Raw genomic sequence first — 60,948 nt, 5'->3', positions numbered from 1 at the left:
GCAATGCTGTAGGTTCTCCATCCTGCAAGAACCACTTTGTCCCTCTCCCACTGCCCAGCCAACTCTGGGGAAGGAAGGAAGTGCTCCCAGCCCCCACTCCCAGCTGAAATCCTCCTTTCCTGGCAGACCTCACGGACTCAGCTCTCACCCCCTACCACTCCCCTAGGAGAGCTGGGGGCCACTGTTTCCTGGATTATCCTAAAAGCTTCCGAGGCCGTGAGGACTTGGCAGCATCCCTGCTCCCTCCTTCACCTCCCCCTTTGGCACTGCCTGTCGCCTCCTTTATAAAGCCTGTCTCTTTTATCACCGCCACTTGGCCCTCACTGCCACCGCCAGCTCTGGGCTCCATGGACTGGTAAGAGAGGCTGTTTCCTGTCCAGTACAGGGGAACTCCACAAAAAGGATCAGGTCTCCACTCTAAAGTGGGGATCATAGAGAAGGGTCTGGTTCTCTCTGAATTGGAGACGGGGAGATAAGAGAGAGATCTTGGTAGGGTTTGCATGGAGAACCAAAGGGATCCCTTGGAGGTCTTTTGACTGGGCTGGGGTAGTCAGCCCAGTGAAGCGGGATAGGGATTCATAGCTGGGAACTTTATTCTGAGAGAAGGGAAAGGCAAATAAATGTTAATAGAAATGCAGAGCACACACACCCACTACCTGGAAGATCCCAAATGACAGAACTCCTGCAAGGGTAGTGAGGGAGAAACCACTATCCACATCCTGTGGGGAACTCCCTTTATGATGGAGGACAGAAGACAGACACCCTACACTCAAGCCCACAGGTACACAAGGCATGATATGTACATACATTTGTAGATATACACATATTAACGTACAGATGAACTATCCTCAGCTGGGTTCATCTTCTAGACTGAAAAGGGATGGTGGTAGCTAGTGATACTGGAATTTATGAGAAAATCAGTGTCCAGCATTGTGCTTGGCCTTAAGTAGACCCTCAGTAAGGGTTTGTTGAACAAATTTAGGATAAAGGATAAATAAATAAAGGTTTGTTGAATGAATAAAGGATGAATAAAAGAAAACTATTTGACCCCAGCTCTAGGATCTACCTGGTTTTCTAGGAATCAGGAGAGTATGATGGGGAGAGGAGGGGAAAGAAGGAATAAGTTGACATCCAGGGTCATCAGCTTGCAGGCTTGGAAGTGCAGCCTGGAGGTGGGAGTGGGAAATAGAGAAGAGTAAGAAGAGGAAAACAGGAATTAGGAGACTCTGGTCTGGTCCCAGCTCTGCTTCTAACTTGCTACTAATCTCCCTGTTTTGGGGTACAGTTTCCCTACCAGTAAAACAAGGGCTTGGACTAGACAATTTGGGGCTAGACCAGCTTTGATATTCTCATAGCACAATCTCTACAGGACAGTTGGGGTTTGGAAGGGATCACAAGTGTAGAGTCTGACTTGTCTCAGCAATTCAAGATGGGATCAGTTTGTCCATTAGACTCAAGATAGGAGATGGCTTTGATCTAGGGATTCGTTTAAGAATGCTGTCTCCTTCTGCCTTCGGGCTCTAGGGGAGCCAGACTTCCAGGGTCATCAATTCTGCCATATTGAGGCCAGATGGACTAGTAGGCAGAATACAGGCTTTGGAGCCTGAGAAATCTGAATTGAGTTTCTTCTTCTGTCTTTTTTTTTTTTTTTTTAATAGAGATGGGGTTTCACCATCATGGCCAGGCTGGTCTTGAACTCCTGACCTCAGGTGATCCACCCACCTTGGCCTCCCAAAGTGCTAGGATTACAGGCGTGAGCCACCGTGCCTGGCCTGTTCTTCTGTCTTTTAACAACTGTAATCTTGGACAGATCATTTAACTTCTTTGATCTTTGGCTTCCTCATATGTACAATGGGAATAATAATAATTACTTTGCTGCATACCCACGAGAATTAGAGATATTTGTATAAAGCACCTGGAACATAGTAGGTGCTCAGCAAATAAATGCTGGTTGTGATAAACATGCAGACTAATGAGATTTCTCCAGGTACAAGTGGATCACTGACTATAGATGAAGCTTGAGAAGAAAAGGGGTGGCGGGAATTGGGGGTGGACATGTGTGGGGGAAAGCTGACTATTTATTTGAGGGAATGAGGAAGAGCAGCAGAAATGGCCCAAGTCCAAGACAGATCTCAGTTTATACGGGAGATGTGATGAGCTGCATTGTTCAGTTTTGAGTAGCAATAAGTATATGGGCAGTGGGCTGTTGTGACCTTGCCTGTCATGTCAGTGTCAGACCATGGGCTGTCGTTCGGTGGGAAAACATCTAGCAAGCAGGAAATGGAAAGGGCTGGAAGCAGAGGACTGCAAGGAGAGAGGGATCTGGAAGAAAGATAGTGCCAGTACCCTGAGTGAGCGGTAAAAACCTAGGCAGAGCAGGAAATCAGAATGGCTGGGAGTTTCCAGAGACAACTACATTGTTGTTGAATTTTCTGCTGATGGGCTGCAGGCAGATGAAGGGTCTTTGCTCGTGGGACTCCAGATGGCTGCAGGTCTGGTTGGATCGGGGTAGGGTTAAAGGGGGCCTAGAGTGAAAACGGCAGAGAGTGTTTACCATCCTTGGGCTGAATCCCTGTTGCTTTCCAGGGAAAGACAGAAGGGGGCAGGAAGAGAAAGCGATCTGGTGCCTATAAATGGGAGGGAGAACTTGGCCCCCCAGACCCAGAGTCAGACCCCTGCACTGGCTTTAGCACTTCAGGAACAGTAGATGCAGCACCAGCAGGTGGCTTGGAGGAGGAGGCAGGAATGCCCAGAGGTCAAATCAGGAACCAGAGTTCCCCACTGGGGGCTCTGTTTTGGACCTTCTGATGAGCTTCTACTTTACTCCAGAGGTGGCTGTGAACTAGGATACAAACTCAACTGACTAGGATTTGCAGGCTGAATGGATGGAGAGAAAGCCGCATTTATGAAGAGGATTGTCAATTTAGCCGTGGGCACAAAGATCCAGAGCAGTTCCTGTGAATCCACATCGAGGGTGCCAAGCACCAAGAAGGCAAAAAGGAAACCCAGACTTATCAGAAATCTCAATCCCCCGATGTCAGGCAGCGCCTCCGGCTTCCAATGCTTCCCCTAGCATGGTGGCTGCTCTTACAGCATTTCACCAAGGAGGAAACTGAGGCTTAGAGTCACCTGACCTGCCAGTTTAGCAAGTGCAGGGCTGTGACTGGAATTTAAATCGATCAACTTCTAGTCCACAGGTCTTTGTGCACATACCTTAATCCAAACAATATTTACTGGGAACTGACTTATTGAATAATTATAACAAGGATATCTTCCATTTACCCAGTGCTTACCAGGGACCCCGTGGGCTAAGCATTTTTAGGCACATCAATTCCTTTAAGCCCCCAGGAGACTCTACCAGTGTGTACCCAGGTTGTCCAGATGAGGGGACTGAGCCTTAGAAAAGGGGGAGATGCACAGATGAATCCGACATCGATTCTGGATAAGATGTCTGGCGGGGATAGCACACACATAAGCGTACACACGTGGACTGATTTTCACCTGGCTTGTGGACTCGGTTTAACTATTTTTAAGTTACAGTTTGAGTGTGTCCCAAGCGGGGATGCAGGGCAGGTAAACCAATGGGGATGGAATAGGCGAGATTAAATCAGCCTGAATTCAAGAACGAAATCGACTGTAAAGAGGAAAACGAATTTTTAAAAAGCCGATAGCAAAGCGCACAAGGGAGACCAACCCGCAAAACGAAATAAATAGGGAAATCCATCGGCATTCGCCTGCAAAAAAGGCGTCACACGGAGAGGTGAACACTACGGCATGGGAGGTGTCAATCCGGAAAGAAGCATGGGGCCACCTGGGCGCCCAGGCAGAAGGATGGGTGGGTGGGTGGGGGTGGAACTTCCCTACCCTCCGGTGCTTGGCGGGTCTCGGAAATGTCGACCCATCCAGATCTTGAGAGGTTTTTGTGAGCTCCGCGAGCCTCCTGAAATTTTACCAGAATATTGCTCTGGGCTTGTGCATTCTCCTCAAAGGAATCCAAGACCCTCTCCCCAAATTAAGAGCCTTGGGTTTAGATATTCCGGTGAGAATTAGGAAGGAGTGATGGCAAGGGATAGATCAATTCCTTCCAGAAGTGTCCCTTCCCAGGGTCGTTCAGGCGCCTGCCCATTCTTCGGAACCGGGTGCGCGGGGTCGAGGGTGTGCGTAGGCTGAGCACTTTCCCAAGGATAGGAGGGCGAGGAGAGGCGGATTTGAGGGGTGGATTTCGGAGGCACTGGGGTTGCTGCCTACGGTGAGGAGCAGAGTGAGAGCTGCCGGAGCCTGGGACGGGAGTGGGGGCAGCAGAGACCGGTGCAGTGGGTGGGTGGGGAGTTTGGGAGGAAGGAGGAGAGGAGGTGGTCACCCAGAAAGGTCAGAAAGGAAGACCCTGAAAGCGAGAGGGAAAAAAGGACGCGGAAGGGTGGTGGTGGAGAGAAACTGCGCGGAGGGGCGGTGAGGCAGGGCAGGGGACCTAGGGTCCGAGGTGGGGGAATGGTGAAAGAGGGCAGCCAAGAGAAATTTCTCACGGCCTAGGCCTGGAGGCGAACTGGACACATACTTGGCGCTCAATCTTGTTTCCTTCTTTCCTCCCAGTTTCGGGGCAGCGCTGCCAGTCCAGAGAGGGTGAGTCAAGAGCCATCGAGGCAACCTAAGGGTTGCCTCCTAAGGGCTCCGTATCGCCCCCAGGACCTGCCCCCTTATCCAGTCCCCCCAGGTCTTAGTCCTGCGTCCCTGCTAGACTGAGCCACTTCGAGGGCAGTTTTCCATCCGGTGGGGCGGGTCTCAGAACCTGGGAATCACCCCTCGCCCAGGGAGTGGAGGGGACCAGGGAGGAGCTAGGGAGCGGGCGGCGCACGGCCTAGTTAGCTTTCCTCCCCCACTCCTGCCCGCCCCCTCCTCGCGGGCCGGGTTGGGCCTCCAGTCCAAGCCCGCAAGGGTTAAAGGCGGCCGCAGGTGAGGTGGGCGGGGCCGCGAGTACGAGGGGAAAAAGCAGCGCTGGGGAGAGGATGAAGGCAGAGTTCGCGGGTGAGTCACGGGCGGAGCTGGCCTCGCTCGCTCGCTCGCTCGCTCGCTGGCTCCTGCCCGCCCTCGGTCCCCCGCCCTCTCGCCGACGCTCACCTCCTCCACTGCCCGCCGCCCGCCACCAGCCGCCTGCTGCCCGCTGCCAGGTCTGGCTCGCCCTCGGCTCTTGCCCCTAGCCCCTGGAGAGCTCGCCGGGGCCCAGAGCCCATGAGCGCCTGTCTGTAGCGCACCAGCCAGCTGTGCCCGGAGCCCGCGCGCAGCCTCGAGGTAGGAGCCCGGGTCGGGGTGGCCAGGGGTGCGCGCTACGGAGATCCTCTCGAAACAACGCGCTCCGAACGCTCCCCAGCCACCTATGGCCCTGAAAGCAGGGTGGTCCTAAAGGATCTGAGGGGTTATAACCCGACGGAGGGAAAACCGGGCAGACGGGAGAGACTGGAGGACCGAGGAGGCTGGAAACCGGGGCAACTGGAGGGACTGGGACAACCAGAGGACTGGGACATTGAGAACTGGGAGTACTAGCCGGTGATCCAAAGAGGCAGAGCGGAATGGGGCATAATGGTGCCCCGACTCGCCTTCCCACTTCGGGAAATCTTTCTGGGCCTGGAGGTGAACAGAACACATTAGCACTCAGTCCTGTTCCCTTCTTTCCTCTCGGTTCCGGGGCAGGGCAGCGCTGCCCGTCTGGTGCGGGTGGGTCAAAGGCCATAGAGGCAACTTAAGGGTTGCCACCTAAGGGTGGCTCCCTATCACCCTCAGGTCTTGCTTCCTCCTCCACTCTCCCAGAGCCTTAATCTTGCGTCTTCTGCTAGACTGAGCCAGCTCGAGGGCAGTTTTCTACCCAGTGGGGTGGGTGTTAGAACCTGAGAATCACCCTTCTTTGAGTTTCCTAAATCTTGGTAGCAGGCCGTTGCATCCCAGGCCTGGGCTCTCCAGTTGTCTGTCTGGAGAAGCCACTCTGAAACCCAGATCATCCTAGGCTTCCCACTCTGCAGCCCCTGGGGCAGTTCCCAGGCACTGAAAGCTGTTAGGGTCCCCGGCCTCACGGCTCCCGCCCAGCCCCTTCTGTGCTGCCCCGCCCCGGCCTGGGGCTGCCCTCCTGCAGCTTCACCCTGTTCCTTTCTTGTGGTGAAGCTGCCAGAGCCTGAGTAGGCCCCCCTATTCTCCTCTCCCTCCCTCTCCCAGGCTATCGGTGCCACCTCCCTGGTCCCAGAGGCAGAAGGTGGTAGAGTCAGCTAAACCCTGCTGTGGGAAGGAAACAACCCTGCCCTAAATCACTGGCCTCCTCTCCAACCAGTAGAGAAGACCCATGCACACAAACCTGCCCAGCTGAGGCACCAGGACTTCCAGGCCTTAGGGAGAGGTGGTGAGAAGAGGGTGACCTTCAAGCCACAGACATGTGGTTGAGAAAGTGTTGGGGGTCTTTAGGGTTCTAATGGTTTACAGAAAGACTAGTTTACAGAGAGTAACAGACTGGAAGTCCAGGAGTTAGTAGACCTGGTTGATTGAAAGAATAAATGAACATCCTTGTTTCCAAGTCACTGTGCCAAGTCATTAGGCCTGTTTCCTCCTCTTTAAAATAAGATTGGCCTGAAGCAGTGGTTCTCAACAATTGGCTCCATATAAGAATCATCTGGGGGGCTTCTAAAAAATGATTCATGCCTGGGATGCACTCACTTATATCACCTTTTCAGGCAATTGTTGCTCTTAAGTTCTGTGATTATGGCTTCTCTTGTTGACTTTCTCTTCCTGTTCTCTGACCCTGTATCACTTAAAGGGGTACGATAGTACCTTCCAGAGCTTGCTGTCAAGCTCTTCTCTGGGGAAGCCATTCCCTCCCAACTTCATATCTAGGCCTCCCCTAGCATGGAGAAGAGCATGGGTGGCAGCCAGAGTTGCCTGGCACTGGTATGGGTCAGGAGAGGGATGGGAATTTAGCTTTTTTTGGTGGGGGGTATCTCTTAGATTCCAGGGGGTATCTGGTGGCTGGAGAATTGCTCCCCAGGGAGGTGAAGTCCCTGCTTGAGGGAAGGGGGCAGGGGCATGGAAGTCGGTGTAGTGGGACCGATTGGACCAGGCCAGGTTCGGGCCAGTGTAGGGGGTGAAATGCTTTTCATTACTGAACATGCTTTGGGAATGGCATGAGAACTCTTTCTCTAAAGACTCAGGACCCCTTTGGGGCTTTCTGAGGGGCAAGTCACCTGAAGCTTTGGGTTTCAGAAACACACCATCCCCTCTCCCCATCTGTATCCTGAGTTAAACTGGAGAAGCTCAGATGGACCTAGATCCTCCATTTGGGCTGACAACAGGTCTGCAGGGAGAAATGCCACTGCCCCTTGCGCTGGCCTGGACAGCTAGGGAAGGGATGGTTCTAGCACTGTGCTGTAGGTGTATCTGACCTACCAGCCTGGGAGTGGCCCAACTCAAGGGATGAGCTGGGTTCTATGGCAGGGATCACTTAGAGGAAGGTAGACCTCCATCATCCTCTATCTTTGGATGAGAACCTCACATGTTGGACCCTTCCTCTCACTCCCAATTCTCTGAACTGATCTCTAGTCCCGGTCCAGAGGTGCATCTTTCTTTTTTACACCTGGAGCCAGAGAGGAGAACTTTGCAAGGCTGGCACCTGGGTTAGGAGGGAAAGTGAGCTGGTTATTTCCCTTACTTCTCCGCTTCTTTGCCTCCTTTAGGTCCTGTCTGAGGTGCCCCTGACCGTCCCTGCCTTCACCCCACCCCGGATCCCGGCAATGCTAACCGCTGTCTGCGGCTCTCTGGGCAGCCAGCACACGGAAGCGCCGCACGCCTCCCCGCCGCGCCTCGACCTGCAGCCTCTCCAAACTTACCAGGGCCACACAAGCCCTGAGGCCGGGGACTACCCCTCCCCGCTGCAGCCTGGAGAGCTGCAGAGCCTCCCGCTGGGCCCGGAGGTGGACTTCTCCCAGGGCTATGAGCTGCCAGGGGCCTCCTCGCGGGTAACCTGCGAGGACCTGGAAAGCGACAGTCCCTTGGCCCCGGGCCCCTTTTCCAAGCTCCTGCAGCCGGACATGTCACACCATTATGAATCGTGGTTCAGGCCGACTCACCCAGGCGCGGAGGACGGCTCGTGGTGGGACCTTCATCCGGGCACCAGTTGGATGGACCTCCCCCACACTCAGGGAGCGCTGACCTCACCTGGCCACCCCGGGGCGCTTCAGGCGGGCTTGGGGGGCTACGTCGGAGACCACCAGCTTTGTGCTCCGACACCCCACCCGCATTCGCACCACCTCCTTCCAGCTGCCGGAGGGCAGCATCTCCTGGGGCCGCCCGATGGGGCTAAGGCCTTGGAAGCAGCAGCCCCGGAGTCCCAAGGGCTGGATTCCAGCCTAGACGGGGCGGCACGCCCCAAAGGCTCCCGGCGGTCGGTGCCCCGCAGCTCAGGCCAGACCGTCTGTCGCTGCCCCAACTGTCTGGAGGCGGAGCGACTGGGGGCTCCATGTGGGCCTGATGGGGGCAAGAAGAAGCATTTGCACAACTGCCACATCCCGGGCTGCGGGAAAGCCTACGCCAAGACGTCGCACCTGAAGGCGCACCTGCGCTGGCACAGCGGCGACCGTCCCTTCGTGTGCAACTGGCTTTTCTGCGGCAAACGTTTCACGCGCTCGGACGAGCTGCAGCGCCACCTCCAGACCCACACCGGCACCAAGAAGTTCCCCTGTGCAGTCTGCAGCCGCGTCTTCATGCGCAGCGACCACTTGGCCAAGCACATGAAAACCCACGAGGGCGCCAAGGAGGAGGCTGCCGGGGCGGCCCCGGGAGAGGGCAAAGCCGGCGGCGCAGTGGAGCCCCCCGGGGGCAAAGGCAAACGCGAGGCCGAGGGCAGCGCCGCACCCTCCAACTGAGCTCCTCGGTGCCGCCTCCCTGCGGGTCTCCCGGGGGGGCGCTGGATGCGAGCCGCCAGGTCTGACGTCCTTGGGGGTGCCTTGAGGAAGAGGGGAAGGTGCATATTTATTCAGGGGGGAGGAAAAGTGGTGCAGGGACAGGGAGATGGGGCGCTAGGGGTTTTTAGTCTCTGGGGCTACTAGGCAGGATGCATTTGACTGGGCCGGTAGGAGCTGTGCATGCCGCTCAGGTCTCCCCTGCCTCACGGTTTCCCTCGCCCCTGGGTTGGGGGTTTGGGGTGGGACACCCGTACCGCGGCTGGCAGGGACAGGCTAGAGGAGACAGCAAGTCCCAGTTCCCGCCCGGAGCGTAGAGAAGTGGAGCCAGCCCGGGGGGCTGGGGGTGGCTGTCTGGACACGTCCTTAGTGCCTGGGAACCGGGACATAAAAGCGCCTCCGGAGCCGCCCTGCGGCGAGGTCCCTTTCATCCCACTTACAAGTGCTTCTGCCCCTAGGGTTTCCGGAGGGAGAGCCGAGACGGAATGGGGGAGCCTGGGGGTCCCCGTTGGCAGGGGTGTCTCTCTCTGATTTGGAAGGTTGTTGCTGTAAAAATAACTCCTTGATGAGCTTCCTTATTAACCCTTCCAGACCTAGTCTGATGGAGCCACGAAGGAAGAGGGGAAGAGGGCTGGCATTCCTGACAGTTTCCCGGTGGGGGCTGTGCGATAAAGGACAGAGTTAGATGTGGGGGGCGAGTAGGGAAGTCCCCTTCTAAAATAAGAGATACGGATTTGGTGGGGGATGGAAGGAACTAACCCCTTCCCTCTCCAACTCTAATTCAGCCCTTAATTCTTGGTCTTTATGAGAAATAAAGTTGAGCAGTCATGTTCCCCATCTTTTACCCTAGGTGTGTTTTCAAGGCAGCCAGCCATAGAATCCATGTAGTTCCTTACCCTAGGTTCCCACCAGTTGCCTTCTTCTCTAGGATGGAAGGAAGAGGGTTTCTTGAGCTGGTTGGGGGCAGATTGGGGATGTCTCAGCAGAGGGACCTCCACTGGTTCTCACTTAGAGTGGAGGCCTGTGGCCTGCCTGACCATCTCTTTGGCATCACTAAGAAACTAAGCCCCACTGTCTCTCTAGCTTGGCCCCTGGCTTTCCCTTGCCCCTGCCCTAGCATGTTCATTAGGGGATTCCTTCCTCCCCCTCATCTCACAGGGGCTGGGAGAAGAAAGAGTTGTTCTCCCACTGGAAGGGGTTCTGCCTTCTGAGGTGACATCCAGGAAGCTGTCCCCATTTCCTTCTCCTTTAGATGCTAGAAATACATTTTGATTCTGATCATGGGAATGGGGAGAAAGGAAGGAAGGGAGGGAGAGAGGGGAGAAGTTCAGCAGAGGTTGAGCCAAGCAGAAGAGAAAGAAGCTGATATGAGGAAGGGTCTGGCAGGCCACAGGTCCCTGCAGCCAGAGAGCTTTCCCAGGTTGGAGAGGGGCCTTAGAGTCCCTCTGACACCCCTCTCCCTTCCCCTTGCTCCCTTTCTTCACCCGGAGGCCTCTGCAGAGATTAGCTGTGTATTGATTTTTAAGTTATAAGCAAAGGGTATTTTATTTAATATTAGGTTATGTGTGTTCATGTTGTGTGTACCTGTGTGCATGTGTGTGTTTCTCTACTGAGCCTGGGGTCTCCAGTCAGGGAGACCCCATCTTATTCAGCCCATCCAAGATCCTGGGATCTGGACCCAGCATCTCCTTCCTCCCTTGTAGATGCTGGAGCCCAGTCCAAGGTCTGGGAGCTATATGGGAAGTGGGGGCTGGGATCTGGGTGGGAATATGTGTTTGTATACAAAGGGGTCCTCCTTAAAAGGGACAGGGTGACCTTCCTGAGGGACTCATTGGCCTGGGGTAGTTTAAGAAGTAATGTTCTTTCTTTTTCCTCTTTTCCCTACCTCCTGCTAACCCAACCACAGATCCCCTTCCTTACTGGGAGGGTTGGGGGCAGGAAGAGAGTTGGCACTGCCTGCAAGTTGCCTGGCCAGGTGGAGAGGGGGAGAGACGAAGGGCACTGTGGGTGTGGGATGCCTTTCTCCTCCACCCATCGAAACCAGCCACCCCCTCCCTGTGCCACTGAGACAGCCTTTTCCAGTGGCCATCCTAAGGGGAACTCCCAAATGGGTGTTGGTGGTGGTAGGGGACACAGATGCTCCCCTCAATGGAAGCCCCGGGCTCTGAGGTATGGGGGTGGAGGCTTTGGATAGGTTTTCTTCTGCTCCCCTCTTTTATAGATCTAGGCTGCTTGGCTGCCTGTCTTTCTAGGCAGCCCCCCTAGAGGAAAAATGTAGGAATTTATTTTTTCTTTAACTGCTGTGAACTCACTTTGACGGGGTAGGAGGAGGGAGAAACAGCCTGTGTTTTTTATGCAATAAAGTCATCAACTACATCATGCTTCCTTTGTGTTCCAGCTCTGTTTCCTTTTTGACTCAGTGTCCCTCAGCAGTGAGAACCAGGTCTGGGCCACAGAGTGGGGTGGATGATTCCCAGTGATCCTGCAGCCCCTTGGGAAGCCTCACGTCTATTGAGTTGGGTTGGAGCTGGTGTCTGATCCTGCCCCAGAGGTGGCTGGTACAGAAGGAGGGAGGTGCTCCCTCTGCGTTGATCCCCGGGCTGTCCCTCCCTGGTCTCATACCTGTGGTTGTTCAAAGTTTCTAGATATCACTTTCCTCCTCCACATACAAGACCCTTCTTTCCCTTCCCCTGCTAAGAACACTGGTTCCCGCCTTTCCCAGACACTGGCTCCCTCACTGCATCCCCATGGAGGGTGCATGTCAGTCCATCCCCTGGCTGTGATTGAGCTGGGGGTGACTGGCAGTGATTTCTTCACCCAGAATGATCCTTATCAGGGACAAGGCGATGAAAGGCAGCCGAGCTATCTGATGGGCTCCCGCCCAGCTGGAAAGTATGAGGGAAAGGCTCCTACTGCAACTCACAGCTAGAGACCTGCCATGGTTACACAACCATGGGGCACACAAACATATCCGCACTGGACCTGCGTGCGCCCGCCCCCGGAGATATGCAGAAATATCCCCTGTATACATCTTCCCAGGCATCCCAGTGCTTGATAAAAAGTTGGTGCCTAATTCACATCAAATGGTTAAAAAAAACCTCATGATTCCAGAGCCCCAAGGCTAAGAAGGTTGACAGAAGATAGGTTTTAGGCTCCAGGGGGCAGGGTGGGTTACTGTTCTTTCACCATGTCATTCTACTTTTTGCCAAAATTATTGTTTTCCCCAGTGGGATTTCTAGATCCACCACTCTAACCCTAACCCAATTTTTCGAACCCAAATCTGGTACTCAGGCTGGCCCATCCCATAACTTAATTTGGGAGATTCTGGATCACATGTTTATGGCCACCTTATGGGAGCATCAGAATGAATGATTTAGGGGTCATAGAGGAAATCAGACTGGTTTGGGGGCCAGTTGTTTGTTTCCATCTGCTGCTGGATTTAGAAGCCTGGGAGAAGGGACGGGTATGTTTTCCTGAGACCTCATGCCAGCCCCACTCCTCCGGGTGCCTCTTTTGTCTTCCTGGTTCCAGGGGAGTTAGACCCCAGGAACTTGGTGAGTCCCATCCTCCTTTACCCCCTTCGCTGCCCCCAGGGACAGGAGGGCAGCTGTGGGGCCGGCTGGGCTTGTCTGGGCAGGGCTGGGGCCGCCCCTCCTCCCCATGCAGCTCCTCCCGCTGACCTGCATTCTTAGCAGGGGCCTTTGGTGGGGCTCTGACACTTGCTTGCTTGCTGGAAATGCTGCCTGGCTAGCTTGCCCTCCTCCTCCCCCCAGAGCCCAAGGCCACCTCTGACCCCCCCCTCAGTTGGGGTGCCTGCAGGAGGATTGAGGAGGGCCCAGGAAGGAGTTAGGGAAATCAGAACATCTGGGCTGGCTCTCTCGGTTCCTCTCCTGGGAAGTGGAAGTAGAATCTACTCCCATCCTCTAGGGTGGATGAATTAAATAAGAAATGAGAAAGTGACAGAGAAGACAGCCTGGGAACTGCCACCTGGGTGTGCGCTGTGGCCTCTCCCTGCCTCTCTTCCTGCCTCTTTCCACCCCACAGTGGGCAGCCCCGGAACTGCAGGAAGTGAGCCTGCTTTCCTCCAAGCTGCTTCGGGTGCCCAGGTTTGTCAGCACAGAGCCTTGATGTTTGCTTCTGGAATGACGTTAAATGGCAACCTCACAACCCCTCCTGGACATTGTATCAGACAGCCTTCACCATCCCACTAATCCTAGTGTGCCTGACTGCCAGCACCCTAGCAGAGTAGGCTTGAAAGAAAACCAAACTCCACTAAAACACTGTTAGAATTGATAAGCAAATACAGTAAAGTCACGGGATACAAGGTCAATGAACAAAAGTCGGTAGTGTTCCTATACACTAACAACGAACTGTACAAAAAGAAATCAACAGTCCCACTTACAATAGCCTTCAAAATAATAAAATATTCAGGAATAAATTTAACCAAGGTGAAAGATCTGTACTCTGAAAATGATAAGACATTGAAGAAGGAAACTGAAGAAGACACAAAGACATGGAAAGATATTTCGTGCTGAAGGATTGGAAGAATTAATATTGCTAAAATGTGCATACTACTCAAAGCCATCTGGATTCAGTGCAACTCCTGGAAGTAGATAACCTTGCAGCATCTCCCCTCCCTCCATTCCTGGAGGGCTCCACAGAGCAAAAGGGTGTAAGATGCATTTGCCTTAATGACAGTTATGGAGAGATGGTTTGCAGAGAAAAATGAAATGAAAATCAAAACATTTGGGATCAGAGTATAACTCCACATGACCGTGTGTCACCTTTGGCCAAGACTTCTTTGAGGTTTCAGTTTCACTACAGGTAAAGGCACCAAAGCTTTGAACCAGAAAGTTTTAAATTTCCTTTCAAAGCTATTTTTTCCATGGGTTTGAGCACCCTGGCCAGATAGATGGGTTTTGTGCACATATTCCCTTATTTATTTATTTTAAGAGACAGGGTCTTGCTCTGTCACCGAGGCTGGAAGGCAGTGGCGTGATCTCAGGTCACTGCAGCCTCGACCTCTCTGGCTCAAGCAATCCTTCAACTCAGGCTCCTGAATAGCTGGGACTACAGGAACCCACTATCATGCCCAGCTTATTTATTTACTTATTTATTTGTTTTGAGACGGAGTCTCGCTTTTTAGCCCAGGCTGGAATGCAGTTGGCACCATCTCCGCTCGCTATAACCTCTGCCTTACGGTTTCAAGTGATTCTCCTGCCTCAGCCTCCTGAGTAGCTGGGATTACAGGTGCCTGCCACCACACCCGGCTAATTTTTGTATTTTTAGTAGAGACGGGATTTCACCATGTTGGCCAGGCTAGTCTCGAACTCCTGACCTCGTGATCCGCCCGCCTTGGCCTCCCAAAGTGTTGGGATTGCAGGTGCGAACAACCGCGCCCAGCCCACGCCCAGCTAATTTTAAAATATTTTCTCTAGAGGCGAGGTCTCGATATGTTACCCAGGCTGGTCTTGAACACCTGGGTACCAGCGATCCACCCACCATGGCCTCCCAGAGTGCTGGGGTTACAGGGGCGAGCCACCGCACCCAGCCTCCACCACTCTTGCATTCTGTGTCTTACTCCCTTCTGTGCCTCCAGCCTGGGATTGCGCCTCTGAGATTCAAACCAGTACTCAAGCATCTGAGGTTCTTCCTTAATCTCCAGATGCCTCAAAAGTCCCCTCTCTCTGACAAAGTCTCCCTTTTCACGCAGGCTCCTTTTCACTCCCAGCTCCAGCTGCCCGCAGAGACTCTGTGGGGTGAGCAGCCTTTATCAGGCCTGAAATGGGCGCCCAGGTATGGCAGGGAGCCCGGTGGCCGCTCCGCTCCGGGAAGTGGTGCAGGCGCGCACCCTGGTGGAAAACGGCGGAGCTGCAGGCTTGGTTCTGGCTCCGACCCCGAGGCCGAAGGCCTTCCAGGTCACCTGGGAGACTCCGCCCAATGGGACGGCCCTGGCCGGAAGAGGATGAGGTGCGCCCGGGACCAAGCTGGGGTCTTGGAGGGAAAGAGGGTGAGGGCAATACAGTATTGGGAGTGAGAAAAGTGTTGGACGGAAGAGGGTCGGGTGTCTGGACATGCGCAGGGCCGCGGGACTCTCGGTGGGGTAGCGAGGGAGACGGTCCTACCACTGCTCCGAAGGGCCGGGACTCCCAGTGGGGGCGGGCCCTTTGGAGCGCCCGCCTGCTGACTCCCAAGCCTGGAGCCCGGGGAGAGCGGTCACCTCCGTTCCTGCACACCCGTGCTTGGTGTGTGCGCCGAGCGTCCGGGAGCCACGGCGGTGTCTTCCCTGCGCGTCGTTTGCACGTGTAGCGGGAGGAGGCTCCCCCGGGCTGAGCCGTGGCCAGGGTTATGAAGAGGCCCGCACTCAGCCTCACCTCTCCCCAGATGGCATCGTCGAGCCCTGACGCCCCATGTTCCTGCGACTGCTTTGTCTCGGTGCCCCCGGCCTCAGCCATCCCGGCTGTAATCTTTGCCAAGAACTCGGACCGACCCAGGGACGAGGTGCAGGAGGTGGTGTTTGTCCCCGCAGGCACTCACACTCCTGGGAGCCGGCTCCAGGTGGGTTAGGCCTTATGGGGTGCTGGAAGGTGTGGCAGATCTCGGCATTCTTCTAAGACCTTCTTCCCTGATCCCCACGCCTGGGAGGCTGCCAGAAGTAGTGGGAAGAGCATGAGCTTCAGGTCTGCTAACCTGGACCTGAGCCCATGATGTAGCCTCAGTCTACCTCAGTTTCCTCTTCTATAAAATGGGAATAAGACCTTCCCTGAAGGAATGTATAAGGTGATTGGCAGAGTGCCAGCACGCTTCAGGTGCCGCCCATCTCTGAGTGGACGCTTCCTTTTTCCTCTCTCACCTCCAGTGTACCTACATTGAGGTGGAACAGGTGTCGAAGACGCACGCTGTGATTCTGAGCCGCCCTTCTTGGCTGTGGGGGGCTGAGATGGGCGCCAACGAGCATGGTGTCTGCATTGGCAACGAGGCCGTGTGGACGAAGGAGCCACTTAGGGAGGGGGAAGCCCTGCTGGGCATGGACCTCCTCAGGTGCAGACCCTGCCCTTCCTCATCTCCCTGACACACCAGAAATCTGGGGGCTGAGTTTTGACCTGGGCCCATCCTCCCCTCCCCCCAGCCTGGTTCACAGGGGCCTTCTCCTCTCTGCAGACTTTGCCCTGGTGCCCTCGTGAGGGAAGCTGCAGCAGCAGCCATCTTTGGGCATCTCCTGGCCCAGAAATAGAGCAGTGGTTTATTTATTTGTTTTCAGTTGAAATCTCATGTACAGTCCCAATTTATAAAACCAGTAATAGTGGAGCAGCTCTGGGTGGAGAGAGGTCGGGGGTTCAGCACAGTTCTCTCTCTCAAACTGTGTTTCAGGCCTTTTCATGTAACCCTCAGAGCATAGCACATGGAACCACAGAGTATTGAAAGCCACTGGCATAATTGTGTTTGATACGATCAGTGCCAGCAGATTTGCTGTGTGACTTGACCCTACCACCAAACCTCTCTGTGCCTCTTCTGTCCCCTGGAGCTTCTGCCACCAGCCATTGATCCCTCTGTCACCCTTCTGTCCCTTGGCCCTCTCTCTTGCCAGGCTGGCTTTGGAACGGAGCACCTCTGCCCAGGAGGCCTTGCATGTGATCACAGGCTTACTGGAGCGCTATGGGCAGGGCGGCAGCTGTCTGGAGGACCCTGCACCGTTCTGCTACCATAACACCTTCCTGCTGGCTGACCGCACTGAGGCGTGGGTGCTGGAGACAGCTGGGAGGCTCTGGGCTGCACAGAGGATCCAGGGTGAGACGTTCCCTTTCTGCCAGCCTTGGGAAGCGGGAGAGATGGTAGCAGCAGGGAGGGGCTTGATCCAGTTATAAGCCTGTCGGGACATCCAGGGAGATGGGAGATGAGCCCACCTGGGAACTCTGCTCCCCTTCACTTGGAAGTCTTTCTCGTGCTGCAGCCTGCTGCTTCCTCCGGGAAGCCTTCCTGCACTTCCTGGATGGTCAGGTTTCCTGCTTATACGCAAGCAGTTACTTCTGCCTCGCATTCAACACAGTCGCCAGCTTATGTTTCTCTCTGATTGTTTTGTTTGCCTCCCCCACCACACTGTAGGCTCCACGAGGGTAGGTCGTTCTCTTCTCCACCATGTTCTCAGCACCTCACCCAGTGCCTGGCTTAGAATAGATGCTCAGTGGTAAATGAACTGCTCTGCTATCTCCTCCACAGAGGGGGCTCGAAACATCTCCAACCAGCTAAGCATTGGCACAGATATCTCGGCCCAACACCCGGAGCTTCACACCCATGCCCAGGCCCAGGGCTGGTGGGATGGGCAGGGTACCTTTGACTTTGCTCAGGTCTTCTCCCTGACCCAGCAGCCTGTGCGCATGGAGGCTGCCAAGGCCCGCTTCCTGGCAGGGCGGGAGCTGCTGCGGCAACAGCAAGGTCAGTGAGTGGTAGAGGGGCTGAGAGCTAGGAGGGCCACAGCAGTGCCAGCCACTCTCGCCTCCCATAGCTTCCCCCTCTACTCCTTGGCAGGGGGCATCACGGCAGAGGTGATGATGGGCATCCTCAGGGACAAGGAGAGTGGCATCTGTATGGACTCGGGTGGCTTTCGCACCACCGCCAGCATGGTGTCCGTCCTGCCCCAGGATCCCACGCAGCCCTGTGTGCACTTTCTCACGGCCACGCCAGACCCATCCAGGTGGGAAGAATGAGAGTGGGGAAGGTCAATAAGAAAAGAGGATCTGATATATCTCCGTCCTTTCACCTCCGTGCCCCTCTAGGTCCGTGTTCAAACCTTTTATCTTCGGGGTGGGGGTGGCCCAGGCCCCCCAGGTGCTGTCCCCCACTTTTGGAGCACAAGACCCTGTTCGGACCCTGCCCCGATTCCAGACTCAGGTAGATCGCCGGCACACCCTCTACCGCGGACACCAGGCAGCCCTGGGGCTGATGGAGAGTGATCAGGTATCCCCCAGGGAATGGGGCTACCCTGAGGGGATGATAGACTCTGGAAAAATGAGGGAACCTGGGCGTGGAGGAGATTCCAGAGCTGGGGAGAGGAGCTCCTCCCTTCAAAGCCGGCAGCTACCCAGGGGAATGTTAGGGAGGTCTCTCCTTTCTCCTGCCTGTGTGAGGTGGTACTCTGTCCCCCCTTTACCTGGCGGGAAGCCTGTCCTGGACAGACTCATCTCAACTTTCCCTTGGGGCAGGATCGGGGGCAGCAGCTCCGGCAGAAACAGCAGGATCTGGAGCAGGAAGGCCTCAAGGCCATACGGGAGCTGCTGGCCAGCGAGTGGGCCCCACCCTTCCAGGAACTGGGCAGCCTCTTCCAGGCCTTCGTGAAGAGAGAGAGCCAGGCTTACGTGTAAGCTTCATAGCTTCTGCTGGCCTGGGGTGGGCCTGGACCCCTGCAGCCAACTGCCCTGAGCTGGCGGTGCTGGAGTTGGAGCAATCCCTTCACACCCCTTGGCCATGTTCTGAGCAGCCAACTTGGCCTTTGCCTTAATAAATGTGCTTTATTTTCTCTTCAGTGAACTTTATCCCAGGTCCAGTGGGGGTGGGAGAGCCAGCTGAGGCCCAAAGGCAGCCCTGGGCAGGCTGCTGGGCCTGTGGTTGTGTCCTCATTCTTATGAATGGTTGAGTGATGGGGACTAGGCAGGAGGACAGGGAGGGGACAGGAGCTGGCTGCTGCTGGGAGGATTAGCACCACAGCTCCTTGGTCCTGGGCTCGGACCGGGGAAGGGCCCCCCCTAGGGGTGGCAGTGAGGCAGCATCCTCCATGAGGCGGTACCCACTTCTTGCCCATGCAGGAGCCAGGAAGCCATGGGGGGCCTGAGTCATGCCTGCCCTGTGGGTAGCTCCCATAAGATTCCAGACTCGCTTTTTAGAAGCAGGTGGCTCACTGGGCTCTGTGTTTTGTTTCCTGGTGCTTTCACTGGTTGCTTCCCCCGAGATACCCCCAAGCGACACGAAAAGCATATTCAGGGCCTAGAGACACTTTACTGGGAATGGGCTCCTGTCACAGGTGAGGGGTCTGAGAAGGGAGGCAGGCCCCACTCCACTCGTAGAGAAAGGTTGACAGAGTATCATTTCTTGCTTCTCTTGGGCGTAGTTTTGGTTGTGCTGGGGGCCCCAGCCACAGAGGCCTTGGGGGCTATGGCTGCTCGTGCCCCCTTCCTTCCCCAGAGAGAGTTTTGCTGGCCCCTGGGAACCATAGTGCATGGTTTCTTGGTGGAAGAGGAGGCCTGGGGTGAGGAGACGGCCTCAGGGAGTGTCTCCTTCCCTTCCCCAGGAGTGACAGAAGGGCTGCTGTCCGCAGCCATGGGCACCCCAGGCAGCAGGGGCAGGTCAGTGAGGGCGGGCTGCATCTCCATCCTCAGCAGGTGCTCCGTCAGGGCTGCCTGCTGCCGGCACTCCCTGTGCCTGCTCAGCTCCTGCTCCAGCTCCTTAAGGAAGCCTGTGCAGGGCCGGGAGATGGCGGGTGCAAGGTGGGTGGAGCCCTGGGCTCAGCAGGAGGGTCCCTGGGCTCAGGGAGGTCTCTGGCTGGCTCCCTGCCATCCCTTGTGGGAAGGAGCCTGAGCCTGGGACCCATGACTGACACCTGGCTCTGGCCCAGATGTTGCTCTGAACTTGGGGCTCCCCTCCCCAGACATCACTGCCCTTAGCTTCCCTCATGTCCCACAGGGCAGAGGTGGGCTCTGGGGAGGCTAAAAGCCTTGGGAAGCAGGGTTACCTTGCTCTGAGCAGAATGGGCCACTCAGCTCTGGGAACTCATCATCGTTTGAGGCTTCATCCTCCTCATCTGAGATCCAGCGCTCCAACACAGGCTGTCCGTCCAGGTCCAGGAGAAGTGGCAGGGCTTCTGTCACCAGCTCACTGCAGAGCAGACAGAGCAGACAGAGCAGAGGTTACCCAGGAGGGCACTCTGGCGTGGAAGATGCAAAGACACACACCGTAGCACCCACACTTGGAGGGGTAGTGGCTCATGAGCTAGGTAGGAGGTGGGGGAGAAGGTGCCACAGACAGTGACCCCAGGTTCGCAGGCTGTGAGGGGCCTGGGTTGTTAGCAGGTGGAGCTCAGCCATGACCTTTCTTCCCACCCTCCACTCCTCACCGGTAGCCATCCTGGTTGGTGCAGCTGTTTCCGGACAGGTTGAGGATAAGAAGGCTCTGGGGGAACTCATCTGTACACAGCAAAGAGAGAGGGAATGGGGTTCTCACTTGATCTTAGCCAAAAGCCCAAGAAGCGATGGGAATGGGCTTCTCATACCCACTTTCTATTCCAAAGCCACTACCTCCCTACGCTGCCCCCTGAGCCCCCCAAGGATGAAGTATGGACCTGCAGGGCTGTGGCTAATACAAGCACAGGGAAATGGGCACAGAGGGGAGGGCAGGCCCCACATGGGATGTGTTTGGTGAGCCAGGGCAAGTGGGTTCCTACCCATCTTCAATGTTTCTATCAGGTTCTCAGAAAGGTCCAGGAACTGGAGGCATGGGAGGTCGAGGAGGTTTTCCACCTTCCTGATTTGGTTTCCTGCCAGAGACAGGAAGCTGTAGGGGAAGGAAGGGGTAGAGAGGCAGAGCTGAATCATGGAACAGCTGGAGGAGAAGAGAAGGGCACCTCACACTGGGGCCCCCAGGCTAGGCAGCTGATGACCAGTGGGGACACATGGCCTTCTAGGGTGAGGGAGTACAGCTAGGCTTGCTGGCCCTTGGCTGACAAGGACCCAGGCTTGGAGAAATCTGAACCAGTTCTTTGGGGTGTGGCTGGGCTCCCCCGATCCCTCTTCCCCTGCCTGAACCCTGGCATCACATACCGCAAGGAGGGGACGCAAGCCACGTTCTCAATTTGCTGGATCTTATTCTGCAAGAAGAAACCGAGGTGGGGAAACCAAGCTGAGATCAGATGAGTGGGGGGCCCTTTACAGGGACAAAGCCCTAAGACCACGTCTACTGCAGCTGGAGATCTAGCACTTTGGGAATGCTCATCCCACTCCTTGAACAGGTTGCCACTACCTTAAGAAAGATGATTTTCTTTCTCCAGGTGGATGGTTAAAGGGGTAAACCTGGGGTATCTTTTTTTTTTTTTTTGAGAGATGGGGTTTCACCATGTTGGCCAGCCTGAACTCAGGTGTGGTCCACCCAACTCAGCCTCCCAAAATGCTGGGATTATAGGCGTGAGCCACCACACCCAGCCTAAACCTGGGGTTTCTAAGCCTGATTAAGTATACTCTTCTGATTCCACAACCAAAGAGTGACCTGGGAATCAGAAAAGGAAACCAAGAAGCCACCAGGGAAATGATAAGGGCCTTGGTGGTGGCTTTGAGAACAATGAGCGTACCTATGTTAACTTGATGGGTAAAATTCCTATGGGGAAAGTTGAAGGGAGCTGGGAATATTCAACCAGGGGAAGGCTGAAGATCAGCCAACCAACAGCAACACCAAACAGCCTTCAAGTAGGATCTGAAGGATGTAGAGGAATCTTCATAGTTTCCTCTTCCTTTTCTCAAAGCAGGAAATGGGCTGGAGCTATTTAACATGAAAGATTTAAAGTAGATGCCAAGAAGAACTTCTAGACCAAGAGAAGTGTCTAAAGAACAGTGATTCAAGAGCATGTTCAGGATCTATTTTGGGGGAATTAGTCTTTCAATTCAGGAGAATTCTTCATTCACCTGGGAATGGTTTAAATGAAGGTCTGCCTTCCTGAACACCAGGGAATGGGCAAGATGACCTGATTGGCTCCTTTCAGATGAGACAGATTAGGCCCACAGGGGTCAAGGGGAGGGGAAGGGTGGGGATTGGATGGGGGGGGGAAGAAGTTACCCCTTGCAGATAGAGGCTGTGAAGATTCTGGAGGCCCTCTAAGTTCCTGATAGTAGTAATCCCCTCCCGGTCCAGGCGGACAGTCTGCAGTTCAGCAAGAGTGTGAAACCTGGGAGAAGAGTCAGTAAGGGTGGTGTTACAGTGCCACTCATGTGGTCTCTTAGCAGGGAGAATGGTAGAGAGGGAGGAGGGAAGGGGTTTCAAGGAGGGGTAGTTGGCGGAGTGATTCTGATCAGATGTGAGATACATCTTCCTGACATCTTGAGGTGGTGTCTAGATCATGAAACTGGCTTGACTTTTTTTTTTTTTCAAAGAAGTTGGATGTGAAGCATTTGCATTTAGCTGGTGTAAACAATAGTAATTTCTAATTGGAAATCAAAGTGTACATATGGAGGACCCAGAAAGTGAATACTGAATTGAAAGATAAGTGGAATGAAGCAAATCGCATGTAGGAGTGAAATATACAAAAGCAATTTATATCAGAATATTGCCCTTCACCCTTGTTATTTTTTTTTTTTTGGAAGAGAGAAAGAAAGAAAGAAAAAGAATGAAGGAGAGGAAGAAAAAGGAAGAGAAAGAGGGAGAGAGAACGGCAGTATTGCTTTATTGCCCAGGCTAGAATGCAGTTTAGAAATGGGTATTGAAAACCTCTTTTATGCCAATAATTGTGCTTAACAATGGAAACAGGAAGGAATAAGGGAAGAAAATAACAAACAAGCAGCCAACCAATATTTCACTTAAACCTATGAAATGCTATGCAATTACTGAGGAGTGATTTACTTCCAATTATGTAGTCACTTTTGGAATAGGTGTGATGTGGTACAGATAAGAATGTATGTTTTGTGTATTTGATCTATAAATGTTTATTAAGTTTACTTGTTCCGGGTCTGAGTTCAAGTCCTGGATATCCTTGTTAATTTTCTGTCTCGTTGATCTGTCTAATATTGACGATGTGATGTTACAGTCTCCCACTATTATTGTGTGGGAGGCTAAGTCTCTTTATAAGTCATTAAGAACTTGTCTTATGTATCTGGGTGCTCCTGTATTGGGACTTGCAGACCTGGATCTCTATCGTTAGCACTGGGGAGGGTGTGAGAGAAGACTAAAGGCCCACTGGGAAGTTGAGGATGGCAGCTTATAGTTCCTGGAGAGATTTGGAGGCAAGAGAAGCCTTCCTCTGGCCAGCTTGGATGGTGGAGGCAGGGTTGGGACAGAGATGAGACACTCTGTAGAAAGATCCTTCCTCACCTTCATTTTCAGTGGTTCATGGAGGAAAAAGCACTTGTTCCATCCACCCGTTCATTCATTCCACAACCTTTGCTGAGTGCCTACTAGAGACAAATGACACAGTCCCTGCCTACCACTGTTAGAGAAGCAGGAAAGGCTGGCTATGGTGGCTCACCCTGTAATCCCAGCACTTTGGGAGACCAAGGCAAGAGGATCACTTGAGCCCAGGAGGTTGAGGCTGCAGTATGCCGTGATTGTGCCACTGCACTTCAGCCTGGGTGACAGAGCAAGACCCTATGTCATTAAAAAAAAAAAAAAATGCTGGGCGTGGTGGCTCACGCCTGTAATCCCAGCACTTTGGGAGGCCAAGGCAGGCAGATTGCCTGAGGTCAGGAGTTTGAGACCAGCCTGGCTAACATGGTGAAACCCATCTCTACTAAAAATACAAAAAAAATTAGCCTGGCATGGTGGCACACACCTGTAGTCCCAGCTACATGGGAGGCTGAGGCAGGAGAATCACTTCAACCTGGGAGGCAGATGTTGCAGTGAGCCGAGATCCCGCCACTGCACTCCAGCCTGCGTGACAGGGTGAGACTCCATCTCAAAAAAAAAAAAGAAAGAAGAAGAAGCAGGCCAAACGTATATGACAAGTGGATAACAGAGGCAAGTACAGGGGACAAAGGGAGTACACAGCCTGTGCACTAAGTTCAGAGTAGAAGGAATCAGGGAATACTTCCTAGAGGAGGTGACAGATGAGTAAGCATTAGCCATGAACATAGGGGGATATGGGGAGAAGGCATTTCAAGTGGAACTCTAATATGCCCATGCAGATTCTAATTCAGTAGATCGGGGGAGGGGCTGAGATTCTCCACTTCTAACAAGCCCCACGGTGATGCCAGTGTTGCTGCCCTACCCCTGCACCCCCTCCACACATACTCTGAGTAGTAAGGTACTAAGGTGTGATAACACAGTGTGGGAAATTATACACTTGTGGAGAGTGGCCAGAAATAAGGCTGAAAAGCTAGCAGAAGTCAACTCATGCTTAGGCATTGGGATTTTATTTAGGAGGTTTCTATCAGTGAGTGCCTGATTAGATTTGTTATTTAAAAGGATCACTGGCTACCCAGAAGGCTGAAGTAGGAGGATTGTTTGAGGAGTCAAGACTGGTCTGGCAAACAGAGCAAGACCCTGTCTCTAAAAAAGTAATTAAAAATTCTTTATTTTTTGTTTGTTTGTTTTAGAAATAGGGTCTCACCCTGTTGCCCAGGCTGGCATGCAATGGCATGATCATAGCTTACTGCAGCCACAGATACCTGGGCTCAAGTGATCCTCCTGCCTCAGCCTCCCAAGTAGCTAGGACTACAGGTGTGCACCACCATGCTCAGCTAATTTACTTTTATTTTTAGAGATAGAATTCTCACTTTATTGTCCAGGCTGGTCTCAAACTCCTGGGCTCAAGCGATCCTCCTGCCTCAGTCTCCCAAAGTGCTGGGATTATGGGAGAGAGGTGAACACGACCTTATCTAAGGCAGTTAAGTGAGGATAGTGAAAAGAAAAATGGATTTTTTTTTTTTTTGAGACAAGGTCTCACTCTTTTGCTCAGGCTGGAGTGCAGTGGCGCAATTTCGGCTCACTGCAACCTCCGCCTCCCAGGTTCAGGCGATTCTCGTGCCTCAGCCTCCCAAATAGGTGAGATTACAGGCGCCCAACACCACGCCCAGCTAATTTTTGTATTTTTAGTAGAGATGAGGTTTTGTCATGTTGGCCAGGCTGGTCTCAAACTCCTGACCTCAAGTGATCCCCCACCTCGGCCTCCCAAAGTGCTGGGATTACAGGCGTGAGCCACCATGCCCGGACAGAAATGTAATTATTTTTAAGGAGGGAAAATCAACTGGACATTACCACTGATTGAATGTGTGGAGTAAGTAAGAAGAGAGACAAAGATCAGTTGACAAATAAGTACAACTCAGGGACCTGGTCATCCTGAGTGTTTCAGCCTTCTAGCACCCCTTTCCTCCCCCATGCACTCACATCTTCTCTGACAGTTCCTCATCCTCAGGGAAAGTCAAGTTCCGCTTAGTGATAAGGGCTTCAGTGATGCAGACGCCCCCTTCCTCTGGACCCTGGGCAGACTTAGCTGTGAAAAGATGAGTCCAACAGTCACATTTCCTCATTCTTGGAGGCCTTACCCCACTGTTTTCCAACTGCTCTACCCACTGTCTCACCTCCCTACTCACCCCCAGCCATGATCTAAAATAAAAGGCTGCTGGTCTGAGGCGGGAGAAGAACGAAAAGGAGCCTAGCAGCCTGGGCAGTCCCTAAGGATGGCCGAACCCAGGATGGCAGAAGGAGAGAGAAACCTTTCAAGAGACTTGGGAGACGAGGAAAAGGGGTCGATTCAGAGAAAAGTCCTGAGGTGAAGTCGAAAAGAACAGTAAATTGATGTGAAGGGTCTGGAGTTTGAGGGGTGTGGAGGGGCTTTGCTGGCAGCAAGTTGGGGTGTTGTGGGCAGGAATGGTTGAGAAAGGAGCAGTTTCCAGGAAGCCGGAGTCGTTGCTAGGAGACTGGACGCCGAGTGGGGCGGTAAACGCATGCTCAGTTGGCCGGGCTCAGCGCATGCGTGCTACAAACGTAGCCGGCGAGTAAGCCCACTGCTTCCGGCCCCAGGGTTCGCTACCCCACAATCCTTAGCTCTTTCCGTCTCCGCTCGGCTTCCGTCCATTCTTCCGGTGGATATGGCTGCGGCCGTGGCTGGGATGCTGCGAGGGGGTCTCCTGCCCCAGGCGGGTAAGGAGTGACTCAGGTCCTCACGGCGTGTCTTGCCGGCGCTCTCTAGACCTCATCTGCCCTCCTCTACTACTGATTCTTCCCATAATCTCTGACCTCAGCTAAATCGCTGGCCTCCTTACCCCGTCCAGTTCCTTGTGCTCCAGACTCTGGTAATAACAGCAACAACGTCCAGCTGTTGCTAGTCTCCAGCGTTTCTTTTGCTTGGACCACTCCTCGCCCAGACCTTTGCATTATGCCTCCATCTTAATGTCTCAGCCTAAGTGTCACCTTCTCAAGTCTTCCCTTGACTCCTTAGCCGCGTCGCAATCTAATTTTGCATTCGTTTAGTTGCTTGTTTCCTCTGTTAAACTCCTTAAGGGCAGAACCGTGTTCATTCAGCATAGCCAGCAGGTGACATTTAGGCTGAGACATTAAGATGGAGGTGCTTGATGTTAGTAGGTGTGCAATAAATATTTGTTTAATGAATAGATTTGAACACTTAATATAGGCCAGGCACTGTGATAACTGTTTTTATATGTGTTCGCTCATTTAAATCTTTTAAATCATTTAAATCTAAAGCACGCTGTGAGAAAGACATTCCCATCTTCTCTTTACAGACGTAGCAACTGGAGTTCAGACCAGTTGGGTGGCCAAGGTCACAGCTATTAAGTGGCGGAAGAGAGATTAAAATCCAGTTTTGGCTGGGCACAATGGCTCACTCCTGTAATCCCAGCACTTTGGGAGGCTGAGGCGGGCAGATCACCTGAGGTCAGGAGTTTGAGACCAGCCTGGCCAACATGGTGAAACCCCACCTCTGCTCAAAATACAAAAATGAGCCGGGTGTGGTGGCGCACACCTGTAGTCCCAGCTACTCGGGAGGCTGAGGCATGAGAATCGCTTACAACTGGGAGACAGAGGTTGCAGTAAGCCGAGATCGCACCACTGCACTCCAGCCTGGGTGACAGAGTGAGACTGTGACTCAAAAAAAAAAAAAAAAAAAAAAAAATCCAGCTTCATTTGATTTCAAAGCCGGCCTACAGTCTTAACAGTTAGGTTTTGTAGCTGCTGGCAATAAGACGTCTTACTCCAGCAAATATCCATACCCTCTGATTGCTAGAGCTGCCTTCTATCTGGACCATTTTCTGAGGTCACATCTCAGCCTTGGGAATGGCTGAAAGTGGGAAGTTCTAGTCTTAGCCTTGTGTCGAGGATGAAGGGGTCACTTTGGCTCAGGGCTTTTAAGTGCCTCGTTTACTGTGGGGTGCTGGGTAGCATTGCCTGTAAATAGGAAGAGAGGAGGAAAGAGAAACTTGTCTGAGCTGTGAGGATGGTGTAACTTTTTTTCTCTTCTTCAACTCATAGGAGAGGATGTCACAGTAGTAGTTAGAGCAGTGGTTTTCAAACCTTAGCATGCGTCAGCATCACCAGGAGGGCTTGTTAAGACACCATTTGTGACCAGCCTTGGTGACAGTGAAACCTAGTCTCTACAAAACAAAACAAACAAACAACACACTATTTTTAGGCTCCACCCTAGAGTTAGGCTCCACCCGAGAGTTGCTGATTCAGTAGGTCTAGTCAGGGCCTGAGAATTTATATTTCTTTTTTTTCTTTTTTTCTTTTTTTGAGAGTCTTGCTCTGTCACCCAGGCTGGAGTGCAGTGGCACAATCTCGGCTCACTGCAACCTCTGCCTCTTGGGTTCTAGCGATTCTCATGGCTCAGCCACACAAGTAGTTGAGATTACAGGTGTGCGCCACCATGCCTGGCTAATTTCTGTACTCTAGTAGAGATGGGGTTTTGCCAAGTTGGTCTTGAATTCCTGACCTCAAGTGAGCTGCCCACCTCAGCCTTCCAAAGTGCTGGGATTATAGGCGTGAGCCACCACACCCAGCAAAATTTCTACTTATAACCAGTTCTTAAATGATGCTGATGTTTCTGGTTGGGTTGGAGGTGGGGCATATCTTGAGAGCCACTAGATTAGACCAGGGGTTGGCATATTATGGCAGGGCCAGTCACTGTTTTATAAAGTTTTATTGGTACATAGCTTCTGCTGTCTGTTTACATACTGTCTGTGGCTGCTTTTGGTAGAGTTGGGTATTAGAGAAGGATTACATGGGCCCCAAACTTAAAATATTTACTATTTGAGCATTTTAAGAAAAAGTGTATTCAATCCTATCCTCCTCCCCTCCACTTTTTTTTTTTTTTTTTTTTCGAGATAGAGTCTTACTCTGTTGACCAGGCTGGAGTGCAGTGGTGCAATTTTGGCTCACTGCAACCTCCACCTCTCAGGTTCAAGCGATTCTCCTGCCTCAGCCTCCCGAGTAGCTTGGATTACAGACACACGCCATTATACCCGGCTAATTTTTGTATCTTTAATAGAGATGGGGTTTCACCATGTTGGCCAGGCTGGTCTCAAACTCCTGACCTCAAGTGATCTCACCCGCCTCGGCCTCCCAAAGTCTTGTGATTACAGGCATCAGCCACTGTCCCCGGCCACCTCTTTTCTTAATGTGTTCAAAATATTTTCTCCTTTGTTCTCATTTTTTTCTTGCATTTCTGCACATTAAGAAGAGCTGGAGGCTGGATGCAGTGGCTCACACCTGTAATCCCAGCGCTTTGGGAGGCCGAGGTGGGCAGATCCCTTGAGGTCTGGGGTTTGAGACCAGCCTGGTCAACATGGAGAAATCCCGTCTCTACTAAAAATACAAAAAATTAGCTGGTCATGGTGGCACGTGCCTATAATCCCAGCTACTTGGGAGGCTGAGACAGAAGAATCGCTTGAACCCAGGAGGCAGAGGTTACAGTGAGCTGAGATCGCGCCACTGCACTCCAGCCTGGTGAGAAAAAAAAGAAAAGCTGGAGAAATGGGAGCCTCAAGGTATTAAGTAATTGACCACAGGTCACTTACTGAGAGAAGAGAAGCTTTGGAAATTCAGAATTTTTGGCAGACAATTCCTTGTCCCACTGTGCGCTGAGTCTAGCTCTGTGAGCTGTGGTTTTCTTTGCTAGGGAGTGTTTTTTCTCTATCTAGGATAAACTAGGGCCTCCAAGAGGTTGCATCTAAGGATACTGCTATATACCCTCCCAGGTCGGCTGCCTACCCTCCAGACTGTCCGCTATGGCTCCAAGGCTGTTACCCGCCACCGTCGTGTGATGCACTTTCAGCGACAGAAGCTGATGGCTGTGACTGAATATATCCCCCCGAAACCAGCCGTCAACCCAACATGCCTGCCATCTCCTCCCAGCCCCCCACAGGAAGTAAGGAGGAGTTTGGGTACATGTCACTTGGTGGTGGGATGGTGGATGAAAGTAATCTTGTCTCTGGCCATAGTGAGGTACGACTCTCAGTCATTGTCACTCACGTGTATTTCACTTTGCCTGATCCAGATACTTTAAGATGAAATCTGCACTTGATTCTATATTGGCTTTTGGGCTCTGGATTGGACGGGCCTCCTGAATTTCCTTCTTGTCTTCAAAAATGTGGATGTGAGAGCTACCCTAGCAGGTGCGGTTGGGGAGAGTATCTCTCCTATCTTTTTTTTTTTTGTGTGAGACAGTGTCTCATTTTATCACCCAAGCTGATATGCAGTGGCACGTTCTCGGCTCACCGCAATCTCTGCCTTCTGGGTTTAAGCAATTCTCCTGCCTTAGGCTCCTGAGTAACTGGGATTACAGATGCGTACTACCATGCCCAGCTAATTTTTTGTATTTTTAGTAGGTACAGGGTTTCACTATGTTGGCCAGGCTGGTCTCGAACTCCTGGCCTCAGGCAATCCACCCGCCTCGGCCTCCCAAAGTGCTGAGATTACAGGCATGAGCCACTGTGCCCAGCCAAATGTCTCAATTTTAAACTAACACTGCACAACAGTTATATTTATGATTGGTAAAATAATTCAACATGAGTATAGTGTCAGTTTGATAATTGAAGTAATTTTGACAATATTATTGTCAAGCACTGTTGACTGGGGCAGACTGCAGACCTGTTTTCGGGGGAGTGGAAGTGAGCATTCTCAGGTTTGGAAAAGACTGCTAAAGATTGCGAATATCTAATGAAAGTGAAAGGCTAGAGGAGTTGGGGGAGATGTTACATGTCTCTGAGAGTCAGGGGCCCAATTATCCTACTTGTTCCCTGATGTTTTGCACATTTGGGGATCACTGGAAGCCCTAGAACCTACCACAGAGGGAGCAAGGTTGCCAGGAGAAGTGACAGCTGATAAACCCTTGGGCGTTGCTTTCTAACTTCAGGAGACAGGCCTCATCAGGCTTCTCCGCCGGGAGATAGCAGCAGTTTTCCAGGACAACCGAATGATAGCTGTCTGCCAGAATGTGGCTCTGAGCGCAGAGGACAAGCTGCTTATGCGACACCGACTGCGGAAACACAAGATCCTAGTGAAGGTCTACCCCAACCAGGTAGGGAGTGGGCCGCTTGGCATGGGTTGCCTATGTTCCCCCAATCCCCACCAGACTCAGACCTCACCATCTGTTCCCCAGTGATGATACTTCTTACTCCTCCCCTCTGTGAGCCACCCTTGAATTGTACCCTCAGCCTAATGTGGCCCATGACCCACATGGTGGCTCTTCCTCGCACTTGTCCCTGATAAGCCATTTTTTAATGCTGTCCCAGGTCCTGAGGCCTTTCCTGGAGGATTCCAAGTACCAAAATCTGCTGCCCCTTTTTGTGGGGCACAACATGCTCCTGGTCAGTGAAGAGCCCAAGGTCAAGGAGATGGTACGGATCTTAAGGACTGTGCCATTCCTGCCGCTGCTAGGTGAGCAAGCAACCCTGCCAGTTAGGGGTGGGGTGAAGAGGGGCAGGTGCTGCAGCAGCCTACTGCCATCTGCTAGGCTTGTCTTAGTAAAACTGTGGACATTCTTGGAGAGAACATCCTTTCATGGATGGGGCCTGAGTCAACAGCACGTTTATTGAGGGCTGTCATTCAGACATTTGTGTTGTCTCACTACCCCAGGTCACTTCTGCACTGGAGGGAAGACTAGGGAAGGCAGACATGGAACAGGGGGAGAAAATTCAGATACATTGAGTCTAACAGTGGGGTAGCAGATGCTGAAACCCACACAGATGATGATATTTAAAACAAGTAGCCCAAGTCAAGAGTGCTGAGGGCAAGTGACCAGTGTTTCCCAGACTCCTCTGATGCTGACTTAAGGGATAGAGAATAGTGTATGTGTCTCCTGGAAATCAAGATTTCATAGAGCTCTGTAGGGAGGGGACGGAATAAGAATCTGATTATTATTATTTTTTTTTTTTTGAGAGTCTCACTTTGTCACCCAGAATGGAGTGCAGTGGCGCAATCTGGGTTCACTGCAATCTCTGTCTCCTGGGTTCAAGCAGTTCTCTTGCCTCAGCCTCCTAGTAGCTGAGATTACAGGTGCCTGCCACTATGCCCAGCGAATTTTTTTTGTACTTTTAGTAGAGATGGGGTTTCACCATGTTGGCCAGGCTGATTTTGAACTCCTGACATCAGGTGATCCTCCTGCCTCAGCCTCCCAAAGTGCTGGGATTATAGGCGTGAGCCACTGCACCTGGCAAATCTGTGATTTTAACACCCCCTCCACACTCCATGATATTTTTTCAACTTTTTAATTGTAAAATACACATAACATAAAATTTACCATCTTAACCATTATAAGTGTACGGTTCAGTGTTAAGTACTTTCATAGTGCTATACAACCTCACCACCATCCATCTCTAGAACGTTTCATCTTCTAAAATTGAAACTACACCCGTTAAACAATAGCTCCCATTACTTACTTCCATTCCATGATTCAGGGTCTCACTGTCATTGCCCATGCTAGAGTGCAGTGGACCAGTCATGGCTCACAACAGCCTGGACCTCCTTGGCTTAATCCATCCTCCCACCTTAACTTCCTGAGTAGCTAGGACTATAGGCACATACCACTATGCCTGGCTAATTTTTGTATTTTTTGTGGAGGTGGGGTTTCACCATGTTACCCAGGCTGGTCTTGAACTGCTAGGCTCAAGCAATTCTCCTTCCTTGGCCTCCAGAAGTGTTGGAATTATAGGTGTTAGCCACTGCACCCAGCCTGATTCTTTTTTTTTTCTTTTTTGAGATGGAGTTTCATTCCTGCCACCCAGGCTGGAGTACAAGGGCACGATCTCGGCTCACTGCAACCCCTTCCTCCCGGATTCAAGGGATTCTCCTGCCTCAGCCTTCTGAGTAGCTGGGATTACACGCGCCTGCCACCATTCCTGGCTAATTCTTGTGTTTTTAGTAGAGGTGGTGTTTACCATGTTGGCCAGGCTTGTCTCGAACTCCTTACCTCAGGTGATCGACCTACCTCGGCCTCCCAAAGTGCTGGGATTACAGGCATGAGCCACTGCACCTGGCCGCCTAATTCTTATTTACAGGGAAGTTTAGGAAACACTAATGGGAGTCGGGGCCAGGTGGATACATTAAGAGTTTTCTGAGGGAAGAGTGAGGAAGTAGCGATCGATCCCAAGAGAGTGGGAGTGGCATGGGCCATGGTGGAACCCAGGTCCTGGGGAAGGCAGGATTTTGACAAGGGCAATGGAAAGCAAGTTCCTAGAGTCAGAATGTTGTTTCAGAGAAGAAAGGCATCTGCAAGGAACCCAATTGATCCTGTTTTCTTCCAGGTGGCTGCATCGATGACACCATCCTCAGCAGGGAGGGCTTTATCAACTACTCCAAGCTCCCCAGCTTGCCCCTGGTGCAGGGGGAGCTTGTAGGAGGCCTCACCTGCATCACGGCCCAGACCCACTCCCTGCTCCAGCACCAGCCCCTCCAGCTGACCACCCTGTTGGACCAGTACATCAGACAGCAACGTGAGGATTCTGTTGTGTCGGCCAATGGGAAGCCAGATCCTCCTGACCGTGTTCCGGACTCGTAGCCAGCCTGTTTAGCCAGCCCTGCCCATAAATATACTCTGCTCTATTGGCTGTGCTGTCCTCCATGGGAGATGTGGAAGAACTTGGGGTGAGGGAGTGCATTTGTCACTTGGGTTTCGCTAACAATGATATTGTCAAGTATAGGCCACTCTGAGATGCAGAGGATTCCATTTCAAGTGGAGGCTGTCCGTCACTGGCTTTGTCCTTAGTTTTCCCAACTTGGGACCTGATAGGAGCAAAGTCTCCATTCTCCAGGTCCAAGGCAGAGATGCTGAAAAGAGAAGGCTGTTACCCCCTGCCTCCTTGGTCACTGCCCCTTGCTGCATGGGCTCCTGAGCCCACCCTCTTGGATCACAACCTGTCACTGCCATAGTAGCTCAATCAAGCAGTCGTGCTGAGGATGGCACCTGCTGAGAGCCTGCTGTGTGCCAGGCTCCGTGCTGAACACTGTATATGTATTAGTTCCTGAACTGACCACATGGTACCCATTTTCACAGAGAAGGAACAGATAAATTAAATAGCTTACACAAGGTCATGCATTTAGTAAGTGGCAGAACAGGAACTTGAACCAGGCCCTCTCTGCTCTGAAGACTGCATCCTGAATTTCTACACTGGAACTTCCTCATCAGGTTACCCAGAAGTGAGTCCCGTCTTCCATCCTGGTGTGCTTGGATGTTAGTTCTCCATCCTTGCGGTGTGCCGTGCTGTGGAAAGTTTGGAAGCACCGCTTTATGCTCAAATGAAATGCATTCTACTTCCTGTTTCATGGTTTCCACAGTTGTCCTCCCTATAGACTTATTCTCAGGGGCTTCTCTGTCCTCTGACTTCCCTCACTCTTACTTCCCTTCCTAGGAAAATCCTCTTCCCCTGTACCTGTTGCCACAGTGGCATCCCGTGCATGCTTGCCCTGTTAAAGGCAGCTGACAGCTGTGCCCACTAGCTAGCAAGTCTGGTGGTTCTGAACAAAAGGGCTGGGCGAAACTAGGATTCTCTCAATTCTGAGGGCTCTAGAGTAGGAGGCCTCATGCAAGTCTTGGTGAACCAGAAGTTCCTAAAAAGGGAGATAGGATGCTTAACTCGAAGTGCACCGTTGTCCTCGATTGGAGCACATTCTGGGTGGATGCAGGAGTGACCTGGGGACGGTGGCTATTCAACATTCCTTCTTGGACTTGAAGCAATGCCACCGCTTCCTTAGTCTTGGACAGGCACTGTCTGGCAGGGATGATCTGCAGCAGCTGTTTTGTGGCCTGGGCCAGGACGAGCTTCCCACAGTGCCTCTCCCTGTGCTGTAAGCCCAGGGATGTTCAATCACTGGGAAGTGGCTTAAAAGGCCCTTGAGGCTCCTAGATGCCAGAGCTTGTCTGGCCAGTGCTGCCCAGTGCTCCTTAGCAGCTTTGTCCCTCCCAGAACCCTGCCAGGTGCTAACAACGCCTTCCTCCTGGGGTGACTGGAGCAGTGCTGAGGCTCTGAATAGAGCCAAGTCAGTGGGCGTCCCCGAGAGATATGTGACACCCTGAAATGTAAACCAAGCCCAGTGAGGATGAAGTGGAGGGGATAAGTGGCCTATGTCACTTTTGGGGTCGGAGAAGAAACTTGAATCTCATCCTTCACCTGAGGCCCCACCTACTTCTTTCCAGAACACTTTGCTGCAGTTAAAGCTGTAGGTCTGTGCCACGTTCATTTGAATGAATTTTAGATCTTGTTAATAGCTGATTTTTCATTAGAATTGAGCAGCTGGGCACAGTACTCCAGCAGAAGGGCAAAGGGAAGTGAGGGGACCAGCATTGCAGCCCTTTTAACAGCAGCTGTGACTGCCCCAGTCCTGCTCCTGATCAGACACTGCAGGCTGTGGGGTGTCATCGAACGCACAGGCATTTTCAGATCCCCATGGGGCCTGACCTGGTGGGAAATCACCCCCAGTGAAAGGCCTCAGTGTGGGGACTACTGGCTGTCCCTCTCCTGACTTGACTGGCCCTGCTGACTCTGCTCTTGGCACTCTCTTATGGTCCCGGAGGGGGCATCTGTCCCTCCACTGTCAACCTGATACTTCTGCTGGCTCCAAATTTTGCAGTCTATTTTCAGATGTAAAATGAGAGATGGGGGTGGGAGGGTTAGTTAGGAATTGGCCTTGGGCATTAACAGGGTCACTGCCATGCTAGTCTCAATAAATCCTTTACTACCATTGGCATACAGCCAGCAGTTTCCCAGCCCTCTGATCTATCTGGAACTATGCCCAGTGGGGACTGTGCCCCCACTCCTAAGCCACAACCATGCTAGGGCAGTCTGCTTAGCCCTGAGTCCTCCGGGGAGCAGGGGGGCAGAGCTGAGCGGCTGCCCGGAGCTTGGCAGGAGGAGGGGACAGGGGAGAGGGAGGTGGGGAGATCCGGCTAGAGGGGAGGCTCCGACATCTCCTTCCTTCCTGGTTCCTGCAGCAACTGCTGCCACTGCTCAGCTCCGTGAGGAGGGAGCCGGTGACTCGGAGCCGGTGACTCAGAGGCAGAGCGGCGTGAGGGCCAAGGAACACTGGCGTCCATGGACCTTGGGGTAAGGGGGCTGCGTGGCAGCAGCTGACATTCCCGGAGAAGAGCTTCCTCCCACCTGAAGCTGGTGGGTCTGCTTCCGAGATGGTGGGAATGGAGGTGGAGAGGGGCACCCACCAGGCTCGTCTAGACCCCTCACCTTCCTGCTGATAGAGCCTCCCCCTCCACCCGCAAGCAGTGAGGGGCCAGGATCTCCACAGGGCCGGGAGAAGGGCGCAGAGACACCTGAACACCGGAAGAGTTTGGGAACTTTCAATGGTTGAATGCAGGAGTTTCCTCCCAGGTCAGCCTCTTGCAGCAAGGGTCCCTCTGCCCTGACCTCCTGGGCACTTGTTCCTACCACATCCCTGTCCCCTCTTGGCTTAAGTTCCTCCGGTGCTTGCTAGCTCCATTAGAAGATCTGGGTTGCTTCCCCCACCTCAGCCAGCCTCGCCCCTCAGTCCCCTCCCCCATCTCACACACGCAGAGCCTCATGCATTATTGATCTCCCGGAGGAGCCAGGATAGCCAGGGCCAGTGCCAAGGGCGCCTGTGGGCACTGCTGCAGGACCTGTGCAGACCTGGGAATGTCCTGGGCACCCTCTTCTCTTGTGCAGTGTCTCCGTTAGCCCAGTGTCCTGCCCTCTCGGGGTGGGTGGCACTTCTCAGAGCCCCAAGGACTGGGATGGTAGACGGGATGGTGAGGCTTTAGAGGGCACTGAGGGTCCAAAGAGGGCATCCTAGGGGCATGTTTGGTGGGAGGAGACATGGGAAAGGCGGGGGCTATCTCAGGCCTCAGTTTCTCCAAACACTAAAGAATATGGAGACCAATCGGTGGGAGGCTGGGGCATTTTCTGCAAGGGGATTGTGGGAGAGAAGCCTCTGAGCCATGGTGGCAGGGTGGAGGGGTACTGAGGGCGAGGCAGCTGGATTCAGGAGGTCTCACTTGTCCAGTCTCTGAATCTCTCTGTCTCTTCTTGGAGCCTCTTCTGTCACTCCCTTGCTTCACCTCTGAGCACTCCCAGGGAAGCCTCCAAAGAAAGCCCTGAATGTTTCCTGGAGCCCCAGAGTATGTGCCCAAGGCGGGGCTGGGCATATGTCTTGTTTCCCTGGGCACCTGCCCGTCTGCTTTGTGCTAGTTCACCTCTCAGGGCAATATCCATATCGGGTGAAAATGGGTGGGGTTGGGGCAGAGGGGCAGAGTTGGGAGAGGCGTGGCAGGTGAGCAGAGGGTGTGTTGAGAGCCCTTATCTCAGAGGGTGCGGGAGGGGTTGGAGGTGGGGAAGGTGATAGCAGGTCTGCACTAAGAGGGTCTTTCTCTTGCTTCAAGGACCCCGTCAGGACCAGGTGACATCCTTCCCCTTCCACCCTGCTCCCTGCTCTTCGTCCTCAGCAGGGAGTGGCCTCTCCCTTCTCCATGGACTTCCAAGAGAGGGACCCTCCCTTCCTGCCTGAGAGCGTTCAGTCCTCAAAGCCCAGCAGTGCTCAGCAGGTCAGAGAGTGGGAAAGCTGCGGTGGGTGGGCCAAGCTTGAACCAGGCCGGGAGGGGCTGAGGCTGACGCCTCACCAGTGCTCTCCTCCCTCTGTCCCGGACTGCAGGCCTCTGAGCTGTGGGAGGTGGTGGAGGAGCCTCAGGGCAGGCTGGGGACAGAGGGTGTCATGCCTGAGAGGCAGGAGGGCCACCTGCTCAAGAAGAGGAAGTGGCCTCTGAAGGGCTGGCACAAGGTAGGGTGGGCAGGCAGAGGGAGGGGCCAGATGTGGTGGCAGGTGGGAATGGGGGCAGCTGCCGGGCAGTGCAATGGTGTTTGCATCATGAGAAGGGAAAGAAAAGCCGATCTGTGTGGTTCTCCCTCATGTCCTTCCTCTCGGCCTCCCGGTCCTGTCACTCCTGGGCAACATCAAAGAGATACTTTGTGCTCGAGGACGGGATTCTTCACTACGCAACAACCCGGCAAGATGTGAGTCTGGGTGGTGGCTCGGGGTTGTGGGAGGAGTGTGGCCCTAGCATGCCCCGGGCAGGCACGGGGTATCTGGAATCTACCGGAGCAGGATCCGAATCCCAGGTCCACCACTCAATGGATGTGTGATCTTGGGCAAGTTACATCCCTGGGCTGTAGCTTCCTCCTCTCTAGTCGGAGAGTACCATCCCCCAGAGGCAGAGCTGGCATGCTAAGGGAGGTCATACACACAAGGCTCTCTGGACAGGGCAGAATAAGTGCCCAAGAGGGGCTTTACCACCCTCATCCTGGTCCCATTCTCAGTCTGGGAACAAGGAACTGAAGGTCTGGGCACCCAGGATCTCTCCCAGAGGGTGTTACCTTCCACAACCCTGCAGATCCCTGAGGGTGGGAATCATTTTTCTTGATCTGTGACTTTTTTTTTTTTTTTTTGAGATGGAGTTTTGTTTTTGTTGCCCAGGCTGGAGTGCAATGGTGCAATCTCAGCTCACTGCAACCTCCCCCTCCCAGGTTCAAGTGATTCTCCTGCCTCAGCCTCCTGAGTAGCTGGGATTACAGGCATGCACCACCATGCCTGGCTAATTTCTAAGTTTGTATTTTGTAATTTTTTTTTTCTGAGACAGAGTTTCGCTCTTGTTGCCCAGGCTGGAGTGCAGTGGCATGACCTCAGCTCACTGCAACCTCCAGGTCCCAGGTTCAAGTGATTCTCCTGCCCCAGCCTCCCGAGTAGCTGGGATTACAGGCATGGGCCACCACGCCCAGCTAATTTTGTATTTTTAGTAGAGACAGGGTTTCTCCATGTTGGTCAGGCTGGTCTCGAAGGTGATCTACCTGCCTTGGCCTCCCAAAGTGCTGAGATTACAGGTGTGAGCCACCACGCCTGGCCTAATTTTGTATTTTTAGTAAAGATGGGGTTTCTCCATGTTGGTCAGGCTGGTCTTGAACTCCCGACCTCAGGTGATCCACCCACCTTGGCCTCCCAAAGTGCTGAGATTACAGGCATGACCCATCATGCCTGGCCCGATCTGTGACTTCTTAGATCTCAAGATGTGACTTGACATAGGGGAGTGTTCTGTACATGGGAGGATGACTGACAAGTCTCTACTGATAGTGTGACTTAGACATGAGAATGAAACTGCCACCTGGCTCTTGAGCCTAGAATGGCTTGAGGGAGATGGTAGCTCTAAGGCTCTGGGAGCCTAAAACAGGTTCCCTGTCCCCCGACCAATGCTTCCTCCCCAGATCACCAAGGGGAAGCTTCATGGCTCCATTGATGTCCGGCTGTCGGTCATGTCCATCAACAAAAAGGCCCAACGCATTGACCTTGACACTGAAGATAACATCTACCACCTCAAGGTGATATCCCTGGGAGGCAGGGCGTGTGTTGGCCCCCAGCCTGGCAAAGGCACTGGAACACACAGGGGCAGGGACTGAGGGTTTGTGGAGCTCAGGGTCTGTCTCTGAGTTTGACAAGAAGTAAGTTTCCAACCAGTAAAAACAGCCAAGGGCAAACCTACACTTCTTGGTTGTTGCATGGACAGGCATAGAGCTAAGGGCTCAGACACGTGGGCACCTTACACTCTGTCTCCCTGCAAGTGAGCTTTGCACAAACTGGGCTCCGTAGGAAGAGACCCTGCTTGCCTGGGGACCAGAGCCCTGACTTCTTGTTCTTGCAAAGTGGTCCCTCCCTTCAGATAGCCCTCCCCGCCTCCATCACTTCTGCAGATCAAATCCCAGGACCTATTCCAGAGCTGGGTGGCCCAGCTGCGTGCCCACCGCCTGGCCCACCGCCTGGACATGCCCCGTAGCACACTACCCAGTACCACTCACCGGAAGGTAAGGTGGACTCTGGGGTGGGAGCAGGTAACATGGCAATGCAGGGGCAGGGGCTGTGGGGGACTGTGAGACCCAGGGAGGTAGGCACCCTCCCTCCTGACCCTGGGCTCACCCCACAGGTTCCTGGTGCCCAGCTTCCAACAGCAGCTAGTGCCTCAGCCCTACCTGGGCTTGGACCGAGAGAGAAGGTGTCTTCCTGGCTGAGGGACAGTGATGGCCTAGACCGCTGCTCTCATGGTGAGGGGCCCTTGGCACAGCACCCCCAAGGGCAGGGCCAGAGCTGGCAGGTCGAGTTAGCATTAGCAGGAGGGGAAAATGCTACCCCCATCCCCATCTCAGTGAGCCCCAGTATAATGAGGCAGCCTCTGATACAAGGAGATCCAGTCTACTTGGGCCCTGTCCTGGGGAGTCCCAGTCTTACAGAGGAGTAAGAGTCTGTCTGGGCACATAGATGATGTGGATGCAGGGACAGGAGTTGTGACAAAGCAGATACTGAATGCCCACACAGAGCAGGGGCCTGAGGAGTAGTGCCAGGGAAGGGGTGTGCTCTAGAATCCGGTTCCTGCAGTAGGGAGCTGTGAGGTTGGCCTGGAGGGAAAAATGTAAACCAAGTAGAGAGAAAGGGTGAGCGCACCCCAGCTTGTGCAAAGGCAGCAGAGGTGAGGCATGGTCTAGAGACAGAGTAGAAATTGGGTTTCAGGCCCTCCCAGGAAATCAGGGGACACCACACTAACAGGGGTAGGGACCTGAGCTCTTGAGCAGGGAACAGGAGCAGTGTCAGGATCTCCATGAAGTCAGTGTTGGGAGAGACATGTCCTTGAGGCTGAGCTCAGTGGCTAACGCCTGTAATCCCACCACTTTGGGAAACTGAGGCAGGTGGATCACCTGAGGTCAGGAGTTCGAGACCAGCCTGACCAACATGATGAAACCCTGTCTCTACTAAAAATACAAGCCCAGGTGCGGTGACTCATACCTGTAATCCTAGCACTTTTGGAGACCAAGGCAGGCAGATCATGAGGTCAGGAGTTCAAGACCAACCTGGCCAACATAGTGAAACCCTGTCTCTACTAAAAATACCAAAAAAAAAAAAAAAAAAAAAATTAGCTGGGTGTTGCAGTGTATGCCTGTAATCCCAGCTACTGGGGAGGCTGAGGCAGGAGAATCACATGAGCCCACGAGGCAGAGGTTTCAGTGAATTGAGATCACACCATTGCACTACAGCCTGGGCAACAGTGCAAGACTCCATCTCAAAAAAAAAAAATTTTAAAAAAAGTTAAAAATTAGCTGATTGTGGTGGCTCACACCTGTAATCCCAGCTACTTGGGAGGCTGGGAGGCTGAGGTAAGAGAATTGCTTAAACCTGGGAGGCGGAGGTTGCAGTGAGCTGAGATAACACCATTCCACTCCAGCCTGGGCAACAAGAGTGAAACTCCATCTCAAAAGAAAAAAAAAAAGAAAGAAAGTGATGTCCTTGTTCTTTCTCCCCCCAGAGCTCTCTGAGTGTCAGGGGAAGCTCCAGGAACTACATAGGCTCCTCCAGAGCCTGGAGTCCCTGCACCGAATCCCTTCAGCCCCTGTTATCCCCACACACCAGGTAAGATCCAGGGGGACACACAGGGTCCTGCCCAGGGCCCCTGATCCCATCACTTCCCCAGGATGGGTCCCCTTCCTCCCACATTGCTGCAGTTTCCTGGAGAGCCACGCATCGCCTGGTTTCCTTCCTACCCCTGCCCCACGTCCAAACCATGTCTAGGTTGTTTCTGCTCCTTCCTCCATGCCCATGCCTCTGCCAGGGTGGCTGTCATCTTCCACTGGGATGTCAGTTGTCCCTGTCACCTTGCCTGGGTGGCCATACTCTCTGTGCTGGGTGATCTGCGCCCACCTCCATGGTTCAGGAGGCCATCTGCCTCTCCCAGGCTGTGATGGCTACTGCTCCTTTTCTGCACCCTGTGAGTAAAATTGCCCCCACCTTGACTTGCCAGGCCTCAGTGACAACCGAAAGACCCAAGAAGGGGAAACGGACCAGCCGCATGTGGTGCACCCAGAGCTTTGCCAAGGATGACACCATTGGACGGGTGAGGTGGGGCGTGGACCTCTCGTAGCTGGGGCAGGATGCTCTGAGGCGGCCGGCCCCATCAGCCCTTCCCCTTCACCTACAGGTTGGTCGTCTCCATGGCTCTGTTCCCAACCTGTCTCGCTACTTGGAATCTCGGGACTCCTCAGGCACCCGTGGGCTGCCACCCACAGACTACGCCCACCTTCAGCGCAGCTTCTGGGCCCTGGCTCAGAAGGGTAAGTGATGCTGGGAGGGGCTGATTGGGGGTGGGCAGGAGGGAGCGGGACTCTGACGGTCTGCCCCGCCCCCACAGTGCACAGCTCCCTCAGCAGCGTCCTGGCCGCCCTCACCACTGAACGGGACCGACTAAGGGACATGCACCAGGGCTCAGAGTTGTCAAGGATGGGGGTGAGGCCTGGGGGACAGGGCAGCTGGTTGGGGGATAGGGCTTGAAGCTGAGGACTGCCAGCCTTGGGTCCGATTGCAGATCTGGGTCAGGGTAGGGAGTTGGCAGAGGGAGTCTCTACAGAGATGAGGCAGCAAGGTGGGGAGGACCTCATCCTCTTGGCACCATGTCCCTTACCCTCCCCCTACAGGTCTCCGAGGTCCCCACTGGCCAGAGGCGCCTCCACTCACTGTCCACCTCCTCCGACACCACAGCAGACTCTTTCAGCTCCCTCAACCCTGAGGAGGTGCGGAGCCAGGGTGGGTTGTGGGGGCCCATTCTCCTGTGCCTTCTCTCCCAGAGGAAGCAAAGGCCCAGGGCAGTGGGCATGGTTGGTTTTTAGTCCCAAAGAGAGCCCACAAATCCTGGCTCCATTGTCTTTCCCGTAAGGTCGGCGGCAGTCCCATCTCGATCATTGTGTAGCAATCAATGTGCAGGGTGCTTTTACTTTTAATTCCAAGTCCTGTGGTGCAGTGATTCTCACCCTCAAGATGAGAAAGCTGAGGCTCAAAGGATCTAATGGATGGGCTCCGGCTCCTGCCATTGTAGACTGACTGAACTGGGACTCAGGCTCTGAGCACGGACTTGGAGGCTGTGTTCCGTGGGTTCAAATCTGGCTCCACTGTCTGCCGGCTTTGTGATCCTGAGCCTCAGTGTCCCAGTCTGCAAAGTGGGGGTGATAATTGCATCTCCCTCACAGGGTGGGTGTCAGGGTTGAGTGGGTTAGTGCACACAAAGGGCTTGGAGTGGAGCTCAGGGTCAGTGGCAGGCAGTGTAAGCAGTTATCCTGGAGCCTGCACCCCTCACTCCCAGGCTGGGGCTCGTTCCACTACGCCTTCGTGTCCCGCTTGCTCCCCGCTGCCTCTTCTGTTCAGTGTCTGACTCAGACAGCAAAAGTGTCTGTTTATGCCTCCCTCTCAAGGGAACTGTCAGGCAAGGGGTGCCCTGCCTGATCCCCCGGCTCGGCCCCGGGCCTGACCTCCATCTGGCTGCTTCCACAGCAAGAAGCTCTGTACATGAAGGGGCGCGAGCTCACCCCCCAGCTGTCACAGAGCAGCATCCTGTCCCTTGCTGATTCCCACACGGAGTTCTTCGATGCCTGTGAGGTCCTCCTCTCCGCCAGCTCTTCTGAGAATGAGGTGAGGAAGGAGGGAAGCTGGCGGTGGGGGGGACCTTGGGAACAGAAGGGTGGGGTCCACAAAGACTAGAGGCCATGGAGTCCTCAGCCCCTTCTCACCTCAGCTGCTGTCTCTGGAATATGTCCAGATGTGTTGGGTTGTGTGGTCCTGCTCAGAAGTCTCTGCTGAGGACTCTTCTAGAGGAGTTTGACGTGTTCATCCCCACTGGGTTCTCCTGAAGCTACTGCCTCTGTCACAACCCCAGTCATCTTCATGCCTCTGTCTCAGCTTTAGCGCTCCCTTGATCCCCTCTTCTCAGACCCTGAATCTCAGCAGTCCCCACTTTCCCTTCTCTCTGTGTCCCGCCAAGACTCAGTGTTCCACTAGCTGCAGCGCCAGGCCTTCCCCTTCCCGAGGTGGCTGGGCATGCTCTGTGATGTGATGCCAGGCCTCCCGGGGCAATGTCCTAGGCCTCAGAGCCCCCCCAGTACATTCTCTTCCCCTTCCCACCAAAGGGCTAGCTGGGCAGATTCTTGCCAGGCCCTGGGCACTGCCCAGCTGCCCAGGGGAAGGCCCAGTCTGCCCGGCCTGTCATCTGTCCTGGCCCAGGGCTCAGAGGAGGAGGAGTCGTGCACCAGTGAAATCACCACCAGCCTGTCTGAGGAGGTGCTGGATCTCAGGGGAGCTGAGCGCTGTCAGAAAGGTGCCAGCTGGGTCGGCAGGCAGGGAGGGGTGGGAGGCGGGTGGAAAAACAGGGTTTGTCCATAGCCTGGGCCCATGCAAAGGCCATCTTTCATGGTGACTGACAGTCTAGTAGCTTTGGATGCTGACCCCAGGAGCTGAGGAAGGCCAGGTCATGAACCAGAAAATGTTCCAGGAGCAGCTCTGTGGGGTGGGCCAGGCTTAGGCCTTGGGGCTGGCCTCCATAGCAGCATGCTCAGAGGGAGGCGAGAGATCCCACTTTGCTGCTGTTTGCAGTGTGGCTCTGGACCTGTCATTTTACTTCTCAGAGCCTATTTCCTCATCTATAAGATGGGCTGGATAATCTGCACTCTGACATCTGTTTCTGTGTTTAGAAAGAGGACAAAAGACAAGGGTGAGGAGTTGGGAGGGGCTCCTGGGCTGCAGAGTTTCTGGCAGTGGGAACCGTCCACACCTTTGCGTGGCTCCCAACCCTGCCGGCCAGCTCAGTCCTGGGACCTCGTCAGCAGTTAGAGCCCAGTCGCCCTGCCCTGCTGTGAGTCAAGACAAGGGCTGGGGGGCGAGGACACCTACGAGTGTCCCATGGGCTTGGAGGCAGCTCGGCCATGGAGTAGGCTGTGGGCCTGCTGTGTCCGGGGTGACTGGTGCCCAGATGGAGAGTGACGTGGCAGGGCGGGCCCCAGGGGGGTGTGTTCCAGGGAGACCCATGGGGCCACCCCGCCGTCGCTGCCTGCCTGCAGCCAGTGGGCCTGGGGCTGACGTGAGCCTGTGGAACATTCTGCGCAATAACATCGGCAAAGACCTGTCCAAGGTGTCCATGCCTGTGCAGCTCAATGAGCCACTCAACACGCTGCAGCGGCTCTGCGAGGAGCTGGAGTACAGCAGCCTCCTGGACCAGGCCAGCCGCGTCGCCGACCCCTGCGAGCGCATGGTACCTTCTCTCCGTCCTCCTCCCCGGAGCTCTTTCTCCCAGAAAATCCTGGCTGGGCTGTTTCTTGCTGCTGAAGTTCTACCCTGAGATCCCGTACCTTGCTTGCTGGGGGTGGCGGCCCCATCCTCAGTGCCCTGCACCTGCCTTGCCCTCCACAGGTGTACGTCGCAGCCTTTGCTGTCTCAGCCTATTCCTCCACATACCACCGAGCTGGCTGCAAGCCCTTCAACCCCGTCCTGGGGGAGACCTACGAGTGTGAACGGCCTGACCGAGGCTTCCGCTTCATCAGTGAGCAGGTGTGGCCTCAGGAGCAGAGGGCTGGCCTTGGGTAGCTGGGGCCAGAAGGGACCTGGACTTTGGGACCAGAGCTGGGGCAGAGGGACCAGGGTCTGGGAGAAGAGCGTGGGCAGTCGGCTCTGTGCCGGGCTCTGCGGTGCTCCTGGCCCATGTTCTGAGTCCAGCCATGGGATCCCAGGAGTTCCGCCTGGGGCTCATGCTCTAGGGGCCAATCTTGGGCTCAGATGAACTGGAGGATGAATTGGGGAGAGCTGGGAGTCCAGGGGCTGGGGAGAATGGGATGTTCCTTCCAAATGGTGTAGAGGAATGCATGGAGCAGGCTTGGGAAGGATAGAGATGGGGCTGGAAGACAAGGTGGGCCAGACCCTGAGGAGCCCTGCCAGTGAAGGGAAGGAGGCTTTGGGCTTTTGTATGAGCGTTTTAAAATCCTGTAGGCATTGGCACAATGGAGGCTTTGAGGCTGGAATGGGTGCTCAGAGTCGCAGTGTGCAAATCACACTTGGGTGGCGTGTGTCTGGTTGGCGTAGGCCGACGGGGTCCATCTTGTCATCTCCGTAGAGCTGATTCAGCCCTGCACTTAGGCTGCGGTGTGTTTAGTTCAAGAGCTGTTTATGCACTGCCCCTGACAGGGCCTGGTGCTCAGCAGGGTACTCTCATGTGTAGGAGATGGGGAAGTTGTCAGCGAGAGGGAGAAGTCTGGGTGGCTTGGTCTGGGGGATTCAGTGAGTGCATGGCGGCGCCAGTTAGCGAGGTGGGGAGTGTGTGTGTGGGCGCCCACCGTCTAAGTGGCTTGACTTCCACCTGAGATGTCCAGGAGGCTCCGGAGTCGCTGGCCTGGAGCTCCTCCTAGAGCACCAGGTGGCGCTAACAGGTCGAGGAGTGGCCAGCTTAGAGGGAGGAGGACGTCACAGGAGGACTGCCCACTGTGTCTAGGGAGGAGGGCAGGCAGGAGTGCTGGGGAGCCCCGAAGGGGAAGGAACATAGGTCCCTGGGACCTGGTGGGTACCACTGGCTTCCTGCATGAGGAAGGTTTCCAAGACAGGGTGGGGACAGAGACTGGATTACAGTGGGTGTAGAGTGTAGGTTATGAAAAAAATAGAGAAAAATGCAGACTCTTTTCAAAAAAATTTTACCATGCGGGACAGGGGAGAGAGAAGATGGCAGCTGGTGGGGAATAAAGGTCAAGGCAGTTTGTGTGTTTGTTTGTTTGGATTTGAAGTGTTTTTGAAAACATGGTGCAGATTCACACAGTACACTCGTGCGTACAACAAAAAATAAGCCTCCGTCTCATCCCCACACTCTGAAGGGACTACTGCTACCAGCTTTTGGGATTCCTCCCAGAAATGTTTTACGCATATGTGAACAAAGATGTGTGTGTCTAGAAAAGAAAGGTTCGCTATTTTTTAAGGTGGAAGAAACAGAAAATCTTTATATTCAGAGAGAAAGAGAAATAAAGAGGGAAAGACCTTTATTCTGAGGTGCAGAAGGATGAAGAGGAGGCGGGAGCCTGGGGGGCATCGCGGGGAGCAGGCTGAGCAGAAGGAACCCCTCCCTGACCCACCTCGGTTCTCCTGCGTACTGTGGGAGGCAAATGAGGTTTGAAGGGCTTGGCCTGTGTCTAGGTCCCCAGAGGGGGGTTGGCGGGGGTGTCCGGGCCCAGATACAGAACACTATAAAATTAGCAGTTTCTTAGTGTGGATGTGGGTCGTGTCTGTGTTTTGGCAGCAGAGTCAGAGTTAGGGGTGCACAGAGGAGGCTGGAGCTGGCATTTCTGGCAAGTGGGGGAGGTAATTGAGGGTATCAGGTGAGAGAGCTGTGAGGGGCATTATGGGGCTGACAGACTGTGGGAGAGCAGTGCAGTCGGGGACCTGGGCGTCTTGTCTGGAGCTGTGGGCGACAGGGAATGGAGAGAGGCGAGGCAGGCAGGCAGGCTGTGGGATGTCAGAGTTGAAGGCTCCAGACGTGGAACCTTTCCAAGTGGGGACAAGGACAAGTGTTTCCAAGGGTATGTGGTGGAGGTTGCAGGGTGATGATCAGCAGCTTTGGGGTGGGTGGGGGAGATGGTGTAGAAGAGGGCAGTCAGTGAGGGCTAGGTTTCAGGTAGCGCATGGGGTGGAGGCCCCACCTGTCAATGTCGCAGGGAGCTTTTCAGGCTTGAGCAGGGGTTCTGGAGGGTGCCATAGACAGGGCCAGCCAGGGGAGCTCCCGAGAAAGAGGGAGGGAGAAGGGAGAACACAGGAGCCTCATGGGAGTAAGAGAGGATGATGGATTTGGGAGGTGGCCAAGGGTGATAGGGGTAAAACACCTGGAACTAACTGGTCTTGTGGTACTCAGGGGAACTGGGGGTGGGAGTAGGGGCTTTGGGGTGCCCTGATGGTGCTGGGGGCAGCCTCAAGAGAACTTCTTTGCGTACCAAGGTCTCCCACCACCCCCCTATCTCGGCCTGCCATGCGGAGTCTGAGAACTTCACCTTCTGGCAAGGTGAGGAGTGGAGAGCAGGGCGGGGTGGCCCTGGGCCAGGGGAGTGCTCTCTGGCCTTAGCTCCGTTGTTCTCTCTCCCTCCCCAACTCAATGCCAGACATGAAGTGGAAGAACAAGTTCTGGGGCAAATCCCTGGAGATTGTGCCTGTGGGGACAGTCAACGTCAGCCTGCCCAGGTAGGATTCTCAGGCTCTCAGCAGCCGGGCCCAGCCACAGGTGGTCCTTCAGGCTGGAGGGGGCGTGGCCTTAGGGACAGGATAAGGACGGGATAGGAAGGTCTGGCCTGCAGCTGCTTGCAGTGGGGTGAGTGTCTGTAGGTTTTGCACCTATATTTACAGTGGTTGGCAATAGAGAAAGATGAAAAGCCTTAGAACATAGTAGAGCTGGAAGGGCCCGTTGAGGTCATCTGACTCAGCGGCTTTCACACTTTTTGGACCATGACTCACAGTCAGATCTGCCTTTGAGACTTCAAGCCAATGCGTACACATACACGCACACAGAAACCTAAATTGATCTCAGGACTCATGGGTCGCCAAGAAAATTTGAAAAACTCTCATCTAGCTAATTTTATAGGCAGGGGACAAGCCAGAAAGAAAAAGGGTATTGAGAGTGGTTTGGGTGTTGTGGGAGCAATCCTGGATTTTGGAGTTGGAAGCCGGGAGTTCTGCCATTCGATAGTGATGCACATTAGCCAGCCTAATTAGTGGTGGTGCCAGCCTGCAGTCTCAGCTACTGGGGAGGCGAAGGCAGGAGAATTGCTTCAACCTGGGAGGTGGAGGTAGCGGCGAGCTGAGATTGCACCACTGCACTGCACTCCTGCCTGCCTGGGCAACACAGCGAGACTCCCAGAGCAAGACTTTGTCTCAAAAAAAAAAAAATAGTGATGCAAGCGGCAAAAAGACTTGATACCTCAGAGCCTTGAGCCTGCTTGCCTGTGGCATGACAATAAGAAGTAATACCTGAGGGGTGAGGATTAAGCAGGATAATGGATGTGAATGTACCCAGGGTCCCTGGCGCCCAAGGGCAGGACACTTTGTGTGTTTTCAACCCCATTGCTTAGGTACTCAGGGGCTTTCTAGATGAGTGGAGACGTGTTCATTGACCACGTTCTGTCAAGGCTGCTCTGCCTTGTGAATAGAAGTCATCCTTCACTGCAGAACTGAGCCAGGACCCCAGGGTTCCTGTCACACCCATGTGACGTGCTCCAGCAAGACAGGAGGCTCCTGACTCACTTGGTCTCGGGGCCGGCCAGCTGCCCTTCCATACCTTGTCTTTCTCAGGTTTGGGGACCACTTTGAGTGGAACAAGGTGACGTCCTGCATTCACAACGTTCTGAGCGGCCAGCGCTGGATCGAGCACTATGGGGAGGTGCTCATCCGAAACACGCAGGACAGCTCCTGCCACTGCAAGATCACCTTCTGCAAGGTGCACATGCCAGCCTGACCCTGCCCATCCACCCCTGGCAGCCTCGGCCTCTGGAGGTCACCCTGGCTAAGGGGGAGGGGACACCTCTCTAAACCCTGCCTTCCCTGTTCCAGGCCAAGTACTGGAGTTCCAATGTCCATGAGGTGCAGGGCGCTGTGCTCAGTCGGAGCGGCCGTGTCCTCCACCGACTCTTTGGGAAGTGGCACGAGGGGCTGTACCGGGGACCCACGCCGGGCGGCCAGTGCATCTGGAAACCCAGTAAGTAGAGGGGTCACAGAGGGCTGGGTGAGGCTGGAGCGGCTCAGGCCTGGTTCACCTGCCCCAGCCCCTTGCCTTCCCCCAGACTCAATGCCCCCTGACCATGAGCGAAACTTCGGCTTCACCCAGTTTGCCCTGGAGCTGAATGAGCTGACAGCAGAGCTGAAACGGTCACTGCCTTCCACTGACACGAGGCTCCGGCCAGACCAGAGGTCAGTGCCGCATGGGCGCCGGCCTAGAACCACCTGGCTCACTCCTTCCTCACGAGTTTCCGAGGACCACAGAGCTGGGGCTTTGTCCTTCCTTCACTTAGTGGCCTCAGAGAAATGGGGCTTGTCTAGGGGACAGAGCTGGGCAGGGACAGGGGCCTTGGGATTGGGGGCCCCTGCAGATGGGCAGTTCCACTGAGTTCCATCTGGATCCTCAGGTACCTGGAGGAGGGGAACATACAGGCCGCTGAGGCCCAGAAGAGAAGGATCGAGCAGCTGCAGCGGGACAGGCGCAAAGTCATGGAGGAGAACAACATCGTCCACCAGGCTCGCTTCTTCAGGTGCCTCGGCCTCACCCTCTGCCCTGGGTCTCCCCGTGAGCCCTGCTTGGAGTGGGGCAGGCATGGGAGGCAGTGCCTTAGGGCCCTACCCTGCCTTCTAGATGTTCACCCTCACCGCCACCACCTTCTCCCACCAGGCGGCAGACAGACAGCAGTGGGAAGGAATGGTGGGTGACCAACAATACCTACTGGAGGCTGCGGGCCGAGCCAGGCTACGGGAACATGGATGGGGCCGTGCTCTGGTAGCCCTGGCCCCGGGGGCAGGAGGCTCTGGTTACTCGCTACTCCTGCCTCCACCCGCTACCACGGACACATGGGTGAGGCCAGGCTCCCCCCTTAACTGCCCTTGAGACCAAAGGGGCAGCCCTGGCCCTCTCTCCCCTCTGCTGGCCAGAGGGGCTGCATCTCAGCCCATCCCGCACCCCACTGTTTGGGGTGAGAAGCAGAATCTATCTTCCCCAATCTCCTTGCCCCAGACAATCAGCATGTAAGACCCTTCCTGCTTCACCATTTCCCTTCCTGTCCCCTTTGGGGTACTTGGGGAAGACTCCGGCTCCCAGGATCTGTTCCCCATTTCAGTGCCTTCCTAGGACACAGGGGACCTCTTGATGCTCCCCAGGCTTTCTGTGTCCAGGGCGTGTCCCCAGCAGTGAGGTTGCAGTGAGTGAAGGAGAGGAGATGCTTTCCCCTCCCCTTCCCTTGCCCATCTCCAGCGTCTGCTTCCCCTTCCCTGGCCCTGCAGGGCCTTCTCCAGCTCCTTTTGGTTGGTCCCTAGCCATCCCTCCTGTCCTGGATCCCTTCTCCCTAACTGCAAAATGCCTGCAGCTTCCAGCTCCTTCGTCCCTGATCCTCAAGTGGTTCCCTCCTGTCTCAGCTCAGCGGATCCCCCAGAGTGGAGGAGGCCTCTCCATGAGGAGGGGAGCAGCCTGAGGTGCCTGGCCTCCGACCCACCGGCAGCGAGTGCACAGGTGTGAGTGTAAGTTCACGTAGGAGAGTGTGTGCGTGTGCGCCTGTGCCCTGCTTGCAGGCGAGCAGGGCTCCTTCATGTAGCCCAGCCTTCCCCGTGCTGGGGGTCCACCACATCGCTGCTCTTTCTCACAGTCTGCCTCTGATGAGGGCGAATTGCTATGACATTCCAAGCTCCAATAAAGACTGTCCCAGACTTTGGCCTGTGACCATTCATTGAATGAAAAACACGTGTGCTCAAGGTCAGTGGAAGGCCCACAGCCAGTGTCGTGGGTAAAATGAATTGTGTCCCCCAAGAAATGTTTCTAGCCCTCAGGAATGTGCATGTGACCTTAGTTGCAAATAGTGTCTTTGCAGCTATAATCAAGTTAAAATGAGGTCATATTGGATTCGGGTGGCTCTACTCCAGTGGCTGGTGTCCTTATAAGTAGAGTGAAATTTGGGCACACAGACGTACGCAAGGGAAGACAAGCGTGTGAAACAGACACACGGGAGTTGGCCACGTGGAGACGTAGGCAGAGATGGGAGTGAGGCATCTGCAAGCCGAGAGTGCCAGGGCTGCTGGCAGCCACCCGAAGCTTGGAGAAAGGCTGAGAGAGATTCTCCCACTGAGCCTCAAGGAGGAGCCAACCCTGCTGACACCTTGATTCCAGACTCCTGGCCTCAGCTATGACAGATTACATTCCTGTTGTTGTAAGTCACTCAATATGTGGTGCACTGTTACAGCAGCTTGAGGAACTGAATACAGCCACCACTAGCCTGAGCCGAAAGCCGAGTTCCTCTTCCCTTCTGCTTGATCCTGTCACTTCAACCCCAGGGGTCTCTCTGCGCTGGCCCCTTCTCTCCATTGCACCGGCTAGGCTGAGCCCTCATCGATGCTTGCCTGGACTGTTGGCGGCAGCCTCCAGGGCGGTATTTCTTTCTTTCTTTCCTTTTGTTTTTTTTTTTGAGATGGATTTTCATTCTTCTTGACCAGGTTGGAGTGCAGTGGTGTGATCTCAGCTCACTACGCCCAGCTAATTTTATATTTTTAGTAGAGACAGCGTTTCTCCATGTTGGTCAGGCTGGTCTCAAACTCCTGACCTCAGCTGATCCGCCCACCTCAGCCTCCCAAAGTGTTGGGATTACAGGCATGAGCCACTGCAGCTGGCCTCCGGGGTGGTATTTCAAGAGAAAATGTGGCACTTCATGTCTGCTTAAAATATATCCACTGCTTCCCAGTGCCTAGAGGAAAATCCAAACTCTTCAACTGGTAGAAAACCACAGGGCCCTTGGCTCCCTGTCTGGCACAGAGTGCTGGCCCTGACACGCGGCACCCTAAGTCAGGTCTGTGTAGTGCCCCACCTCCACCCCCAGGATCAGTTTCAAGGGTGGAAGGGAGGAAGGAGGACAACAGTTTCTCCCCACCGCCCTCGCCCCTGGGGTCAGCTCTGATTCTGAAGCTGTGTGATCTTGGTCAGGTTGCCTTACCCTTCTGTTCAGAGGCTTCATCTCTTGTTTGGCTTCTCTTGTGTCTTAAAGGAGAACATCGTGAGGTGACTCAGGGTCCTCATTTCATTCATTCTCTCTTAGTGCCTCACCCCCACTCCCACCCCACTGCCTGCAGTGACAGAGACCCCAGTCCTGCTCTGGCCCGATTAGAGTCCCAGGAGGAAGTCATGCTTTCTTTAGGGGGTGGCAGGGTGGCAGGAACAGAGGGGACCCCTGAGCTACGACAGCCCTTCACATTGATGTCTTTTTCTTCCTCCCCAGCCCCTGCGGAGGAGCGGTGGTCCACATTTCCAGTTTATTTACGGCAAGTGTTGAAGTTAAAATGAATACACTTGTCTTGACACCACATGCCAGAAATAACCTCAACCCATTCCAAAAAAAGCCAAGGCCCACACACATTCAGGATATTTTTAAACAGCGTGCATTGCCCTTCTCTGGGCGCTTTCCCCTCAGAGCACCACAGCATCTGATGGACCAGCCCGTGACAAATTGCCACGCATTTTAAGAACCAGAGTTTAGGCTTGGTGTGGTAGCTCACACCTGTAATCCCAGCACTTTGGGAGGTCGAGGTGGGTGGATCATGAGGTCAGGAGTTCAGGACCAGCCTGGCCAAGATGGTGAAACTCCGTCTCTACTAAAAATACAAAAATTAGCAGGGTGTGGTGGTGGGGTGCCTGTAATCCTAGCTACTTGGGAGGCTGAGGCAGGAGAATTTCTTGAACCTGGGAGGCAGAGGTTGCAGTGAGCTGAGATTGCACCACTGCACTCCAGCCTGAGTGACAGAGTGACACTCCATCTCAAAAAATAAAAGAACTGGAGTTTAAAATAAACCAAATTCCCAAGTTATTTTTCCAGTGGAGACAAGAAATCAAAAACTCCTCTGCGGCTGCGGCTGCTAGACCAGCAGCCTCCCCCGACTTCTTTCCCAGGCACAGCCCAGGTGCTACCTCAACAGCAGGAAGTGGGGGTAAGCCTAGTCCAAATGTCCCACAGGAGTACCCATCACCACTGGGCCATGGGGGACCCAGGACAGACCCAGACCTCCTGGCCTTGGTTGGAGGACAGGGCGGGCTTGGGGCAAAGAGGAGAATTTTGGGGCTTAATGGCCCCAAATTAGGGGCCATTAAAGGCTTAGTGGTCCTTGACTAGGCTTGGAGAGCAGCAGTTTGGAAAGCCAGGGACCTGTTTCCCTGGATGAGCAAAGGAGGATGGAGCTTGGACAGCAGGGGAGATGCTTGGGCCACTCAACAGTGGCAGAGGGAGAGGAAGGTAGGCAGGAGGTGTTTCAGTCCTCATTTTGCCTCCTTGGACCCTCCAACCCCAAACTGCTCCACCCAGAAGGATTTAAACAATTTTAAACATTTTTATTAATCGTTACTGAATAGCTGATAGGGACACCTGGGTTGGAAGGAGCAAAAAAAGAAAAGTCAAAAATAGGGTGCAGTCGCTCACGCCTGTAATTTCAGCACTTTGGGAGGCCAAGGTGGCCAGATCACCTGAGATCAGGAGTTCAAGACCAGCCTGGTCAACATGGAGAAACCCTGTCTCTACCAAAAATACAAAAATTAGCCAGGCGTGGTGTCATGTGCCTGCAATCCCAGCTACTCTGGAGGCTGAGGCAGAAGAATCGCTTGAACCCGGGAGGCAGAGGTTGCAGTGAGCTGAGATAGTGTCACTGCACTCCAGCCTGGGCAACAGGAGTGAAAGTCCGTCTCAAAAAAAAAAAAGTCAAAAATACACAAAACCCCCAATTCCCTGCATCTTCTGAATAAAGGGTGTGTGTATGCATAATAAACCAGAGAGGGGAAAGAGTGCTGAACCGGGGGAGAGACCCAAGCATTCACATTGGCTCTATGAGGTCAAGGTGGAGTGGGTGTACAGGGCAGGAGGAGGCTGCTGGGCCAGCACTGTGCCTCCCAGCTTCACCTGGATGGCATGCAGCCTATGAAGATGTGTGCAGGGAAGTCCACCCTCTCTGTTTTGGGGAGAATGAAGGCAGTGGGGACAGTGGTGGGGGAACCCACAGCCCCTGACCAACAACTGCTGAGGATGCAGGGATCTTACATCCGACTTCAATTCCACTAGCTCTGGTCTGCCGCTTCGAGGGTGCACAGCTCTCCTATTCTAGGCTGTGCTAGTCTAGCCCCAGTTCTGACACAGGCACCTTAAAGATCCCAGATTACTTTGCCCAGCCATGTCCAGCCCCTTTAGGGAGTGCTCGAGGGACTTTGCCATTGGATCACTAGTTTGTTTGTTTGTTTTTGAGACGGAGTTTCACTCTTGTTACCCAGGCTGGAGTGCAATGGCGCGATCTCGGCTCACCGCAACCTCCGCCTCCTGGGTTCAGGCAATTCTCCTGTCTCAGCCTCCTGACTAGCTGGGATTACAGGCCACCATGTCCAGCTAATTTTTTGTATTTTTAGTAGAGACGGGGTTTCACCATGTTGACCAGGATGGTCTTGATCTCTTGACCTCGTGATCCACCCTCCTTGGCCTCCCAAAGTGCTGAGATTACAGGCGTGAGCCACCGTGCCCGGCCCGGATCATTAGTTTAATGGTGCCTCCTTACTGCAAAGGACACATTTTTATAAGTGATTCCCCCTTTAAGAGACCCTCTAGTTCTAGCAGGGGTAGCAAAGGAGGAGAGGCTTAGCACTCTCCTCCTGGGACCCATTTCTGTTTCCCTTAAGGTGATCGAGGGAGCAGTCTAGGTCTGGCTCACCCAATGACCTATTTCTGGTGTAGACACTTAACCAGATTACCTGACCTTATGTGGTGGATCAGGGACTGGTCTTCCTGATTCTTGCCACACACCCCTTCATCTTCTGCTCATCTGTGCCCTAAGAGCCATCACCATCAGAAGGGAACACTGAGAGCTATCAAGATCTCGACAGGCCAGAGTCAGCTCTGTGTGGGACCCAGGCAGGTGCTTCCAGGGTCTGGGAGAGCTTGGCTCTACGGGTGGGGGTTCTAGAGTGCTACTCATGTCTCTCTCTTTTTTTTTAGAGACAGGATCTCACCCAGGCTGGAGTGCAGTGGTGCGATCGTAGCTCACTGCAACCTGGAACACCTGGGCCCCAGTAATCCTTCTGCCTCAGCCTCCCAATTAGCTGGGACTACAGGCACACAACGCTGTACTCGGCTGGTTTTTCATTTGTTTGTTTGTTTGTTTTAATTTTTAGTAGAGAAAAGGTTTCACTGTGTTGCCAAGTCTGGTCTCAAACTCCTGGGATCAAGCAACTTTCCAGCCTTGGTCTCTAAAGTGCTGGGATCACAGGCGTGAGTCACGTCACGTGGCCCACACCTCATAAACACATGCCATCATGTTGCTGAAAGATGCTTCCAGGCCCCAAGGTATGTGGAGGGGTGGCTTTGATGGCCAAGTCCAAACCACGGGCACTATACCAGGTCCCTGGGGGTGCTGGGGCCTTGCTGACCCCTAATATGAGAGGCCCCTCAAAATGAAGTGTCTGTCTGGAGAAGGGTAGGTGGGTGGGCTGGGCTCTGGGAGGGGTGTGGGTGAAGAAGAGATTAGAAGGGTCAGGGAAGGAGCAGAAAGAAGAGAGAAAAGGCTGAGAGCCAGCCACACAGTCTGTCTAGGACAAAGATGGTGAGATTCTCCAGGCATTCTCAAGAGGGCACCCCGGGCTCTTGAAAGAATCAATTTAGTCTTATCTCAAGCCCCACCTGACAGGTGGCTGCACCACCAGCTGCGCGGAGTATCAGGCCTCCAAGGATGTGGCCCTGGCTGCCCAGCAGTGATCAATGGCAGCAGCAGACGCAGTTGCAGCTGTATTCCTATGGACTCCGGTCATCCCCGCCTGCCCATCTTCATCTTAGGATGCACAAGTCAGGAAACCCGTGTTCTGGGAGACCCAGGTGTCCGTAGCCTCTCCCAGAAGCTGCCCAGATGGTCTGGGAGAAGGAGGTCAGGCCCCCTTTGCTAATGCTGCTTCACTTCCAGGTAGCATCCCTCCCAAGGACAGCTGGTCCAGGACACCTCTCCTCCAGAGCCCTCATAAAAGGGACTTTTCCCTAAGTTTCCACTAAATCCTCACCTGCGCCTGTCATCCCAGAGCCCACCACACACTGGGATGGGAACCCTGCATTTAGTTATGTATGCCAGCATTGACTGAAGTGTGTGTGTGTGTGTGCGCATGTGCACACACACACACACATGGTTTGAAGGAGGGGGTGCCCACGGTGCCCTCCTGGGAAGGATGAGAATGAAGACAAGAAGGAAGGGAGCTATTAATCCAGTGCCAGTTTAGCAGAGAAACCTTGGCTCCTGCAGGAAGCCATCTCACCTAGGACCCCTGGGGAGAGACAGCGAGGGTGGGAGATGCCGAAGGCAGGTCACACTGGCCTTCACTCCCTTCTCCTCCCTTTAGCAAGATGTTACAGGCCCGAGAGCTGCTCTCCTCCGAGCTGGGCCTAGTGGGCCGCAGCCCTCAGAGGCCCACACACTCACCTCCTGCCACCTGCCATGCAGCCTAGGTGGGGAAGAGCCCTGGACCAAGAGCCAGGAGTCCTGAGTTCTGGCCCTGGCTCTGCCATTTATTCCCTTCACCTCCTGAGCCTCAATTTCCTCCTCTGTAGCGTGGGGATGATGCTGCTGGCCTTTACCCCTTCACCGGTATCTTGTTTGTCCTAGGAAAGAGGAGGACTGAGGGTTGTTCTAGCTGTGGAGTACAGGGCAAGAGTGGCTTCAGATGACCTGGGCCAGGGTCACCAGGAGCTCTGCCGCTCCCACACCTGGGGGCCTTCCCAAGGCAGCAGCAATTCCCTCTGAGAGACAGAAGCAGAGTTTAGTGTATGAACCTGCAGATACCAATTGGTGCCTTAAGTCACCTGAGACTTTTGCCAAACATAAGAGGATGAAAAACATCTCCCCAAAAAGGTTGGGGGCTCTGGCATTGGTCAAAGAGGAGCGGGCAGCACCCCTCATCTCTGTGGTCCCCTCACCATCAGTTCCTGAGACAACCGAGCACCCTGTGTCTGTCAGATGACTGATCCCCCTCCCCAGTTAAGGAGGCTCAGGCTGTGGGAAGCTCACACACAGGAGGGACATCTCCACCTACAAGGGAGCAGAAAGTTCTGGAAGGGCAGGAAGTCCCAGGCTGGCAAAAATGCAGGTTGAGGGGGCAGAAATGGGTGCCTGCCCCCAGGGACCACACCTGGGACCGACATGGGATGGCCCTGGGATGGGATGTGGACGAGGGACACGTGGGCCCCGAGGTGCCTGCAGGCAGGCAGGCTGGTGTGGACGCCAGCCTCCCAGGAGCAGCGGGGACAAAGCCCGCCCGCCCAACAGACTGGCTCGGGTGCAGCAAGCCCAGTGGCCGCGGGGTGGAGCTCGAGGACCAGAGACGCCCAAGCAGGAGTAACGGGCAGAGCCGCAGCCTCGGTCGCCTGTTCCCGGAGCGGCGCAGGCCCCACAAGGGTATTTTATTTTTAAATACCTTTGCATTTCTTGAATAAACCCACTTGGTCATGAGGTATTATCTCTTTATGTATCACTGGAATCAATTTTCTAATAATTTACATGGATTTTTGCATCTATGCTCATGAAAGAAATTGGACACTTAATTTTTCTTTCTTGTAATACTAGATTTTTCTGTAAACGTTTTCCTGCCCTCATAAAAGAGTTGGGATGAGTTCTCTCTTCTTCTTCTATTTTCTTGAAGACTTTGACTATGTTGCTGATATTTCCTTCTTAAAAGTTTGAAAATATTCACTGATAGGCAAGGCACGGTGGCTCACGCCTGTAATCCTAGCACTTTGGGAGGCTGAGGTGGGAGGATGACTTGAAACCAGGAGTTGGAGACAAGCCTGGGCAACATAGTGAGACCTTGTCTCAATAAAAAAAAGAAAAGAAAGAAAGAAAATATTCGCTGATAAATCAATCTGGCCTTTATTTGAGGAAGCGCTTTGAATAACAGAGACAATTCTTTAACAGACACTGAACTATTCAAGGCTTTTACCTTTTCTTCTGCCAGTTTTCGTAAGTTTTGGTTTTTATTTGGAAGAGTGTGCCCACTCAAATTCAAATTGTCAAATCTGTTCTTAAGTTGAACTTCTTTTAATGCCTGTAGGATCTTTTGTGATGATTCCTTTTCATTCTTGATACTAATAGGGATTTTTAAAATCTCACAGTTAACCTGAAATGAATTGATTTATTATATAATCTAAATCATAGTACATCTGCACAATATAAAATCCTCTTCTTGTCAAAGAAAACTAGAACAAAACCTTTTAAGGGTTTTCTATTTTAAGTTCTATTTTTGCATTTCTCATATATGTGTGTGTGTTTTAAAGCTTATAAAATGTGTCCAGGCACAGTGGTCTGTAATCCTAACACTTTGGGAGGCCAAGTTGTCAGAACTGATTGAAGCCAGGAGTTTGAGACCAGCTTGGGCAACATAGCAAGACCACTCTCTATTAATTAAAAATAAAATAAAATTTTTAAGTGTATAAAGTGCTTATTACAAAAAACAATGGTTCTTTGCTTCATTGTTTCTCAGCCCCTTTTTCATTCATCCCAAACGCTTTCAGCTATTTTTTTTCTGGTATTTCCTCCCTATATAGGAATACCATGCTTCTTCTGTCTTGATTTATCAGTTTTAAGCAATATTATTAATAATTGATCTATTAAGGAAGATGAGGATTTAGCACTCTTACACTGGCCATACACTTGCTTCCTCCCCATTTATCTTCTCCATATAATTATATGATAATTTTTGCTTAAAACAACACTCAGGGCCAGTGGCTCACGCCTGTAATCCCAGCACTTTGGGAGGCCAAGGCGGGTGGATCACCTGAGGTCAGGAGTTCAAGACCAGCCTGGCCAAAATGATGAAACCCTGTCTCTGCTAAAAATACAAAAAATTAGCAGGCATGGTGGCAGGCACCTGTAATCCCAGCTACTTGGGAGGCTGAGGCAGGAGAATTGCTTGAAGCTGGGAGGTGGAGGTTGCAGTGAGCCAAGTTGATGCCATTGCACTCCAGCCTGTGCAACAAGTGCAAAACTCTGTCTCAAAAAAAAAAAAAAAAAAAACCCACAAAACAACAACACTCAGTGTTTATCTTACTGTGACTATGTATGAAAGTGCACTTCCGGCTTATCCATTCCAATTATCACCGTATGCTGGAGGTGGCACTCTTGCCTACAGTGATGGGGAAGACAGGAAAGCTTGACAAAAGGAGGAGCAGGGCAAAGGCTGTGGTAATGGGTCAGGCCAGGTTTGGTGAGGACAGCCATCTAAACCAGTTAGGAGCTGGCTCAGCTTCCTATAACAGGAAGAGTAATTTCTGGGTGATCATTCTTCTGACTAATTGAGGGGAATAATCCATAATCCACTGTCATCAAATTCCTCCCGCCTGAGCTCAGAAAAACATTTCTGCAGCCCAGAAATTTTGCTGAGATATTGACATACCCATTGAAACACTCCCTGGGAGAGATCCAGGCCTTGATAATGTTCCTGTTTATTCCCCTGATTCTGATTTTTTTTTTTTTAATTGAAAGAGACCAGGTCGGGCTATTAAAAAAAACAAAACAAGGCCGGGCGCGGTGGCTCAAGCCTGTAATCCCAGCACTTTGGGAGGCCGAGGCGGGTGGATCACGAGGTCGAGAGATCGAGACCATCCCGGTCAACATTGTGAAACCCCGTCTCTATTAATACAAAAAAATTAGCTGGGCACAGTGGCGCGTGCCTGTAATCCCAGCTACTCAGGAGGCTGAGGCAGGAGAATTGCCTGAACCCAGGAGGCGGAGGTTGCGGTGAGCCGAGATCGCGCCATTGCACTCCAGCCTGGGTAACAAGAGCGAGACTCCGTCTAAAAAAAACAAAACAAAACAAAACAAAACAACTCTTCTCAGGATATTGTTGGAAATACGTTATTTCTACTATTTTCTCTCTGCCGTTTGTGGTGAAGGGGTGACAATGAGAACTGGGACCTTTGTCCAGGATTGGGTGGAGAAGGAAGGCCCAACCACCCAAGCCCAGACCTAGTACAAATTCCTTGGCTCCCACCTTGGGGAAAATCCGGAACCAGCAGAACCAACAGAACCAGATTTTACCTTTTCTTCTGACAGTTTTGGTAAGTTTTTGGTTTTTATTTGGAAGAGTGTGCCCACTCAAATTCAAATTGTCCAATTTGTTGTTAAGTTGAACTTCTTTTAATGCCTGTAGTATCTTTTGTGATAATCCCTTTTCATTCTTGATATTAATAGGAATTTTAAAAATCTCACATTTAACCTGAAATGAATTGATTTATTACCTAAGCTAAATCATAGTAACATTTGCACAATATAAAATCCTCTTCCTGTCAAAGAAAACTAGAACAAAACCTTTTAGAGGGTTTTCTATTTTAAAATTTATTTTTACATTTATCATATATATGTGTGTGTGTTTTAAAACTTATAAAATGTGGTCAGCACAGTGGTTAACACCTGTAATCCTAACACTTTGGGAAGCCAAGGTGTTAGGATTGATGGAACAGGTAAGGACCTGGAACAAGTTTGCAAAATCCTGAGGCTGGGAAAAAGGAGAAATTATTTTGACCTCAGGGAAAGGGAAGGTAGTATACTGGAAATGACCCTGATCTGTCCAGGGTGCTGATTGGTTGCACTCATTTAAGGCTAATTAAGAAATTGGCTCCCGTGGCCACTTGACTTCCGGTCTCAAGGAGAACTTAGGGTCCAGATTCTTCTCCCCTCAATTCAATTAACTCAAAGACAGCCTGTCTCAAACCCAGTAGACCAGGAACCCAGTAGACCAGGTGTATTAGTCCACTTTCACACTGCTGATAAAGACATACTGGGCAATTTACGAAAGAAAGAGGTTTAATGTACAGTTCCATGTGGCTAGGGAGGCCTCACAATCATGGTGGAAGGTGAAAGACACTTCTTACATGGCGGAGGAAAGAGAAGAGCGCTTATGCCAGGAAACTTCCCTTTTTAAAACCATCAGATCTCATGAGACTTACTCACTATCATGAGAACAGCATGGGAAAGACCTGCCTGCATGATTCAGTTACCTCCCACCCGGCCCCTCCCACAACACATGGGAATTCAAGATGAGATTTGGGTGGGGGCACAGCCAAACCATATCACCAGGGAAACCTGAAAAGAGTTACAACGCTCAAAAAGAAGCACAACTAAATAATATTTTATTGAAGGATATATGAGTATTGGATTAAGAATTTTTTTTCTTTTGAGACAGGGTCTCACTCTGTCATCCAGGCTGGAGTGCAGTGGCCCGATCTTGGCTCACTGCAACTTCCACTTCCTA

General features: G+C 53.2%; 5 protein-coding genes across 19 annotated transcripts; 4 read left to right on the top strand and 1 right to left on the bottom strand.

Moving 5' to 3' along the window:
- The first annotated feature begins 311 nt into the window (after positions 1 to 311).
- Positions 312 to 11,309, top strand: SP6 (Sp6 transcription factor). Of its 2 annotated transcripts, none has more exons than XM_012451878.2 (2): positions 312 to 355; positions 7,707 to 11,309. In XM_012451878.2, exon 2 carries the CDS (start codon positions 7,764 to 7,766, stop codon positions 8,892 to 8,894), a length of 1,131 nt encoding a protein of 376 aa, XP_012307301.1. In that variant the 5' UTR covers positions 312 to 355; positions 7,707 to 7,763; the 3' UTR covers positions 8,895 to 11,309. The 2 variants fall into 2 exon arrangements, with proteins under 2 accessions (XP_012307301.1, XP_012307302.1); XM_012451879.2 differs by lacking the exon at positions 312 to 355 and adding an exon at positions 5,012 to 5,286.
- Positions 11,310 to 14,865: 3,556 nt separating this feature from the next.
- Positions 14,866 to 18,444, top strand: SCRN2 (secernin 2). Of its 4 annotated transcripts, XM_012451889.3 has the most exons (8): positions 14,866 to 14,940; positions 15,315 to 15,488; positions 15,790 to 15,971; positions 16,519 to 16,718; positions 17,148 to 17,363; positions 17,457 to 17,622; positions 17,705 to 17,885; positions 18,131 to 18,444. In XM_012451889.3, exons 1-8 carry the CDS (start codon positions 14,896 to 14,898, stop codon positions 18,287 to 18,289), a joined length of 1,323 nt encoding a protein of 440 aa, XP_012307312.1. In that variant the 5' UTR covers positions 14,866 to 14,895; the 3' UTR covers positions 18,290 to 18,444. The 4 variants fall into 4 exon arrangements, with proteins under 4 accessions (XP_012307312.1, XP_012307308.2, XP_012307310.2 ...); XM_012451885.2 differs by having other exon boundaries at positions 17,705 to 18,444; XM_012451887.3 differs by having other exon boundaries at positions 14,882 to 14,900; positions 17,705 to 18,444.
- On the bottom strand, positions 18,417 to 25,547 carry LRRC46 (leucine rich repeat containing 46). The gene is made up of 8 exons (XM_012451891.2): positions 25,208 to 25,547; positions 25,002 to 25,107; positions 21,744 to 21,852; positions 20,738 to 20,784; positions 20,362 to 20,471; positions 20,035 to 20,104; positions 19,654 to 19,796; positions 18,417 to 19,377 (listed from the first exon to the last, which is right to left on the bottom strand). Exons 1-8 carry the CDS (start codon positions 25,215 to 25,217, stop codon positions 19,007 to 19,009), a joined length of 966 nt encoding a protein of 321 aa, XP_012307314.2. The 5' UTR covers positions 25,218 to 25,547; the 3' UTR covers positions 18,417 to 19,006.
- A 129-nt stretch (positions 25,548 to 25,676) lies between these two features.
- Positions 25,677 to 32,669, top strand: MRPL10 (mitochondrial ribosomal protein L10). Of its 4 annotated transcripts, XR_010339106.1 has the most exons (6): positions 25,692 to 25,757; positions 28,826 to 28,995; positions 29,983 to 30,147; positions 30,362 to 30,506; positions 31,828 to 32,042; positions 32,372 to 32,448. XR_010339106.1 is itself a non-coding variant. In XM_012451892.2 (5 exons), the coding sequence occupies exons 1-5, from the start codon at positions 25,706 to 25,708 to the stop codon at positions 32,623 to 32,625; spliced, it is 786 nt and encodes a 261-aa protein (XP_012307315.1). In that variant the 5' UTR covers positions 25,677 to 25,705; the 3' UTR covers positions 32,626 to 32,669. The 4 variants fall into 4 exon arrangements, 3 of the variants coding, with proteins under 3 accessions (XP_012307315.1, XP_064223560.1, XP_064223558.1); XM_012451892.2 differs by lacking the exon at positions 31,828 to 32,042 and having other exon boundaries at positions 25,677 to 25,757; positions 32,372 to 32,669; XM_064367490.1 differs by lacking the exon at positions 31,828 to 32,042 and having other exon boundaries at positions 25,677 to 25,909; positions 32,372 to 32,669.
- On the top strand, positions 32,653 to 50,365 carry OSBPL7 (oxysterol binding protein like 7). 8 transcript variants are annotated; one of them, XM_012451882.2, is made up of 26 exons: positions 33,174 to 33,263; positions 35,056 to 35,167; positions 35,342 to 35,446; positions 36,125 to 36,210; positions 36,472 to 36,633; positions 36,741 to 36,866; positions 37,046 to 37,099; positions 38,342 to 38,455; positions 38,825 to 38,935; positions 39,055 to 39,172; positions 40,426 to 40,529; positions 40,918 to 41,010; positions 41,095 to 41,227; positions 41,305 to 41,399; positions 41,588 to 41,683; positions 42,438 to 42,575; positions 43,164 to 43,257; positions 43,940 to 44,187; positions 44,346 to 44,483; positions 46,902 to 46,965; positions 47,063 to 47,141; positions 48,246 to 48,390; positions 48,504 to 48,648; positions 48,716 to 48,860; positions 49,076 to 49,198; positions 49,336 to 50,365. In XM_012451882.2, the coding sequence occupies exons 5-26, from the start codon at positions 36,559 to 36,561 to the stop codon at positions 49,442 to 49,444; spliced, it is 2,547 nt and encodes an 848-aa protein (XP_012307305.2). In that variant the 5' UTR covers positions 33,174 to 33,263; positions 35,056 to 35,167; positions 35,342 to 35,446; positions 36,125 to 36,210; positions 36,472 to 36,558; the 3' UTR covers positions 49,445 to 50,365. The 8 variants fall into 8 exon arrangements, 5 of the variants coding, with proteins under 5 accessions (XP_012307304.2, XP_012307305.2, XP_012307306.2 ...); XR_001107416.2 differs by lacking the exons at positions 35,342 to 35,446; positions 36,125 to 36,210 and having other exon boundaries at positions 49,336 to 49,515; positions 50,073 to 50,365; XR_001107415.2 differs by lacking the exons at positions 35,342 to 35,446; positions 36,125 to 36,210 and having other exon boundaries at positions 49,336 to 49,515; positions 50,024 to 50,365.
- The last annotated feature ends 10,583 nt before the right edge of the window (positions 50,366 to 60,948 follow it).

Source organism: Aotus nancymaae, unplaced genomic scaffold (assembly GCF_030222135.1).
Source record: "Aotus nancymaae isolate 86718 unplaced genomic scaffold, 86718_ANA_hifiasm-v0.15.2.pri h1tg000072l, whole genome shotgun sequence".
NCBI lineage: Eukaryota > Metazoa > Chordata > Mammalia > Primates > Aotidae > Aotus > Aotus nancymaae.
This window is presented reverse-complemented; position numbering and strand designations above follow the sequence as displayed.

What these genes read in the sequence shown, in the direction of transcription:
- SCRN2 (XM_012451885.2), top strand. Translation starts at nt 14,896, where the DNA reads ATGAGGTGCGCCCGGGACCAAGCTGGGGTCTTGGAGGGAAAGAGG. An exon ending in CTCCTGGGAGCCGGCTCCAG is followed by an intron (nt 15,489 to 15,789) that starts GTGGGTTAGGCC and finishes TCTCACCTCCAG; the next exon opens with TGTACCTACATTGAGGTGGA. An exon ending in GCCACGCCAGACCCATCCAG is followed by an intron (nt 17,623 to 17,704) that starts GTGGGAAGAATG and finishes GTGCCCCTCTAG; the next exon opens with GTCCGTGTTCAAACCTTTTA.
- OSBPL7 (XM_012451881.2), top strand. Translation starts at nt 36,559, where the DNA reads ATGGACTTCCAAGAGAGGGACCCTCCCTTCCTGCCTGAGAGCGTTCAG. An exon ending in AGGATGACACCATTGGACGG is followed by an intron (nt 41,011 to 41,094) that starts GTGAGGTGGGGC and finishes CTTCACCTACAG; the next exon opens with GTTGGTCGTCTCCATGGCTC. An exon ending in GCTCCCTCAACCCTGAGGAG is followed by an intron (nt 41,684 to 42,437) that starts GTGCGGAGCCAG and finishes CTGCTTCCACAG; the next exon opens with CAAGAAGCTCTGTACATGAA.
- SP6 (XM_012451878.2), top strand. Translation starts at nt 7,764, where the DNA reads ATGCTAACCGCTGTCTGCGGCTCTCTGGGCAGCCAGCACACGGAAGCG.
- LRRC46 (XM_012451891.2), bottom strand. An exon ending in GAGGAACTGTCAGAGAAGAT is followed by an intron (nt 21,853 to 25,001) that starts GTGAGTGCATGG and finishes CTCTTCTCCCAG; the next exon opens with GTTTCACACTCTTGCTGAAC. An exon ending in GATAGAAACATTGAAGATGG is followed by an intron (nt 20,105 to 20,361) that starts GTAGGAACCCAC and finishes TGCTGTGTACAG; the next exon opens with ATGAGTTCCCCCAGAGCCTT.
- MRPL10 (XM_012451892.2), top strand. Translation starts at nt 25,706, where the DNA reads ATGGCTGCGGCCGTGGCTGGGATGCTGCGAGGGGGTCTCCTGCCCCAG. An exon ending in GGGTCTCCTGCCCCAGGCGG is followed by an intron (nt 25,758 to 28,825) that starts GTAAGGAGTGAC and finishes ATACCCTCCCAG; the next exon opens with GTCGGCTGCCTACCCTCCAG. An exon ending in CTCCCAGCCCCCCACAGGAA is followed by an intron (nt 28,996 to 29,982) that starts GTAAGGAGGAGT and finishes TTCTAACTTCAG; the next exon opens with GAGACAGGCCTCATCAGGCT.